Raw genomic sequence first — 61318 nt, forward strand, 5'->3', positions numbered from 1 at the left:
GCCGCATGAACTCGCATAACCGCTCCTTTGGTTGCGATTCTTGTCATCTAATCGAGCGAACAACAATTTTCCTTGATCATCTTTTGTTCCAGAATCGTTTAACTTTTCCTGAATCGGCATGGTATTCTTAACATAACCCGGAACTCCCACTGTTAATTTAATCGTGTATAACCGGTTTCTCGTTCGAAACGCCTTCATCATTAGTTTACCCCCGTCATCATACAAGAGCAAATAATTCTCCTTCATACGAACATCACACTCGTTCTTCGTTGCTTGACCGAGACTTATTATATTATCTTTCAAACTTGGTATAAAATAAACATCGGATAAAACCCGATCATCTCCGGTTTTCGATTTTAATAAAATCTTCCCTTTACCGCATATATCAACACACGATCCGTCCCCGAATTTTACCTTACCCGTTATATTTTTGTTGAGTTCGGAAAAATACGACTGGTTACTTGTCATGTAGTTCGACGCTATGTTGTTGAGATACCAAGTGCTTTCCTCCACTTTCTCGTCTTCAAGCCTTTTCGGGTTAACTCGTTCTTCGTTTAAGTAAACCGTCTCATAAAGATTTAAATAACCAGCCGGCTCACTATCGGCTTGTTCTTTCGTTTCAGCCAGATTTTCTTCTTGGTTTGCTCGTCTTCGTTCCGGACACGAGGACGCGAAGTGTCCCATCTTGTCACACCGAAAACATTTAATCTGGAAGCGGTCTTTCGTTTCTCTTACCCGTCCTTCGGTTTGGTACGATCCTTGTCCTTTGGTTTCCCGGCCTCTTCCACGTTCCTATGAACTCGGCCCACCTCTACCTCGACTACTGGACTGATCATACGATTTACCTTTGTAACTACCTTCTGATCAATTGAAAAGCAACTGACTTTGAGACTCAAAAGCGCGCTCTCTCCCTCGTAAACGTTCCTCAAACGGCTTAAGTCTTCCAACAGCATCTTCAAACATTATACTATCGAGATCAACAGTTTGCTCGATTGAGGCTACCAGGTTGAAGTATTTGTCTGGAACCGCGTCGAGTAACTTCTTCACTAAAGCATCTTGCTCGAATACGTAACCAAGACTTGTTGCCTTTGAAACCATACCGGTTATTTTTCCTGCAAACTGATCAACAGTATCGTTTTCCGCCATCTTGAGTTTCTCAAATTCACTTTTCAACGTTAGTAGTCGAGCCTTTTGGACTCGCTCGACCCCAACATATTGTGCCTTCAAAGCCGCCCATATTTCTCGTGCATTCTTGTATTGAGCAATCTGAAGAAGAATATCACCTTCCACAACTTGAAACAAAAACGACCTTGCCGTTTTATTCTTCTTCGCATCAATAGCCGCACCTTCTTCTGGTTGAACGACTTCCCATAACCCTTGATCGTCCAAAATTGCTTCCACCACAATCGCCCATGTGATGTAATTAGTTCCATTCAGCTTTGGAACCTGTAACGAAATCCCCCCGGTCACTTTGGGTTGGATTATTGGCCTTTCTTCTTCACCTGCCATTGATGCCCTTTTTATCTTCCGTCTGTAAACACTTAATGGTGTCGAACTCCCTTGCTCCAGTCCGTTGGAACAAGTCAACAAACACAAACAAATCATCCCCGAACCACTTTCAAAACCGAACCCGTTTGCTCGAAAAAAAACCCGAACACGTTTACCTCTTGAAAAAAAAACAAATCTTATGCAAAAAATAATTGCAACAAATATTATATTCTTTCTTCCTTCGTGACCTGTGCAAAACAACTTTTTCTTGAACACCTTTTTCAAAACAAGAACAAAAGGACAAAACCTGCTTGTTTGTCTTCTTGGTTGAAAGGGAGCCATAAACAGAAACCTTAAATCTTAGTTTCTCAATAAACCAAAACTCACGCCTTTTCTTCTAACCAAGAACCCACCTTATTCCTGATCCAAAAATGACGCCTGTATTCTATTCGATCCCCTAAAACCTGCTGATCGACACCTCAGCTCGTTGCATAATCAAACCCTAGTTCTTGAACACAACAAACACCGCGCCTGCCTTGCTTGAACATAACCCGCGAACCCAGTTGGAACCGAACACTGTTTGAACCGAGCAACTCCTTCTGTTCGATCTGCAATCTTCGTAACGTGCCCCTGTTGAAGTCCAACGATCCCCTGTTCTAGCTATAGCCCTCGTATCGTCGTCTGTACAAAGACCCAGTTGATTCCTGGTCTGCTCCTCCTGCGATCTTCAGGTTATTCGATCCTTGCTCTGGTACCAATTAATGGCCCAGATCGAATTGAACACGAACTAAACTCGGAGAATACTTTGGCACAATTATTAATCAAGAAAATAACTCAAAACTTGATCACTTCTTCAATAACCCTTACATAAATTCTTTGGGTTTATACAGAGGCTCGATTACAATTAGAGTAAAACACAAACTCCTGTTTATCTATTAAATAAAATTCCATCTCTTTCTAATAAATAAAATAGATAATTATCTCTAATTATAATAATTAATTAATTAATGAGATCGATCCATTAGCTCGAACAGGCCCCACCTTCCCGACCCATAACTCGGTTCGGGAATTAACTCCAACAAGAACTACTTTTTTTTTTTTTGGTGAGGAAATGGTCCAATGGTCAATTTTAGTGTTTCAAATCACACACCAATAACCTTGTATATACGTTTTGAGACATTCTAGCTTGGTTAGATAATTAGTTAGTAACATTTTGGATTGAATACCAAGCGATTTCAAATCGGCTGGTAGTTGGGTTAAGCAAATTAGACAATGCAGAATATGTTGATCTGATTTTGGTTCGGGAAGATTTGGGTGAAATTTTGAAAGGTGAAGAGGTTATGTTAGGTCTCACATCTGTTAATGAAAAGCACAGGCAGATTACATCATGGAGTTTGCAAGTCGAGGATTTTCAATACTCCTTTATTGCTTCGAGGGATTATTAATTCGCACGAAAACTCAATTATGAAAGAACATTCAAGAGGGCAAAATTATTCCATGAAAGAAGGTGGTTTTCTTATTTTTATAGTGTCTCTGTCTGCTATTTGCTTTGGAGTATTGGCATATTATACTAATAGGTTACCATAGAGTATGATTCAAAACTGACCGTTGGATAAGAATCCAAATTTGATTTTCAGCCCTTCGATAAGCCTGTAGGGAAGATTAAATCTGACCGTCCAATAAGAACCAAAATTGATTCTCAGCCCTCCGATAAGATTAAAAAGCAGTTACCTTCTACTCACTCACGTGTATGCTCAACCTTACTGCAGTTGCCAGCGGTTTTCCCCCACCCCTTCTGATTTTGTTCCGGCATACATGGGTGGCAACACATATTCATATCTCAGAATACTAAACAACGTACAATCACATTCATTCATCTTTCAAATTCAGTTTTCGCGTCAGTCCTTCAATTTCATAGCTAACCCGAATTGCGGCCGGAAGGTGATTGCTTTAACCGCCGTCAATCGAAAACAACCATTTGATTTTGGGCTATGTGTTTGTTTGATGATTCTGATATTTAACCTACACTCGATGGATCGGTCTTTAAAGGTTTTTCCAATCCTCCTGTGTGATATATTTTGAGTGATGATGCAAAAGAGGAGGAACATGAAATTAAATTTGTAATTCTAATTATGTTCTCAGTTCTCACACATTCAGGTATCATAACTTTGGGTGTTCATAATTATTATGTCTGTTCAAATCTGCTTTCACCCTAATTTTGTTAAGGAAGAAATTACAAACCTCTGTCATTCAGTTGAAACAATCATGGTTCTAATTTGCTACACTGCTCAAGGTGTATTTTTCTTTGTCCTGATTTGACCCAATTCGGTTGATTCATGAAACAAAACGTTTTCAAGTAAACAAATGACCTGATAATTTTTGTGATATGATAGATGTTTTAAAAGTTTAAAGATTGATTATTTTTTTTTCTATGATTAAAGTTGACCATCAAGGGCAATAACGTAAATTTACAATAAAACCTCAGGTTTGTGCTTTTTCAAATGTTGAGACTAAAAAGATATTTGAGTTTCTGGAATCTGTTGGTGAAAGCAATGGATGCTCATCTTCAAGCAGGGTTATAAACTATTACTTCAATGGAGCCTTGTATCCATCAGGTTTTGTTATGTATATATTTTTATCAATTTGCTTGTGTTAGATTTAAAAGCTTACATTATTTGCTTTATTTTGCAGGTAATGCATAAAAATTTAGAGAAAGCTATTATTCTGAGAAACTAGAACTAAGTGAAAGGATCCAAGAGCATAAGGCATGTAGATTTTAATAAGAAAAGTGCCTGTAGTGTTTTGGTTGGTAACCGAAATTTAACACCCCAACCTTCTCAAAACTCTCATAAATTAGTGCAAGCTGTTATGCAGTCTGGTGCAGAGGGGAAGGTACTCCTTTTGTATTTTGCAGTTCAAAAGGGGCCGAGTACACCCAAAGTAATTTATGTCTAAAAATCGACGGATCGGGTCAACCCAACATACTTTGTCTGAAATCATCAAACTTATTGTAGTAACACTCTTGAGCCAAGTTCTTTTTTTCTTGTAGACCTGTTAAAGATGACTCATAGCAAGAAATCGCCCGTTTTTAAATAAACGGATCGGGTCAACCCAAAATACTTTGTTTGAAATCATCAAACTTATTTTAGTTACACTTTTGAGCCAAGTTCCTATTTTTTCTTATGGGCCCGCTAAAAATGACTCATAACAAGAAATCGACCCGTTTTTAAATAAACGGGTCGGGTACTTGGGTCAACCAAAAATATATTTAGTCTAAAATCATCAAACTTTTGGGAGTTCCACTTTTGAGTCAGGTATTTTTTTTCTTTCTAAGTTGTAGAGATGACTCATAACACGAAATCGACCTGTTCTTATTGTTTGAAATCAAGTTCTTTTGTCTGAAATCGACCCATAACGTGTAGGGTCAACCCAAAATACTTTTGTCTAAAATCATCAAATTTATTGTAGATACACTTTTAAGCCAAGTTCTTTTTTTTTCTTATGAACCCGTTAAAGATGACTCATAACATGAAATCGAACCACTTTAAATAAACGGGTCGGGTCAACCAAAAATACTTTTAGTCTGAAATCATCCAACTTATTGGAGTTCCACTTTTGAGTCAAGTATTTTTCTTCTTTCTGACCCGTTATAGATGACTCATAACACGAAATCGTCTTCCAAATCCTCTTTAATGGCTAATACTTCAATAGTTTAGGTTCAAACATCAAACATGGATATCTCTGTAAACGCTTTTCAAGTTTAAGGGGCGATTGGAAAATAAGATTTTTCGTGCTTGATAACCGAGGGATATTGTATTACTATCACAAGCAATTTAGTAGACCCACTGTAAGTCTACTTAAGTTGCATATTAAATATAAGATGTTACATTTTTATTGTTATGTTTATATTTGAGTTGTTCAGGGATCTGGTGCATAGAAAAGTAACACCAAAGTAACACCACCAAATCGGGCCCAGTATTGTTGAGTAGGTGGCTATCTTCCCATTATCATGGTGGTGTTGATGATGTGGCACGCCACATGGTCAACCTGCTTACATCTACAATTGAGGCTGATGTAGAGTGGTCAGAACTCGTATTCTATCTAGGGATATTTTGCCAAGACATACACTTTGCTGGTGAGGTTGTTCTTTTTGATTATCATAGGTTCATTTTAAGTATGTTTTACCAATATATACACTTTGTAGGGGAGTTATGGGCATATTTAGTTTTTCTAAGATCGTGACAATTGTAGCAAAAATTGTAATTTGTATTAATTTGACCCTATTTGTTTGTTATCTCAAACAGGCTGAACGGGTTGAAAAACCTCCTAAATTGGTATTTTCAAATATTTTTATTTTTGATGATTTGATGTCATAATGGTTTGTTTTGACATTTCAACCCGATAGGCTTTTAAACAAATACGAGCGGAGCATGTTTGTGTTTATTTGTTCAACTTTAAATGAACAAACAATCGAATACGAACATTTAAACAAACGAGGCTTTTGTGTTCATTTGTTAATGAACATGTATGTGTTCGTTAATGTTAGTTCGTTAACAGTATAAACGAACAGTTCATGAACATTAACGAACGGACGTAACCTGAACATAACGAGTTAAAAGTTGTGTGAAGAAAATGTGTTGGGTCTAAAACTTAAAAATGATTTTGTTAACATACGTAAACTAACGAACTTAAACAAACAAAAATGAACAAAGATTAGCAAATTTGAAAGAACGAACATTCACAAACATAAATGAATGAACTGCACATGTGTTCATGTTTGTTCGTTTATTAAATAAACAAACTTACTACCGAATAGTTCAAGAAATCACATTGAACTTCCTGTTCATTTGCAGACTCGACCCGTTTTGAATTTGTCGATCCATTAACAACCCACCCATTTTTCTACATATGATATTCATAATAGGGTACCAATGGTGTTATTAATTATATTTTTATTTTTTCAATGAAAACTAGCTATGCTGGAGCAACAAGGTGTGGTTCTCAAACAGCAGGCAAAAACTTCTCATGTGGAGGAGGAAGTTCCACCTTTGCTTCCTGAAAATGGAGAACTTGAGGTTTGATTGTTAACTTTTGCTTCATAACTCTTGGGTAAAACGATCTAATATTATTTAACATTTTTAGGTATGGCATATTGGTGGAGAATCTAAAACACCATTAACCAAGGAAGATATTGGCAAGTATTACAGTGGAGATTGCTATATTATTCAATACTCTTATGATTTTAATGATACAAAAGATCATTATCTCTGTTGTTGGATTGGCAAGGATAGCATCCAGGTAATATAAATTAAATTTATCTATGCAATTGATTTACATCTTTGTTAATTAGCATTTTACGCCTCAGGAGGACCAAACATCGGCTTGCCAGCCGGCTACATCAATGTTCAAATCTCTCAAGTGCAAAGCAGTGCAGGTACCATAATTTTATAATAAAGTATATTGGAGTGTTGAATACAAATTATTATTTCTTTATAAACAGTATCTTTCTTTCTGTAGGGTCAGGCACATCAAGGAAGAGAGCCACCATAATTTGTTGCCATCTTTTAACCTATGATTGTTCTCAAAGTACAATATTTTATAAAATTGCACTGGTGATTATATACATCTTATAGTTTTAGTTATTTTACTAGGGTGGATTGAGCTAGGGTTACAAAAGCTACATTACAGAAAGGGAATTGAAGGATGTGACTTATAGTCCAAACACTTTTGCTCTAATTGAAATAACGGGAACTTCAGTGCATAATGATACAACTCTTCAAGTAGACGTGGTATGGTTTTGGATGTATATGTTATGGAATTATTTAGAGTGATATCATTTATGGATTTTGTTCAGCTGGGACTTGACAACGTGCATATGATCTCATGCAGGCCACGTCTTTAAACTCATATGGGTGATTTATCCTACAATGTGCTACATCAGTTCTTACATAGTAAGGATTATGGAAACCACATTACAACTGTGCAACAGTTAGTGGGAAAAGTTGTCGCCTTTTTGAAAGTATGTTTAACAATGATTTTAACTTATTTAAATTCCAATCTAAGAGACGAAGAGTTGTTAACACATATCTTAGGTCAACAGGTTATATTCACATTCTCCGACATAAAAATGTATCCATGTTTGTTGTTTTTTTTTAAATTAACTCCATGTTACCTTTTTAAGTTTGGCACCGAACACCTCCCGAGAACACTTTGTCCCCTTACTGAATTAATGTTATCATCACATTCCCGCATTAATGTACCGTCCATAGGACGGGTAAAGTACTAGTTTGAGTATGGACTTTGTGTTGTCATATGCTGTTAATGGGAAGAAGGTTAAAGATGTGGGTTGTAAACATGTAACAACTGGTGCATTTGAAGTGAAGAAGATTAGAAGAATTCAGAAACTGCTATGAAGTGAAAAGTGTAGGTTTATATATAGATGTAATCTTGACATAAATATCATCATTAATATATTATTAATTATGCCCTAAGTATTATTAATGAGTGATGAATTCAGAAACTCCTATGAAATAAAGAGTGTTAATTTATATATTCTTGACTTGTCATAACTATTTATTATGTCCTAGGTATTGAATGTGTTTCCATTATATCTTAGGTATTATTAATGCTAACGTATAATTGAATGCTTACTTGATAAAATTATAATTTGTTTATAATGTAAAGCGTGGACGCATAAGAACCATTTGCTTTCATTTGAGGAAATGCTGCTACCATGGTCCATGGTCACTTGTCCCTTGGTGGCATGGTGCTTCAGATTGCACACAAATAACCTTGTATAAATGTTTTAAGAGATTCTTGGTTACATAATTAGTTACTGTTTTTAAGACATTGCCAGAATGCCTAATTCCATATTATTATATAGAATAAATGAGAACTTCGGCGACGTGATAGTATTATTGGTCTATTTGGCGTCGTGAGATTGGTCAAGTAGTTTTTTACTGTTTTATATTTGATAAAGAAATTGTTATTCGTGGCAACTCACCGCTGCAATGCTCGGGTTTTATTAACACCCCGGTTTTACCGACCTTTTGTGTTTTAGTTCTAGTAGCGTAACGAACGTAAAAGAAATCAACAAAATTTGTGTCAACTCACCGCCGCAGCGCCCAGGACTGAAAATGCTAGGGTTTTGCAGACTCACCACCGTAACACTCGGTACATACAACACTTGGGTTTCACCAACACTTGGATATTACATACCCTTTGTTTTAGTTTCGGTACCGTAACAAATGTAACTGAAACTGACCAAATTCGCATCGACGAATGCCCAGGACCGACAAAGCTCCTGTTTTACCAGTGCCTTGATTTTACCCACCTATCGCCATCGTAACGAACATAACGAAAACTGACCGAAAGTCGATTTTCTTAATGTTTTAGTTCTGCTACCGTAACGAACGTGTTGGAAACTGACCGAATTTGATTAGACTCACCTCCTCAACTCGCGGTATTGATAACGATTGGGTTTTACCAACACTTGAGTTTTACTGACCGACATCACTCCATTAGTCAACCTCAATTTTTATAATTTTTTGTTTTACTTCCGATATAATAATGCATGTAAATGAAACGAACCGAATTTGCGTCGACTTACCATATCAACGCTTAGAACTGACAACATTTGAGTTTTGCCACTGGCTGTGTTTTAGCGGCCTACCCGTTGCGCGGGGTAAATTTCTAGTTCCATATATATGATAAATAATCAAATTATATATGTTAAATCATATCTTATGCTTTGAAACCGTCCACAGCAGAGTGAAAATAAACCGGCCAATACAATTTACTTTTGGGTTACTTTGGTTGATAAAAGGTTGTAGAAGAAATTACACGAATCGTACCTGTACTATGTATCATTTATGAATTGAGTCCCTTCTTGGTTTTTATGATTCTTAGATTTTTTTCTTTTGTTTTTTCCTTTATTTCTTAATTTCTTTTATAGTTTAATTAAAAATTATTTTTGAATTAGTTATTTCATTATACTATTCTTTTCTAGCTTTTTTTTAACGTTTCCTATAGTTTTATTTTTTTTATATAACTTAAACATATTTGTGTGGTTTACACTACTACATAAATAGGTATTTGCCACCAATTTTTGCTACGAATATTATTCATTGCAACTTTTGCTACGAATTAACTACGGATTAGCTACGAAAATTTTTTGCTATGCTTTAGCTACGGACATTTCGTCGCAAATGAAATTCATAGCAAAAACCGTAGCAAAATCCATAGCAAAATCGCGAAAGTAAGTATGTTGAAAAAACTTGAACAAATTCACAGCAAAATTCGTAGCAAAATCGAGTAAATATGTATTACAAAAAAAAATTTGAACAAATTCGTAGCAAAATCCGTAGCGAAATCGAAATAATAAATATTTTAAAAAAACTTGGACAAAAATTCATAGCAAAATGCGTAGCAAAATCGAGAAAAATATTAGAAAAAAAAACATATACAAATTCGTAGCAAGATCCATAGCAAACTTAAGAAAATAAATATTACAAAACTAATTAAAGTAACGTATACAAAATTGGTCGCATAATTCATAAAAAAATCTTTAAAACAATTAAATGAAATAAAGTAAAATCCATTTATATGAAATTCAAGAAACGTAATATTTTAAAAATAGTTAACATAATCTAAAAAATTTAATATTAAAATTCGTTCACAATAGTGAAAAGAAAATTATGTTAAAAGTGAAAAAAAAAACATTGAAGTCATGTGTTAATGTGGTATTGCTCCTCTTAAGGTGGTCATGAGACCCCGTTAAAGACTGATTTTGTGTAATATAGTCATTAAGAAAACAAGAATATGAAGTGAAATGAAATAGATTATCGTAAAGGAATGAAAAAAAATGTTTGGTTAATTAATGGAATAAAATCACCTATTATATTGTTCATTTTATTCCCCGTAAAAATCTCAAATTTATTCCATACTCCTTCTTTTCTTTTTCTTTCTTTTTTTCTTTTACACCATATCACTTCCATCACCCTCCCACCACTACCACTACCACCACCACTATCGCCGTCATCCCTCTCACCAATACTACCACTGCCGTCCACCACCGCTCGCCATCATCCTCTCACCAATACTACCACTGCCGTCCACCACCGCTCGCCACCACCCTCTCACCACCAACACCCACCACCACCACTACCGCCCTCTTCCACAATCGGCCACCACCAACCACCTACCCATCACCACCACCCACCACCACCATCACCAACTACGACCACCACCACTAACCACCATTACTACCTGAACTATGATGAGTGTTACATGTTCAGACATAATATGGTCCGATATGTATTATATATTATAACCCATTACGGTCTTTTATAATTTGTCCATTAAGTTAAGACCTTAACCACACACACCAGAGAATCATGTCAGACATGTGAATGAACATATCCTTTAAGACTAGGGCTGTCTGGGATGAGGAGGCAGGGAGGTCATGAGTTTTCAAGTATCTATTAGTGATTCTTGGAAACGACCCTGCTTAAAGACACATGAGCCCAAACACGTCATGAGTTTTCACGGATTGACATGAGCACAACCCGCTTAACCAATGTGTGTGCGTATGTGTGTATGTATATATATATTGCATATTAATATTACAACATAATCTAACCATTTAATTTTTATTTTTATTTTTTATACCATTGATAATTTATATATTTGCCAATCTTAAAAGACAATTGTTTGTTTTCATGAAATTTATTTATTTTTATCAATGGGATTGGATGAAGCGGTTGATTACAATTTTAAATTCCCTCTTAATATTTTTAAATTTCTCTCTTTCCCAAATTTCCCAGCTGACTAGTTCATATTGGCACTGCTTTCTAAAACCCATCATATTTACCCAAAATCCTATAAATCTTTCAATTATGCTTAGCTTCGAACCACCACCATTATGTAATTGTTCGACCTCTACAATCGAATCAAGTTCCAATCGATATACTGTGTAAAGGTTTCACACAATTTTATGTTAATATTTTTTCTCTTTGTTTCTAGTCCGAATTGTAATTTTCTTTTCATCATATTTGCTCGGCTCGGCTCGGCTCGGCAAACACCGTATATTTCTTTTATTTTGTTTTGTTCCAGGGCTACTATTTTCTGTTATGTTGTTTTAAAGGTAAAGCTTTGGTTATGCACACCAACTGCTCGTTGAAATGCTTCAACCAAACTGACTTCTATTTCATTTGTTCTTTTTCGAGATAAGTGGATATTCATAACTTAATTTTTAGTAATACTTGTAATTTGTAGAGATTGTTAGTTTGATCTTTGATGTTCTAGGCTTATAATTGCATTTAGGGATGAGACCAGTATCGTACTAGTATTGAAAATTCCGATCCCGAAAATCGCAAATTTTTGGTACCGGTACCGTATCGATATTTAAAGTAAAATTCGGAAAATACAGGTACCAATCGATACCAATACCGAATATGCTCATCCCTAATTGCATTCCATGTCACTTTATGTCCCCAATTATGATCTTTTTTGGTTTAAAATTTGAGATTGTTAGTTTGATCCCTAAGTAGTTTGTTTATGAAGACAGATAATGGAATTTCATATGCAAGCTTGTCGATTGCAAATGATTTAGTATTATGGGGAAATATTGAGCTTGTTTTTTTTTCTTTTTAGGCCCAGGAGCAGAGCAGGACATGTTTCACTGGCAAGTAACCTAACTTATGTTTGATATCCACCTAAATTATTATTAATCTAACAAAGGTTATTATCAACTACAACTTCTTTTAAAGGAGATTTGGTTTTCTCTGTTTTAGGTTTGTATAGCAGCAAAAGTGATCGACATTTACTTGATAATTACAGGTGCAACGACCAAAGGAAAAAGTAGAGGAGTTAGAGCAAATTAAACTAGAGAATCATGTAATGAAGAAGTATATTGAAGAAAATGCGAGATTATAATGGTTATTGTATTGCTTTTGATTAATTTAGATATTGTATGTTATTAGATATTATATATTATTTGGTTTGGATACTTATCATCAACATGATATTTTGTATTTATTATAGTTTAAATATAATGTTTAATGGAAAAAATAAACAAAATAATTTTTTTTGAAATATTATGCATATTATTCATACCAAAATTTGTAGCTACATTTGTAGCAAAATTCAACAAAATCGGTAGCAAAAACCATAGTAAATTTTCGTAGCCATGTTTTGCTAAAATTTGTAGCTAAACAATTCGTAGCTAGAAAACCGTAGCAAAATTCGGTAGATCATAGTTCAAAATCATAGCAAAGTTTTGTAGCTAAATTCGTAGCTAGAAAACCATAGCAAAACTCGGTACTTAAAAATCATAGCAAAGTTTTGTAGCTAAAAGTTTGTAGCTAAAAAACCATAGCAAAATTTGGTAGCAAAAAAAATCGTAGCAAAATAGGTAGCTAATGTAGCTAAAATAGCCACGTCCCTTATGGTGGCAAAAATTGTAGCAAGATATAATTCCGTAGCTAAATCCCGTAGCAAATAAATTAGCTACGAGACTTGTAGGTATGACCCAAATCCGTAGCCAATCCGTAGCAAGATGGGTGTTTGCTACGAAATAGCTACTGATTTGACCGTAACAAATACTTGTTTTTGTTGTAGTGTTATTTACTTTTTGGTTAACTTTTAAGTTTCTTGGTTTTTTATTTAACTTAAGTTTGATTTAAAAAAAAATTCTCAGTCATTACATTTTCCTATAGATTAATTTTATTTAAATCTTTCTTTAGTTTACCATGGGGATTACTAGCTAGCTTATTAACAAAATTTGGTATAAATGTTTAGGATTTAGATTACTAATAATCGATGTTGATGGTTCAAGTATTCGAACCTACTAAACTGTAATTGTATAAAACCAAACTAGATTAGATATTAATGGTTTTCGGTGCATTGAACTGCTTATACGGTTTTTGGTTTGATTTCAACTAAACTAAATTAGTTATTCAGTTTATGTTTAAGAAATTTAATTCGGATAAAATTAATGAAACCAAATCATAAATATCGAGCTAAGATTTTTCACTATTTGTACAACTCTTTAAAGATTTAGCTCATTACAAGATCTAAGGAGCTGAATCAAGCAACACCAGAAGTCGAAATCAATAGTGATATAGCATTCTTAAAATTCGGGTTTTTGTGTTGAAATTGAAACCAAACCAAATTCAAATTTGTTGTTAGGTTATAAAAAGAAATAAATCAAAAAATAGAAAACCGAACTAAAAAAATAAATACCCAAACAAGTTTTATTTATCAATTTTGTTTATAGTAAACTTCAAAATGTGAAGAAAATAATTGCATCGTTCACTTAAAAGTGAATATTAGCATGAATGCTAGTATTTAATTCGTTGGGCTTCATACCATTGTATATAGAATATTTGACAAGCTGATGTACAATAAAATATTAGGGTTTTCTACAGCCACCCCTTTTTTACTTAAAAAACCGACTAATACGTTGCGTATAGAGCTATACGCATAAACTTGTTTTATTAATACGTCGCGTATAGAGCTATACGCATAAACTTGTTTTATTATTTTTTTTTGTAGTTTTTGTTTTTTTTGTTTTTGTTATTTATTGCTATTTATAATAATTATTATTAATATTATTTTATTTATGAATAATATATTATTATTCGGAATTCGGCAAAGGACGTTCAGTGGCATGGCTTATATGGGAAAATTGACATTGCGAAATGACCTTTCAAATTATTGGCTGCTGTTGTTATGAACAACTTGAATCAGTTACAGTGATTACCTTGGGAAAAACTGACAGTCCCAAACGAAACCTTTCTTGGATGCTTTCGGTATCGGCATCTCAAATTTGGCTCTTCGATTTCTTCAAATTCCAACCGTCTTGACTGTTGGCCACCACCACAAACCGTTGTTGTGTTCACTCCAACACATATAAGTCGTCACTAAGTTTAAGCTTAGGCTTATTATTATTTTTATGTTTAGATGAGAGTATTGTAATCTGATCATTTTGTGTATATTAAAGAATTATCGGCTTATATATATATATATATATATATATATATATATATAGAGAGAGAGAGAGAGAGAGAGAGAGAGAGTAGATATGCGGTATAAGAATTCATTGCTCTAACATAACCAGCACCAGATCGAGATATTAGTTTGATGAGTTTGAATCTCTCGGATCCGCGGTATCCGCTAACGGCAGCGATAACGTGAGCCCATAATTTGGACAGAGAAGTTGTAAGGCCCCGAACCCGGTGGCCCTAATTTAGCGTCGGATTTACTCATAAACACAGTTCTTCAAATCAGAGTTTATTAAAACTTTTCGCGGAATATAAAACATCAATCATTTGTTACAAAACATTAAATCTTTTCTTTGATACCATAACACAAAACTTTATATTTAAAACATCTTTACTCCTTTCTTCAGATGCCAGCCGTTCAATCCATGCCGTGTGTCATCCTCATGCTAACTCTATAATCAGCTCACCTGCGTGCATACTAAAAGTCAGCTACGCTGAGTGAGTTCTAGTTAATCGAACGCCATACAATACATACACATACACACATATCCGTAGATACATATCCATACTTCACTAGTTACCCTTCTGTTCTACATACATACTTGCTACCATACATACATACATATCTACAATCACTAACCTCAGTCTACCGAGAGTACGTTCATAGTTCACCGTCTATACCTGTACTCAAGGTCGTGAACACGTACAAGGTTCGCAGTCCTTACCTATGTTCACCATTTATGGTACGTACAAGGATCGCGGTCCTTCCCTATACCATAGTACATCCGCAACACGTACAAGGTTCGCAGTCCTTCCCTATGTTGCAACCTAATTCATAGCACGTACGAGGTTCGCAGTCCTCACTTATGCTACAAAATCAGCACGTATAAGGTTCACAGTCCTTTCCTATGCTGAAATACACCCACAACACGTACAAGGTTCGCAGTCCTTCCCTATGTTGCAACCTAATTCATAGCACGTACGAGGTTCGCAGTCCTCCCCTATGCTACAAAATCAGCACGTATAAGGTTCACAGTCCTTTCCTATGCTGAAATACATCCACAACACGTACAAGGTTCGCAGTCCTTCCCTATGTTGCAACCTAATTCATAGCACGTACGAGGTTCGCAGTCCTCCCCTATGCTACAAATACAGCACGTATAAGGTTCACAGTCCTTTCCTATGCTGACGCCTATCTACATTACGTATAAGGTTCGCAGTCCTTATCTACGTTTACATATATCATCTACTTCACGTATAAGGCTCGCAGTCCTTAACTACGCCATCACCAGCCGAGTCTATGTCCGACAAAAGCTAGAGGGATTTGCCATCCTAACTTACTATGTCGAACGTAGAACTCACATGCCATTCGTGTACCTATATACACATACTTACATTATAACATAAGAACACTCTAGGCATTCTTTACCTCATTCATTTAACAACCATACCCCTTGTCGTTACGTGCAATATCCGAAGATCGTTCACGCCCCGACAAGTATTCATTTGAAATATTCATACATCTTCGATATATAATATTCGTACCTTTATTTTTAACCTGACAGTACGCGCAATATCCGAAGATCGTTCGCGTACCGACAAACAATCATTCATATCTATCACACATATCACATATGACATACACTTATCACTTAGGATAAATGTATTAACAACACATCGAGTATGCACACAGCCCCGAAAACATAACAAGGAATGAGGCTAGAAACTCACCTGAACTCTGCTTCTTTCTTCTGATAGCTGTAAATCCCTTCTTTAACTGAGCTCGGCTGACTGTACAAGTTACACGTATCAATACTCGCCTGATCTAATCTGGTGGCCTAGTATTAGCTTACTTTAACTTATCGCTTAATTTATTTTCTAATCGAACTTGGCTTTAGGCGAAGTTAACCCTCGGGCGAACTTAGCTCTAGGCGAAGTTAACCTTAGGCGAACTTAGCTTTAGGCGAAGTTACCAGCTAGGCGAACCTAGCTTTACAGCGAAGTTAACCTTAGGCGAACTTGGCTTCAGGCGAAGTTGTCATCAGGCGAACTTGGCCTCAGGCGAAGTTACCAGTTAGGCGAACTTAACTTTACAGCGAAGTTGCCATCAGGCGAACTTAGCTTGCAGGCGAAGTTCATCAGGCGAACTTAGCTTGCAGGCGATGTTCATCGCTTTGAAGGCGAAGTTGCCCAGTTGCAGGCGAAGTTGCCCAGATCAGCCGCTGTTCGGTTTCTGTCCAGCATTTTGAGCGATTTTAACACCCTTGCTATGGTTCAATATCACCCACTACGCTTCCCGACCATTTTCGGTCGTTTATACACTAAAAATCTTGGATCTTTAAACTTCAAAGATCAAGAATCATACCTTTTTGAGCTTGTTTGGATCTCGTTTAACTTGTTAACACAACTAATCGCTCTCTCTCTCTCTCTCGGATCTGCCCGTTCCTCTCCTCGGCCCGGCGGCGGTGTAGATGGTGTGTGTGTTTTTGGAGTGTGTGTGTAGAAAGTAAGGAAATGAAGATATTTTTGGGTTTAGGGGATATTTATATCCCTGAAATCCCATGGACCTAAGGCCCATTCTCATTTAACCCGTCTCCATTAATTCAACACTAGCCCGACTCATACCAACTCCTACTCTATTATTTATTTCCTGACAACCCGAGTAAACTTTCCCTCTATTAGTAAGTAATATAATTAATATCACTTTGAAATTTCGGGATGTTACAGAAGTGGAAATTCGGAGTCCTCCTCGTCCGACTCCGGCGTACCCCGGCTCCTCCTCGTCCGACTCCGGAAATAAATGGTTGTTGTTGTTGGTTGAATGAAGAGGGTGAGGGTGAGGGTGAGGTAAAAAAAAAGAGAGAGAGAAAGGATGGAGAGGGAGGGGAGGAAGCCGGGCTCCAATAATATAAAAAACCCAATACGCGGCGCGTTAGGGTACGATATGACAACTGAGCCCAGATTTTGCAGGCTAGGACGTTAAATCGTACCCTAATACGCCACATATAGCCCTATACGCGACGTATTAAGGTGGTGTGGCGGGTGTCTCTAGCAGGACCCTAAAATATTTTCATGTGTACTAGTGATGTTCCCTTTTTTTTTTTGTTTCTCGTAACTATTAAAAAAAATAAACTATTAGCTTCGACTTCAGATTATTGGCTTTATAAATTGCTTCATTCTTGTTTTATTCAGATCAACCACCACATAATAAATATGATTCCTTCAATGGTGCAACTTCCTCTTGATTTGACTTTTAACCAAGAATGTTATTAAAAGTAAAAGTAAAAGTAAAAGTAAAAGTAATTTTAAATATCAGTATCTTTTAACATGTTTTTGGTAATTTGGTAAACCAGATGGGGGTTTTCTACTTTTTCCAAAAGTAAATGTCTATCAACTGGACAGTAATTAATCATTTAATCGTACTACACGAACTCGCCAACCCTACCAATTTGAAAACAAGAACACAAACTCACTACTGAATGATTACTTGGTTTTCAGTATTAGTCGTAACCCTCGTTAAACCGAACCGAAATAACACCGAACCTAGCCAAAACCGACAGGTCGGTTTTTAGTTATTTTGAAATTCACAAAAAATGGTTCGGTTGTGGTTATTAATAATTCCATACCCACAAGAACCGAACCGGCCCGTATATTAACAAAATATTGAATCAAAAGAGATTTCGGTTCTTTGGAAAAAAACGACTTGAGATTCTGTGGGGCTTGTTATCATTTTTCTCAATCGCTGGTAGCGGTACTTAACAGGTGAATTACACTCGACAAATTGCTCGATTAATCTTGATCTTGGCTGCTTTTTGATTCAATTCTTGAAACCAAAAGTTACCTCAGATACTTACACAAGATCACTAACATGTTTTTCAGTTTTCCATCATGTGTTGTACGAGCATGTATTTTTAATGCCTCAAAAACTTAAATGCTTATGTTAATGTGTGTTTTTATGATGAAAAGTGTGATACTTACACAAGATCACTAACATGTTTTTCAGTTTTCCATCATGTGTTGTACGAGCATGTATTTTTAATGCCTCAAAAACTTAAATGCTTATGTTAATGTGTGTTTTTATGATGAAAAGTGTGGATGCATAAGAAATCTTGAATTTGCTATGTGTATGGATGCATAGACAAATTACTTGTATAAGTTTTTTAGATTTTCTTGGAAGTTATCGTAATAAACGCAGTAATGAAATGACCATTTTAATATAAAATTTGTAAAGAAATTAAAACCACATGATCGAGTGGAAAGTTAAATGATCATATCATATCAAGAATTGAAAAAAAAGTAGTTTTAGAGTAAAAATCCCAATGCTAGTAGAACATAGCTTAGCTAAATTTTCTTTTTTCCTAACTATGTCATTTTTCATTTTTCTAGTCAAAAACCCTCTATTTTAAGTTGTATGATGACATGTCATCACCTAACTACTTTTATATTCATTATTATATACTAATTATACTCATGTTTGGACAATTATTGCTATTGAGTTATTATTATTGTTCTATATATATTAAATTATATATAAAGAAAATGATCTGTTCAAAAAAAAATAAAGAAATAAAGAACTTGGTTATTAGGGAGATAATATTTATATCAATAACCGTTTATTTAATTAGATGGGTTTCGGTACTAGTTCTAAATAGATGACGGACCAATAGACTTTAGTTGGTTAAACTTTTAAGGGTGTGACGTGACTCGGCTTCGTGTTCAAGTTCAAGATGAAATTTATGCTTGAGTTTGGATCGTTAAAAACTCAAGTTAGGTCCTGGATTTACGTGATTTTACTACGTATATGCTGACCTCGAGTCGGACGAGTAGTTATTATTTATTTGTTTATGTTATCCTATTTTTAATGTTTTTTTATTGAATTATGTAGTTTTTTAAACTTGAATAAAAGTTTAGTTATTTTTGTGTGTTTAGTAGATTATTTTTGTGTTTTTTAAACTAAAATTAAATAAATAAAAGGTTTTGGGGTAGTTGAGATTTGAGAGATGTATTGTCTCTTTTTAAACGGTCTTGGTTATTGGGAGGACCACCACTCCCCTTCCCTTACAATGTTACTTTTGTAACATGGTTTGGGAAATAGTCACTACGACGAAAGTGGTGCATGTGAGCTTTCACATGTCGCTTTTGTCTTTTCTTTGTACAAGTTAAAAACTGTCAATGCTTTTTCGTCGTGTTTTTTAACAACTTACAAAGTTAAGAGTACTATCTGATAAAACATGAAAACCAATAATGTACTTATTTTCATTTTCTTTTAACCAAAACTATAAAACTTACATAATACATTCATAATATTATTTCAACTAGTTAGTAAAAATATATTTGCTTTCAATTGCCCTGATTTTTAACGCTTTAAAAACATATAACTTTTTAATAAATAGTTTACAAGGTAAAATGAATAAAAAAATATTATATGTTATAATTTAAGCAAAATTTAGTGGATTCAAAGCACAAAAATGTTTGTATTATTTATAAATTCTATTAAAAGTTTGATATTTTACGTACATGACAAAAATAATATTCGTAGCATGCATCTTTATTAAAAGTAAGTTGAATTATTATCCTTTTAATATGTTTTTAGTAACTTGGTAAACGAGATGCGGTTTTCTAAAACTAGATATCAATCAATGGACAATAATTATATTTTGATTTTTGGACATGGAGGGAATGAGGACCGATTAATTGGAGATGACACACGTTTTAAGCTGAACCTTTTCATTTTTTACTTTACGACGCCGAATTCATGACACGCAAAAATAAGTGTCATAAATTTTTAAAATTTTTAAAAATATGACATTTTTTCAATAACACACGCATTTGCATGTCATAAATTATCGTGTGTCATAGGTCGCATGTAATTAAGGGCTATTTTCTACTACTGATTGTAGTACACTTCTCTATAGTCCATTCAACAACTCTAACCAAGTTACCATCCTTATTTATTAGCAACTCAACCAACTTGAAAACAAGAACAAAAAATCACCATGATGATGGCTTGGTTTTCGGTTTTAATCGTAACCCTCACGATTTTCTCTCTATCTGCTAACCCGACTTTCTCCCAAGTTCTTGACCCCAACTTCCCACCCGAAGCCGATGAAGACTCCATTCAACTCAACCCACTCACTAACCCTTACAACCTTAGTTATTCAACAGCGTTTGCTTTGCAGTTCAACTTCACGATGAACAATGGCATCGCGCTAGTAATCATTCCTGCTGATTTTCCTTCTAAGTTCGGCACAAACACGTCGTTTGAGGCTTTGGAAGCTCATCAGTTCAATTCCTTGGTATTAAGTTTTATGCCAATGTCTGTGAAATGTCGTATTCTGGGGTTACCAATGTTTCCAAAATTAGTAATGTTTTGAAGGAAGGAGTGGCATTATTATCTTGGATTGAATACCAACCAATTTCAAAGCAGCTAGAAGTTTTGTTAACCACATTGGATTATCTTAAGGTTGTTGAGCCGCTGATTTCTGTTCGGGTGGACTTGGGTTAGATTATGAAAGGTGAAGAGGTTATTTTTGGTCTACGATGTTCTAATGAAAGACACGAGACGAGTACATCATGGAGTTTTAGTTTCCATGATTTTCGATAATATTGGTTTTTTGGTTTTGGGATATTGCGACGTTATGTACTTCCGGCACTTCCATTTCTGCCAGAGCATTCAAGTGTGGAACGTTATGAGGAAAAAAATGGGTCTATTTTCGGGTTTACGTTTGCTATTGTGTGTGTTGTAGGTTTCTTATCGGCAGCTTTGTTCGTGTACTTTTCGTGGCTAGATTTTGTGTTTCTAAATTAAAATTGAATAAATAAAAGATTTTGGGGTAGTTGAGACTTGAGAGATGTATAAGTAGTCTTGGTTCATGTTGCAACTAGAAAGTGGTTTTCACAAAGCATGGGTGATAATTAAGATAATTGAGAGGACCACCGCTCCTCTAATCCTCTTCCCTTACTATGTCAATTTTATAACATGGTTTGGGAAATAGTCACTGAAACAATATTAGTGCATGTAAGTTTTTACATGTCGTTTTGTCTTTTCTTTGAACAAGTTAAGAACTGTCAATGCTTTTTCTTTTCGTTTTTAGTAGCTTACTAAGGCATGAGTACTATCTAGTAAAACATGAAAACCAATAATTTATTTCTTTTCATTTTCTTTTTAACTAACACTATAAAACTTACGTAACATATTCACTATATTATCTCAACTAGTTAGAAAAAAAATATTCGCTTATATTGCCGTGATTTTTTTATCGATTTCGCTTTTATGTAACAGCTTAATAACATATAACTTTATAATAAATAATTTACAAGGTAAAATGAATAATAAAACATTATAATTATAGCAAAATTTAGTCGATTCAAATTAGCACAAAAATGTTTCTATTATTTATAAGATCAATTAATAAAAGTTTGATATTTTACGTACGACAAAAATCAATATTCGTATCGTGCATCTTTATTAAACGTAAGTTGAATTATTATCTTTTAACATGTTTTTAGTAACTTCGTAAACGAGATGTGGTTTTCTAAAACTAGATATCAATCAACGGATGATAAATGATATATACACTTCTCTAACCAAGTTACCATCCTTATTTATTATCAATTGATCATCAGCCAATTTGAAAACAAGAACACAAAAGATAATGGCTTGGTTTTCGGTTTTAATCGTAACCCTTATGACTCTCTTTCTATCTGCTAACCCGACTTTCTCCCAAGTTCTTGATCCCAACTTTCCACATGAAGCCGATTAAGACTCCATTGAACTCAAACCACTCACTAACCCTTACAACTTTAGTTCTTCAACGGCGATAACCTCCTCGAGGTTCAACTTCACTATCGGAAATGGCATTGCGCTAGTATTCATTACCGCTGATTTTCCTTCTAAATTCGCTAGAAACATGTCGTTTGAGGCTTTGCAAGGTCATCAATTCCTTGGTATTAAGTTTCATGCCAATGTTTGTGAAATATCATCTTCTTCTGGTGTTACTGACGTTTCCATTAGTCATGTTTTGAAGGAAGGAGCGATATTATCATCTTGGATTGATTACAATCCAATTTCAAAGCGGCTAAAAGTTCGGTTAACCAAATTAGATGATCAGAAGCCAGTTGCACCACTGATTTCGGTTCCGGTGGATTTGGGTGAGATTATGAAAGGTGAAGAGGTTATTTTGGGTCTAGCATGTTCTAAGGAAAGACACAAGAAGAGTACATCATGGAGTTTAAGATTCTATGATTTTCGATCTTCGTTTGGTTATAATGGGAATTTGCAAAGCTATGAAGTTCCGGTTCCATTTCCGCCAGGACATTCAAGTGTGGAATGCTATAAGGAAAAACGTGGGTTTTTTTTCCTGGTTTAAGGTTGTTGTTGTTGTGTGTGAACTATGTTTCTTAGGGGCAGTTGTGTTTGCCATTGTTAGATTATGAAGTGAAGTGAAGATCAAGGATTCAGAAACAGATATGATGTTAAAAGTGTTAGTTATCATATATAACTAGTAGTTTACCCGTATGGTGGACAGAAATATCAAGACAGGAATGCGACTACATTAATTCAGTAACATATACGACGGTTTGGTTGCGCTCCAATATATTTTTGGAGGTCCGGTTTCACGGGATTAGCAAATAGAAGTGTATTATTCAAACAATCCCACACACAAGGATAATCTCAAAAGACATTTCACTTTCCTCACAAATAGTGGCAATGCAAAGGCAACTTTATTCAGTTACAACATTTAAAGTAGATAAATAAGTAATGCTTCAAGCGTCATTAAAAAACTCTAGTTTTCCTTTAACATCTCAATAGGGTTCCCCGGGTTGCTAAAATCAACACGCGGTATAAATCCAATAACGCCAATGCGTAATAAACAAAAATTGTCATCAGTTAATGGATGATGGATCATCAGCCTATCAATACACATCATCATGCATCGTCTTTACCTTCTAAAATACTCACTTTTTAACACATTAAAAAATATTTAAATGCAAAACATAGAAAAATCATAAATGTATGTAATTACCATACCATGTTATTGACGGTAGGCAAAAGTTAGAGGGACAACTGTAAAATAATCTAAGATGTTGGTTGACCTAAGATAATGCCTCAAAATGCCCAATATGCCCATCAATAGTAAAAATACCAGAAGTTATTTAAATATTAAACAAATTAAAGATTATACAATATTAATTGGGTACTTTTATCCACGGTTCTTTCGAAAACTATTACATGATTTTTTTTCTATTTATTAAATGCAAAACGTAGAAAAATCATAAATGTATATAATTAGTCTGCGATGTAGTCTTTAGTTAGTAAATTACTCACCCAAACATTAGTTTGAAATGTAGGCAAACATGTCCATGTCATCCTTTAGTGTTACAAAACCAATTATGTTACATACTTACAAGTTTCAAGTCTTTCTAAACATTCATAAACTTAAATCTTATATAATAGTTACCTGGACATTCAGATAATCATCGTTAACTAAGTAAAAACCGTCAGAAAAATCTGGAAGCCGTTTGAAATTTGCAGCGAATGCATATGATAAAAAAAATAAAATAAAAAATATACATAACTTTGTTTGAGTAATTTGAATCGAGTTGAGATATTTATTCAAATTTGATTCAGATTCGAATACAAAAATTTCAAATCAAATCAGGACTCAACTCAAAAAACTCATTTGAATTCGAATTTTGTATTTGAATCGGGTTCAAATTGTATTTCAGGTTTAACAGGCCGTCAGAAATTTAGGAAGTGATTATGCTTCTAAGTAAATAAAAACTAATATGAGTTGGAGCGCATTTTCCCATGAAGTACATGGAGGAGTTTTTCAGTTTGTTAGGCGCAATTGTGTTATGCAAACCCAGTTTCCTAGTTGCACTGATCATTGACTAGAATGGTACATGGAAAAGGAGAAGAAAACGTTACCGATCAACCTAAACCGACCCCCCCCCCCCCCCCTCTCTCTTAAAAAATGACATTCCCAACAAAGTCAAATTAGAGGTGGTAAACAGGTAGATTGTATGACACACTAAATATAACAGGTCGGGTCATGTTGACCCGAAACACTTTTTGCTACAAAGTTAACTTATTAACAATTAGTGTGTTGAACATTGTATAATTTTTCTTATTATTAAATCTAGGAGAATTTAAGTATTGAACGTACTTTGGGAGAATTTTGACTCATTTCCTATTTATCAACTTTATGTACCCTTAGATCTGGTAAAGATTAAATTATAATGTAAAAACATTAATAACTATAATGTAATACCTATTTGTAACAATATAAACATATTAAGTTTGTGATAACATAAACATATATTTTAATTGTGGGATGGGTAAAATTGATTCATTTTCTTCTACATTTTTTTAACCCAATCCGTGTTTACCCTGCTCATTTTGAACCAAAACAAATTAATGCATCTTTTAAACCGTCTCATTTTGCTTAGAAACACGTTTATACCCAAACTCACCTGACCTGCCAGTTTGCTCAAGCTGCCCAGTTAAACCACTCCCAAATTCATAATAACAAAACACTCTCAATGGTTTCAGGTGAGGTGATCGAGGCTTTGATGAACCAGGTGACAAACACATACGTAGTCATAACAGTTGAATTCCACTCCAATCTACCCAATATGATCTTCTCCATTACCAACACGTGTTTATGTTTACATACACAATCCAAAATCTAAACGAAGTCGTTGACTTCCGTGCCCATATCTCCTCATACTTTGAGGCAATAAGCATTGCACTCATCCCTGCACATTCTTCGGGCCACTGTTTCAGCAGCGATTAGTTGGTCAACAATGTGATTGTTAAGTATAGTGTTTCGTGAATGAGCTCAAATTTGTAGTGAGCATCGATCAGCCAGCCGATTAAAATTGCCTCATTTTGTTATTAATTATGGCTGTGAGTTCATGCAGTCATGGAGAATGTGATAAATGTAAGTTGCAGTAAAAATTAAGTTTTTACCATAATTCCCATATTTCAATAGTTCATACCAACTATTAATATGCAACCAAATTGCAAATATGTAGTATTTAGTTTTTCTTGTAATATGCACAAAATGCCCATTTTATCCAATTTGAGCCACATATTTTGTAGGCTCCAGTTAACCCAATTAACCATCAGTTCAAAAGGATTGGTGTACGGCTCATATTAGCCATTTTGACCATCAGTTACTGTTGGCCTATCTTACTATTAACCAACAAAAGAATACCAACAGTAATCTGTATTAGCCCCATTTTGACCATACTACGAATAAAGTCGTACTCTAAAAGTACCAATAATAACAGTAACGAACGAAAAAGAAATATAGCCCGCTGTTGTGACGACTACATTTAATTTATAATAAACTTTTTCCTTAATTCAGAGAATGATAGATTTTATTTTCTTGAATCCCCATGAATAGGAAAAAGGACACCAAAATGAACCGTCTTTTCTTTGTAAATCACAAAAAATCAAAATCGAGTTAGAAAGCTAGAACTTGGAACAAAACCGATATGTAGAATAATTAACAAAAAACATTTTTAAAACAAACCCATGATGACCAGAACCCATCCCTACCCAAACCGAAATAACCCTTTCTGAATCGATTCGTTTTGACCCAAACCTGTCCCTACCCAAACCAAAATAACCCTTCCTGAATAGACCCTTTTTGACCCAAACCCATCCCTACCCAAACCGAATAACCCTTTCTGAGTCAACCCGTTTTGACCCAAACCCGTCCCTACCCAAACCAAAATAACCCTTTTTGAATTGACCCATCTTGACCCGAAGTTCCGAACCTGGTTGACCTGACCCGTTTGTCAGGCCTATTAAAATAAACATACCTTCAACCCAACCAGGAGTATTTGCAATTACTTTTGATATTTGCTAATTTAATTATAACCATATAACAGAAAATACAATTTGTTTACATTTCTTGAACTTCCAAAATATTTTATGATTTATAAGTAATTAATTTAAATATAATTGTTTAATTTTATAAAATTAAACAATTTGCAAACATGTAATTTCGTGAGTGGAGCTGGATTGCAGGCCCACTGGCATTGGTTCAGTAGTTAACTCATGATTAAAATTAATTAAAAAATATATTGAAGCTTACATGTACTTGTGTCATTCTCTTTGTTTCAGTTCCTCAACTGATGGTCCAGTTCGGCTCTTAACATACCTGCAAAAACAATTACCGTTAAAACTTGTAATGTTTTCATTTCTAGTAAATGTGATAGAAACAACATGTTTTTAACTTACTGAAAGAGACTTCAAACCGTTGCTTTGTTTAATTTTGATAGAATAATTTGACTCCATAAGTCTTCCACAAAATCCTATAGAAAGTTCATCCTCAAGTGACCTGATTCTTAACGATGCATCAACACTAATATTATTTGTACTCGTGTCCGCATCCTACAACATGAAAAAGTTAGTTAAAAGTTAGTTTATAGTCAGTATATTTGCTTATTTTTAATTTACCATTAAAAGAGATTTTGGCAAGCTTCATGTGCACATGCAAACTGTTATTGCCTATGCAAGACCAGATCTTATTTAGCATTGCAGAATCTTTCAATGTATAATATTTCTTTTACATGATTAAACCCTATGTTAAGAAAATAATTGCATTTCATTTCACATCCAATATTATGAAAGCAAAGCTATATAACAGATGTTGCATTTAACAAAACTGAAGCACTAAAAAATTATGCATTAATGGTATAAGAATTCAATTTCACAAAACCATGCTTAAATGAAATTGAAAATATCAAAAAAGAAAACAATGTTCATGCTGGCAAGTGAAAATTAACGAAAACCTCAATAACTTATTCATCAAATCAACATGAAAAAGTGAATTAAATTTGAAAGGAATACCTAGCTAGCGTGAATGATGCGGACACTGGTTGTCCGTCATGCCGGGCTAAGACCAATTGTATCCAACAATACCACTCAACCACAAGCGTCCTGACAAATACAGATAAAAGGCTAATTAAATAGATCAGAATCATATGCGGCAGAAAAGCTTGTGCTTGATGGAATGGAAAGATTTCATAAAATAAAGGAGATTGGGAGTTAACAGGAGCGTATGGTAACCTATTAGTATAATTAATCTTGACTTATCATTAATTATTTATTATATCCTAAGTATTAATCAGTCACTCACTTAAAGTGAGGAAATTAGAAATCACTATGAACTAAGGAGTCTTAGTTTATAATCTTGACTTATTGTTGTTAGAATCATGCCTTGTATGGAACATGATCTTGTTAATGCTTGATTGATAAAATTATATTTTGTTTATAATGTAAAGAGTATCTTATAACTTTAACCCTTTCTTTTTAGCTTTTTATTCCTTTCTTTTTAGACTTCTCAAAATTTTGAGTCATTACATTTTACGTTTTCATGTAGATTCTATTTAAAATTGTTTCGTCGTGGACCATGGGTAATTATCCACTAGTTATAAATAAAAATTGGCATGGATTTTAGGATTTAGATTACTAGTAATCGATGTTGATGGTGCTTAATCAATATTTGAGCCTACTAACTTGTAATCGTATAAAACCAAACAAGATTAGATATTTGGGTATTGGTATGTTGAATTGGTTTTTGGTTCGATTTTCAACTAAACCGAATTGGTATTCAATTTATGATTTTAAGCAATTCAATTCAGACAAAATCATTGGAACCAAGTCGTATATATTGAGCTCTGGCTTTGTTTTTTTTCCTATTTGTACAACTCATTAAACATTTAGCTCCTTACGAGCTCTAAGAAACCGAATCAAGCAACCAAAAGTCAGAATCAAGAGTATTAATAAAAATCTGGTTTTTGTCTTGTCAAAAACGAAAAAGAGGAAAAATAATGCTTCGTCTACTTCACTTAAAAATGAATATTAGCAAAAGGAATGCCAATGCAGGTGAATCAGGATTGGTCTTAGGGGCCATGAGCCTTATCACTTTTTAAAAGATGTTCTATGGAGGAATTTGAAAATCTTTTTGTCAAGACTCGTGACCGTGAGTCATAAGCTTTTGGGGAGTTACTAGTTTGTACTTGGTAGAGACATCCTCCCAAATAAACCAAAACACATGTTTGCCCAATCCACATTAGAGTTAAAGCTAGAGGTGCACAGAAAACACGAACCAAGAAAAAAACCCTGGAACCGTGTTTTTATATACATGAACCCGTACCTGACCTAATCCGTAGGGTACGGATAGGGTATGCATTTCAGTATCAAAACTCGTATCCGAAACCGGACCCGATTGGTACCCGGTAATACCCGAAAACCGAAACCGGTTCCATACCCGGAACCGGGTTTTTCCAATACCTGAAACAAGATTTTTCAAATATCCAATTGACACCTGAAATTATGCAAAAATACTTGAAGATATTCTAAAAGTACCCCCAAAAAAGTGTAGCCCCCTAAAAATATCCAATCTATACCAGAACAATACCCGGAAAAATCCGAAAACAAGGTTTTTTCAATACCCAGTTTTAGAATACCCGACCCGAACCAGTGCACAGAGTATGGTCTTTAGAGACAAAACCTGGACCCGAACTCTAACCGGGTGGTTGGTTATAGCCAATACCCGATTTTTCAATACCCGAACCCGGTTCTATACCTGGGAATTAGAAAAACCCAGTTTGTACACCTCTAATTAAAACCATCATACCCTGTAAATAGAATGTTTCTCCTTAACAAAGAGCATGTTCTTCTTTCTCACTACTATTTTTGTAGACACACATAAATGGTGGAATCTAATACCGACTTGAGCGTTGGAGGGTAGTTCAGACACTCTGGGATTTCACTAGAAAATGTAACAATTAACCATTGAAATCCCGAAACTTTTGAACCACCCTTCGATTCTCAAGTTAGTATTGGATTCCACCATTGACATGAACGTACCAAAATGTTAGTGTGCAGAGAGAGTTTGGAAAAGAAGCACAACCCAATAATCTTTGTAAGTTAACTAGTCGTGAATCTATTTTAGGATTATGTTTATGTGGTTTCCGGTTTCGAAGGTTCATTTGCACACCCCCATAATGTTTAAAATGCATGATTAATTGAGAAAACTTACACCTTCAAGCAACAATGGCACCCTTTACACTCACATTATAGCCATTTGTTGGTATTGAACTAGTGGTGGATATATAAGAAATTAAGAACCATTTGTTTCACCTCTTTTTGCCTTTTCGGTGAGGAAATGCTACCACTACTATGACAATTGTCCTTTGGTGTTTCAGATTGCATTCAAATAACCTTGTATAAATGTTTTGTTACATTTTTGGTTAGATAATTAGTTAGTGTTTAATTAAAATTCCCCGGGTACATTATTGTTTAGAGTAAATGCATAAAAAAATTGCCTAAATCCTGATATGTAAATTGCATGCAAAAAACTAAGAATCAAATGAGATTTTCTTGCTTGGTAAAATGTTAATGCTTGTGATTTTCTTGGAATTAAGTTGTCATATCGATGTGGTAATGGAAAAGAACCATTTTGATATATATAAATGTAAACGACATGGTTGGGTGGACGGTTAAATGGTCATATCAAGAAGAAAAAAACAAACAACTTTAGGGCTCATGTGTTAAAATTTCATTGATAAACCACTTGGCCGAGCCGCTTTTGTTTATGTTGCCTAAACCTTGCCATTTTCACTTTCTAGTCAAAACCACACCATCTCAGTTTAGGGATGACGTGCTATCACCTGATCAGTTTAATGGCCGCACTATTTTTGATTTTTAACGTCAAAATCAGACAAATGTTGATTTTGTAATGCGAAAACCAAGCTATTTGCGTTATTTAAGTGCACATGAGGCGTGAGGTCTTTCGTATAACCGGTTGTTACAATTTTATATTTTCTAAATGTTGTGATGAAATGATTACTATTTATAAGAAGTTAGGTTAAAATGAACATTTTTAATTCATTGTTAATATAAAATTGTGAAATTTATGTAGGTTGTCATTTGTTTTTGAAAATTGTATTTTTACTATTTTTAAGATTATATTCATGCCAAGGAGATGAAGATATGTACCAATAGCTACCAAGAACAGATAACGTTTTATAGTAATTCATGCATTGAGTTTTAACGATTATGATTAAATCGGAATTAAACAAATATAATTAATTTGATAAAATTGGAAAATTAATTAGTAACAAAGAAAAGATCAGCTGCCACGATATTTCAGGCTCCAGTCTCGCTCTCACTTTGAAGTTTGTTATCTTCAAATATTATTTCGATCTCCATAACACACACGTATGCACGCAAACATTGAGTTAGATATCATATCAAGAATATTATGTGTTGATCCATATATAGAAATGAGTTACAAGAATTAGGTTTTTTTTTTGTTGGTAGTGTTGATGGACATCCAAAAAGATGACACTGATCCACGTAGTCCTTTGAAGATTTACAATGAGGAACAATTAGCCATTGAAATACCTGAAACAGCTCATAAGATCAGCAGTGGTACGTACTCTTCTATTTAAGTTTCGGGTTTTATTCATGTTATTCTAAGCATGAATAAAAGAGTTCAACGGGGTCGTGCTTAGTAACTTATCGACACCAAAGAACTATAATTTTGTTTTCAGTAGGATCAGGATCGGGTTTGCCATTCAAAAGGGGTTGGTGACGCAGCTTGTAATTAGATCGGGTTTACCCACCTCCATGGGCGAAGCTTCCTTAGGGCCCGGGTCCCCCCCCCCCCCTGTTTTTTTGCATAGTAGTGTAAATTGACCAGTTTTTCGCTCGAAAATTTGTATACGTGGTGTAAATTTACCCGTTTATTACCGGAAATTTGAGGCTGGACCCCTCGTTTATGATATTTTTAATACATTTTTAGTTCGACCCCCCCCCCCCCAAAAAAAACTCGTCCAAGCTTCGCCCCTGCTCACCTCTCTATTGTAATTAGATCATTTTGTTTAATATATCTGAAATCTCAACCGGAGACTTCAAAAAACATATAAGCATGCATGTGTTGGATTTTTAATGAGTTTAATGTTGATGATGTTAGTGTCATTACTATTGTTTTAGTATTGGTTTTGCTTTAGAGCAAATGAGGAATTGAAATAAACATTGACTAGAGTTAGAAGGTCATGTAGCGTGTACGTTCAATCGCATGTGTTATGATTTTGTGCATCGTGAAACCTCAAGGGTTCTATGAGGCCAAGTTATCCTTCACAGGGTTTGGGGCAATGCCCCTAATAGGGGTCATGGTGAAAACACTTCGGATTTGCATGAAAAAATGGTCTTTCGTGGCAACTTAGTTTAGTACTTTAGTTGTAGCAAGCAAGGTCAGTAGTAAGCCATTAGTCGTAAGACGACTAAGATTCATAAGTTTACTAATATTTATAACAAAATAAATGAATCTCAATACAAATAAAAGAAATACATTTTTAAATACTCAATAATTAAAAATTTTGCCAATCATTAATTAAAAAAGGAGTTAATGGCCATTTTCGTCCATATGGTTTACTACTTTCGCCACTTCAGTCCAAAATTTTTAATTTTGTCAATTTAGTCCTCATAGTTTTAAATATTAGCCAATTACGTCTCATCCGTCTAACGGCATCCAGCTATGCCGTTAGTTTAAGGGTATTTTTGTCTTTCTCCTTTTAATTTTGAGTTAATGGTCATTTTAGTCCCTGTGGTTTGATATCTTTGCCAATTCAGTCCAAAGTTTAAAGATTTGTCAATTTAATGTTCAGTTTAATTCAGTTTTTTTTATTTTTTATGTTTTTTGTTTATAACCCTGAAGAGCATAATTCAAGCCCAAAACCATCGAGCAACCTCAAATAATGGTATGCATTTACTCTGTTGACAACAGTAATCATACCCCCCCCCTTATATTTAGTTTCTAGACATTTCCTAAAATCTTCTCCATGGTGGAATTCAATGGTAAAGTGGTCAAGATAATTCCCTGAAACCGAATTATACAGAAAAAACTAAAAATTGTTTTGTTGATTAATGTATAATAGTTGATTACGACCCAAATTTTCGTTATGATATGTTAATCTCCAAACCCTAAATATTATGCATTCATCAAAGAAACGATTTTTAGTTTTTTCCGTACAATTCGGTTTCACAGAATTGCTTTGACTTTACCATTGAATTCCACCATGGGGGAGAGTTTAGGAACCGTCTAGAAACTAAATACGAGAGGAGGGGGTATGATTACTGTTGTCGACAGAGTAAATGCAGACTTGTTTTGGGCTTGGATAATGCTCTCTAGGGTTATAGAAAAAAAACTGACTTAAATTGACAAAATTTCAAACTTTGACTGAATTGGCAAAAGTATCAAACCACATGGACGAAAATGACCAATAACTCAAAATAAAAAGGAGAAAGACAAAAATACCCTTGAACTAACGGCATAGCTGGATGCCGTTAGACGGATAGGACGTAATTGGCTAATATTTAAAACTATGAGGACTAAATTGACAAAAATACAAATTTTGGACTGAAGTGGCGAAAGTAGCAAACCACAGGGACGAAAATGGCTATTAACTCTTAAAAAAGTGCTACTATTTTTTTAATATTATAGAAATATGAATTATGTTTTAATTTTTAAGTCAAAATTGGCCCAAGTTGACCGACTATATGTGATTTTGGCTAAAGTTGACCACCTTTGACCGATTGTTAGTAGCTAGGCGGAGTTAAAAGAAACTCCTCTCGGTGCCATATATACCTTGTATCGAGTACTCGGGGAGTACTCGGCCTTGTAGAGCTATTTTTACAGCATTGGACTTTAAAGTTTAAACTATAAATCAAGTTCATGGAAGTTTCTCTACTTTGGATTAATCCACTTATTTTGATAATGTAGATTCATGGTTTCAAGTGGGCTTTGTTCTTACAACGGGTATCAACAGTGCATACGTGTTGGGATACTCGGGTGCGGTTATGGTCCCGCTTGGTTGGGTAGGAGGAGTAGTGGGTTTAATTTTAGCCACATTTATATCACTATACGCAAACACCCTTATCACAAAGCTCCATGAATTCGGTGGTAAAAGGCATATCAGATATAGAGACCTTGCAGGCTTTGTGTATGGTAATCACCTAACAGCACACAACACATGTTTTACATTATACATTCTTCACAACAAGACTCATAGAACTGATACATTGCAGGCTCGAGCGCTTATTCTCTTACATGGGTGTTGCAATATGTTAATCTTTTCATGATTAACGTCGGTTATATCATTCTGTCTGGTCAGGCGCTAAAGGTACGAATGATTAATGATCCTATGATTAGTGATACTATCCATGAATGATTATGTTATGTATTTACTTGTTCTATATCGGCTAACTTTGTTATATGATCATGTAGGCGATATATAAAACTTTCACGGATGACAATGCGATGAAGCTACCGTACTTCATTGTAATTGCAGGGTTCACTTGTGGCCTTTTTGCAATTTGTATCCCTCATTTGTCGGCTTTAAGAATTTGGCTAGGCTTTTCAACATTCTTGAGCTTAGTATATATTGTTACAGCAGTTTCCCTGTCTCTACGCGATGGTAAAATTGTGTGTTCTCTGATCTTTGATGATTTTCTTTAGGGGTGCTAAACAGGTCTGTGTTTGCAGGTCCAACACGAGCCCGAATACAACATGAACCCAAAAATTGTGTTAGACATATGAATCCGAATACGACACAAATATTCATTGGGTGACATGAACACATTTTGTTTAACCCAAATTTTTATATTTTACAGATTTAACACTTTAAAGTTACAAGTTTACAACAATAAAATTATAAAAATGCAAATTTATATAAAATAGTTATGTTTTACTTATAATAATCATATCCATTTCTAACTTTTAAGTTATGGCATAACATACTCAAATCAGTAATTTTAAACACAAAACACATTTTTATAAGAAATAAATAATAAATCGGGTCAAATATGTCAACCCAATAACGTGTCAGGTTGACACAAACACGACCCATTTAGCTAGACGTGTTCACGGGTTTGACCTGAAACTAACTTGACCCATTTATATTAAATCCCAACCCGTGAAATTCGTGTCATGTCCACGTGTAGTGTCAGAAATTCACACCCCTAGTTTCCTTTGTTTAGAAAGGTATTCTATGAAATAATTACAGGAATTAGCGTGCCACCGAGGGACTATAGCATTTCAGGAACACACACAAGCAAGATCTTTACAACCATTGGTGCTTCTGCAAGTCTTGTGTTTGCATTTAACACAGGAATGTTACCAGAAATACAGGTATGATTCATAAACCAACCATAAATCTTTTATGCATCCGTTATAAAGATGAATGATGTTTTCAATGTTACAGGCAACAGTGAGACCACCAGTTGTTAGTAACATGATGAAGGCTCTCTATTTCCAGTTTTCACTCGGGGTTTTGCCACTATACGCGGTTGTCTTCATAGGCTACTGGGCTTACGGGAACAGCGCATCTTCGTATTTGCTCGACAGTGTTAATGGTCCGGTTTGGTTGAAAACGTCTGCCAACGTATCCGCCTTTTTACAGTCGGTTATAGCTCTACATGTAATATTCTCTGCATATTAATCTTAATTACAAGTTTCAACATATTATAAACACGGTTAATTATTATTATTATTATTATTATTATTATTATTATTATTTTGTGTAGATATTTGCAAGCCCGATGTACGAGTATTTGGACACCGCGTATGGAATAAAAGGAAGTGCAATAAAGTTTAGAAACTTGTCATTCAGAATCATGGTTAGAGGGGGATACATTGTGATCACTACTTTTGTATCAGCAGCGTTACCTTTTCTTGGAGACTTCATGAGTTTAACAGGGGCAATTAGTACATTTCCACTCACATTTATACTTGCAAATCATATGTACTTGGTGGCCAACAAACATAAGCTAAATTCCTTACATAAGTCATGGCATTGGCTCAATGTTTGTTTCTTTGGACTCATGGCGGTTGCAGCGACAGTTGCAGCCTTGAGGCTTATTGTTGTTCACTCCAAAACTTATCACATTTTTGCTGATATGTAACTTTTAATTTCTGTTTGTAAAAAAAATCATTTTATTATATAAACAGAAATGTTTTTTGGCGGATTGTGCTCTAGACTAGAATACAAAATTGTTTGATTTTTATACAAATCAAATTTAATACATGAGAATGTTAGATTGTTATCCACTACACTAAAATATTATACACATAGAGATACATATAGCAAATGCTTCAACATAAGAAAAGTAGACTCTAAAGTTAGAATATTCGTGGACGAAAACAAGAACTCACCTTGTTTAAAGAATTGCGAGATCAGAAGAGTTAAATCGAAGAGATGGCATGGATCAGTTGATGCGTCAAAGGAATGAATTGGGCGTACTTTTAGAGTTAATTGCGGTTTAGTTCACAAGTTTTGAAGTTTGAGTAATCTGCATAAACAAAATATTTCATGTGTTTTTGTATACTTTTTTCTTATATATTGTATAAAATTTCTCAACAGGCACATAGATATGCTCTCATACTTGTTCCACTAACATCATTTTCATCCAATTTTATTTTGTTAATATTAGTTTACATAAAATGATTAAATCTTATGGTATATGAGGTTTAGTCTTAAAAAACCAAAGAAATAGTTTGTACTTTGTAAATGTATTTTAACACATCACTAAATTTTCTTACTCATTACCTCGCGTATTCGTTTATTTTACAAGTAAGTACGTCCACTTTTATCAAGATATTTGATTTGAAACTAGATATTGTTTTTGCACGAACGTGCTAAACGCAGGCAAGGCTGTTGCTAATAGAGTTTTGTAGTAGTCGCGTGTAATAGAACTTCATTTTACACCAAAACTATAAAGCAATAAAAAACATGCTACAACTGAACCCAAAATGCTTGTATGTTATACTTTTAAGCTTCCATTCCATCTATTCTTCATTTTCCTTCTACACTTTGCAAGTGAGGCTTTCATGTTCTTTTTCTCATTACTTTTTGTCTGTTTCTACAATCTAACCTACCTATTCTCACATATGCAACCAGGGTATGGATTAGCATAAAAGTTCTCCTCGCGTTTCGGCTTAATCCCACCCAGTCTGCGCCTCGGTCGGCTTGTTCTATTTGTGTGCACTTTCTTGACCTGCAATGAGAACTCATCCCAACTCAAACGCCCTCCGTCTAGTTCATCAAGCATCTTCACAAACTTTCTTCTGCACCAAATAACAAGTACATTTCAAGAGTTGTTTTTGTTCCATTAGTAGTTGCTAACAAGAAAGACCGGATTAATGATTAATTGGGCAAACGGTTTATTGCATAAGAAGGTAACATACTTTATACTGGTTCTTTTTGAAAATCACAAAAATATCCATTTTGACGGAGAAAATTAACAAAATAGCCTTAAATTTTTCATTCATCATCATTTATCGTAGGCACTTTTATAGAATTTTTTTTTACATTGAAACAAAAGGCAAGCGGACAACAAGCTGTGCTGCTACCCCTTTTTAAAATAGCCTTGACTTTTTAAAATGTCAATCAACTAGAGCGTGACAAATGTCTTTTGGCACAATGGTTGGATCCATTGGCGGCATATTCAAAATGGCTCAACAGTTAAATTTGATCATTTCGGCGCAACAGATCCAGACATATCGCAACATATTAGATCTGTTGCGCCAAACCCCACATATTAAAAATGTTTTTTTCAAAGTTAAAATGCAACGCAAGAGATTTCACTCGAGCGCAATAGATATGATCAAGGATATAATATCTCAATGATTTTGGTGTCATGTGTGCTCCTATGCTTTGGAAGTTATTGGAAACTAAGATAAAAAAATGTGAATGGCGATGATTTTGTAATTTCTAAAGGTTAAGTTTATTTTGTTAATATCCTTACAAACTTACTTGTGAGGATAAATTGTTTTCTGGAACCCATTAAACATCCGGTGACCACGAATAGCCTTAGCCATGTTCCCATCATAAGTGTACACGAAAACATCACTCGCAAGTGCTAATGCATAATCTAGCGCAGCAAGTTGATTATGCAAGTTTTTAAAAGGCTTCAATTCATCTTCAGTTGCTAAAGTCGAATGCGTATACACATTCATATACTTTTCCTTAAATTCATCTAGCCCGTGTTGTCCATAGATATCACCCGCAACTATATAAATCTTTGTACTCAAAGGGAACCCCATAGCTTGGAGAAATATAGCAGATTCACGAGGGGTCATAGGGCAGTATCCTTGTTGTCTTTTTAGTGTGCTTTTGATCTTTTTAACCTTCCAATGCTTTACACTATATCTTAATGATGTAATCTCATCAGCCTCCTTTTGTGAGAGGCCATGTGTGCAGCCAGTAAAGGCTAGAATATCCTTTTCGAATCTACAATGTTTTTTATTTCAAATCTATGATGATGATGATGATGATGAATGTTTTTATTTCAACAAAACACATATGAAACTTATTAGATTTCTTAATTTTTATAGAAATGAGTATTTTTTTTAATTAATGTGATTTAATGGATATTATTTTTGAAATGTTTTCACAAATGGATTGACATTTTGACCCTTAGTTTTTACCTTAATTTAGTTTTTCACTTCTAATATGTATTACCTAATATATATTTTTTTTTGAAATGTAAACACACATTTTTGTTTGATTTTTTCTACGTTTCGATATAAATTGTTGTTGAAAACGAAATTCTATTCAGAATAACGTATTTTGGATATAATTTGGTCTTTAATAAATTTTATATCGGGACGTTGATAAAATAAAATAAATCTGTGTATTAGATTTTTCTTTTATTTAAATATTCTTAAGTTCTAGGCTAATTTAAAAGCTAAAAAAAAGGGGGGTGGGGGGGGGGGGGTAAAAGTTATGGAGACGTCACCCTTGTCAATGATCTTTAGTTCAATTGGTTAGAGTGAGTCACTCAAAGACTTTAATTTAAAATGGGAGGTCTTGTGTTTAAGTCCTACTTGAGACCAAAAAAATAAAAATAAAAATGGAGACGTCACCCACTCACCCTTGCCATGGGCGATTGGGCGACAACACTATTTGCAAAAAAAAAATTTAAAATAATACCCAATATAACCATGTTCTTTCAAAATTACTCATTTCTAAAAAACCATAAATTTCTAAAGATTACTTTGATGTAAGTTTAGATACCTCAAATGGAGAGCAAGATAATGGTCATTGTTTTGTTTCAGTCTACTGATTAGCTTTCTTGCAAGCTCATTGATCTTGTTTGTGCATTTTAGAGCCTCATACATTGTTCGACACCTAAGCTTTTGGATGGAATCCGGGATGCCATTGTTAGCGAGCCGTGAATCAGTGTGAAGAAAGTTCACCACTTTGTGTTGCTTAAGTAGTGAAAGAATCTCACCTTGGTAATAACTGGGCTGCATGAAAAGAATCGATTTGTTGAACATGAAAACTAACAATTGCTTGTTCTTAATTGTTTTTTTAGATTTGTTTGAATTTAGGAAGTACTTCTAGGCAAATTCTGAAATTGCTATTCTACAAATGGGCAATTCGCTACACCTACAAGCGAACTCAAGGGAAATATGATAATCTTTCCTTGAGTTTGCTGGTATGGCAAACGGCAAACAGACTTGAATAAGGACGAAAATGGAGTTTGCTCCTTTGACCAGCAAACACAAGCCAACAGCAACTCTCGTGACTCTACTTGGAGTCAGGATGGAGTTCCCTCGTTTAGCTAGAAAACTCAAGCCAAGTTTGCTTGTCACTTCATCGGACTCTTAATATATACCAGGGTTTGCATGAGTATGCTAACCATGGTACGTAGGAACCGCACATTTGTAAAACAAATTTCAGAAAATTCCTGGAAATACTACTTTTCACATCTTTAAACCATCTACAAATCCAAAACATTCGTTCTTAATCATGTATATATACGTGCCCTTGACCATGAAATCGGATTCTTTTGTTGGGCTTCTACTTGTGCAAGATGTGATGGAAGCGATTCGACTATATCAATGTCATCTTGGAGTATTGTCTTGAAGTGCTTGATGTCAAATATATCCTTAAAATCACTAGAAACAAATCAGTATCAGGAAAAAGAAAAAAAAAAGAAAAAAACAATGAAAGTGTTTGTGATGATGTATAGTGTATGTGATGAGTATCTTAATGGCACCTTGGATCGGTCCAAAATGATGTGTGATCTAAAGTTGGAAGAACCAATGTAGCATCCATGAGTTTAGCAATCGCCACCATGTCACTTATCTGTTATGATATGATCGTAATTAATAAGATTTTATATCATATATCGTAATAAAGTTTTTTAAAAAACCAGTGACTCATTCAAGTGTAGATAGCTCGAAACGAGCTGGTTTGTAAATGAGCCAAGTCAGAGCCAACGTAGCTACTTGTTTGCTTGTCTAAATTAAAGCATATGTTTTAATATATAATTATAAATTGCATTATTTGTACATTAAAAATATATTCTTTTGTGATATCACACACACACACATATATATATATATATATCAGTGTGTAAAAATAAAAAAAAGTTTAAATCTTTTAAAAGCTAACGAGTTGATCTTAGCATTTTACGAGCCAGGCTCTAGCTCAACATTTCAACTTGTTGATGTAAATAACTGGAGCCAAGATGGCTTGTTTAACTTCGAGTCCAACCCCAACCTAGCTTGTTCAGGGCCTTATATAGCAATATTATTTAATTTTTCAAGTTTTTCATATCATATATGTTAATTTGTAGCAATGCCTACCCCCATCTTCATTTGGTTCAAACCACCATTTGCTTGAACTAGGATATAACCGTTGGTTGGAACATTTCGATTTCCTGATGAGATAGAAAAACTTGCAAAATTGACAATGAGTGAATCGATTACAATCGTCTTATGAAAATGTATGTCATGAGTTTATTTGCATACTTGTTTCGCTTGTTAACCGATCAATGCAACCATGGTGTTTATCACTTATGGGATTTCTCCATATGTCATACTCCTGTCAAGATATTAAAATAACTTCAATATCCCATAAACCGATATGAATAAAAAAAAAGTCTTGATCGTAAACCTGTCCATATTCGGGGTTCGTTTCTGAAAGAATTTGACGTCTGATAACGATATGGTCTTCGTCCATGGACATTTCATTATTCAACCTAATCATTTGTAGATACTTCATGAACAAAACAATAACCATCATTAACATGAGCACGGTGATAATGCAATTGATCCTATTCTTTCGTGGCTTTATGTATATCAATAATGAAATCGTTCTTCTATATATCACATAACAACTGTCTATAGGCACCTGCCATCGGTGTTGAAGGCGATAATATTTGTTAAAAGAACCACCACCTATTTCTTGCAAAGATCCTGTTGAATGCGCGATACTTTTTTTTCTTGATGATATGGGCAAGGTGTTGTTATCCCTCTTGCCTATGTTTACCCTAGATGATGGCATTATATTGGGACCAATTTTGAAGGGAAATTTGATGATTATTTTGCATGTATGCATGGGTTTTCGGATTTTCAAAGTTTGATTTCATGAGGAAGAAGATGTGAATGAAATAGATAACTACTTTTATTCTATTTCTAAAGATGGCCTATCTCAGTTTTCCTTGAATTTCTGTTACACTAGAAAGTTATATAAACATAATGTCACGATTTCTACTTTACTCATATTATATATTTTTAACAAATTTCTCTATACTTCCAAAAATTAGACTCTAGGAGTCATCAACTATTTTCAAAACAAGTTACCTTTTAGTATGATTCGTTAAAGAGTTTATCGATGAATGAATGTTACATTGATCGTCGTACAATATAATGGGTTCCTCATCTGTTGTCATAACGAACAACCTTGAATGCCACGCCATTTTCTTCCCATCATAAGACCATGTACTTATGTGATTATGTTATGGTTATATATAGATATTCGTATTTTGTTAAATTAAGAATGCTTGCACGGTAACTTCTAACTAATGAAGACATAATGCAGCCTTGGACCTTGGTATTGCAATAGACCCTTATGTTTACCCTAAATATAAAGATTTTGGTGGAAAAGATTCAAACCAAACAATTTTTAGGTGTTTATACTCTCAATATTATCAAAGTATCAATCTCTAGTAAAGTGATTATTATTATTTTTTCTCTTTTCCATCAAGTTATACCTGACTTAGAAATATGTAGTACAACTATGTAATATAGGTTGCCAATGTTGCATATATTCGTTAACATCCACCTACAATATATTCAAACGTAATGTTGACAATGTACTAACCATTTGAAAATACCTTTTTTAATTCTTGAACTACGTTCATGTATACACTGAAGTACTGAACTATAGTTAGCTAGGTTAGCTAGCTATGACTACAAAATGGGTGTTTAATGGTGTTACACACATGTAAAGTTGATACACAATATAATGCCTCGTAATCAATATTTATGAAAACTAAATAAAAATAGATGCATGATAAGTCGAGCATCAAAAAGCCTCTTTAACAATAATAATAAATAAATATAACCTAATGTATAGGTTCACAGAATACCCGGTTATGGACCTGACATGGATTTTAGGTTTCTCCCAGGTTGCGTACCTGACCCGGACCCGTCGAAACCGGTTCCACCTCTACCCCGGTCAAAAACCCGGACACGATCCTTCCCGAAACCCAAACAAACCTGAAAAACCTATTCAAATACACGACTATACTCAGAACCAATTCCTACCCGATCCGGTTTTGACTTTTGTTGACCATACTCGGAATCAGTTCCTACCCACTATAATGTCTCATAATCAATATTTATGTAAAGTCTCCTAGGACGTGTATCCGACCTGGAACCGGTTCCACCTCTACCCAGTCAAAATATGGATCCAACCCTACCTGAAACCTAAAAAACCCGATCACATACCCGACTATACCTAAAACCAGTTTCTATCCGACCCGGTTTTGACTTTTATTGACCACACTTGGAAGTCGGAACCGATTCCTACCCACTATAATGCATCATAATCAATATTTATACCTTGTAATCAATATTTATGTAAAGTCTCCTTTGAAGCGTACCTGACCTAGAACCAGATTCACCTCTTCTTAGTCAAAACTCGGTCCCGAACCTACCCGAAACCCGTAAAACCTTGAAAAACCTGATCATATATTCGACTATACCCGGAACCAATTCCCACCGGTTTTGACTTTTGTTAACCTTGGAAGTTGGAACCGGTTTCTCATATTCCAAAACATTAATTTGGGCAAATAAGACCAAAAAAGTGAAAAACCAACAACCTTCAAGCCCATATTATCATATCCGAGGCCCAAATAATTAACCCAAATTAACTCACACCTATAAATACTCATTAGTCTCATCTTGTAGCCGATCTAGGGTTTATTGCTTCACCTTCATCAGCTCACAGGCCGTCTGTAAGCATCTGCTGAATCAAAATGGTGAAAGGCCGCCAAGGAGAACGTGTCAGGTATAATAAATAAACCCCAAAATCCCAAATTGAATTCACATTCAAAATCTATAAAAAAAACTCATTTTTTCAACATTTTATTTCACAATTTCAGACTCTACACCAGAGGAACCATTCTCGGATACAAGAGGTACGTACAATAATAATAAAGCTTATAGAATTAGATTTTATGAATTTATTTTATTTATTTACTTGTATATGGTGTTCTAGGACTCTATAGGTTCAAAGTTTATATAGAATAGTTCAAACTAGAGGTGCTCAAACCGGTTTAAAACTCAAAACCGGTTTGGACTGAAACCGGTTCGGTTTGGTCAACAAAAGTCATAACCAGTTTATGATTGGTTTTGGTTCAGGTTGAAACCGGTTTCTTACTATGTTACGATCAATTTTGGTTCGGGTTTTGATCGGTTTCGGTTCGGGTTTTGGCCGGTGTCGGTTCGGTTAACCGGTTTGAAACCGGTATTGGTGGAGAAAATTGCAAACCGGTTTCTACATAATCGGTTTCAAACCGGTTCGGTTTCTGTTTGATTTTCGGGTCGGTTCTATTAATCAGTTTAGTTGCCTGCCTCTAGTTCAAACTATGACTGTCAAACGGGTCAAGTCGGGTCGGTTTGGTTTATGGGTTAAACCATGGTTTATGGGTCAGGGTTTAACGGGTTGATTTGGAAAAGGGTTAATTTGATTTGGGTTGGGACCGGTTTGGATTGAACCAGGTCGATTTGGAACGCGTTTTGGTTGAAAAGGTTTCGGGTCAAAATGGGTCGTTAAAAATGGGATTTTTTATTTTATTATACATTTCAGCTTTGCTTCGGGTTTTTGGCATGGTTATGTGCAGTGTAGGATTAGTCTGTTTAAATGTCGGCTACTTATGCCGGTTACTAACGCACTTAACACAGAGCTCTGCACAACTAACCAATGTTACTTACATGCGCGGTGTTGTTTACATGTTTTGAATGTTTTACGCGCATTATGATTTAAAACTTATAATTGATGTTAATGTGTTAAAAACAAGTCCGATAGCCTTCATTTAAAAAAAATTGTGTAGATTTTGATTTGTGTCAATTTGGGTTCATTTGGTTAAAATTAATCCGTAACCACCAATCGCTTATTAATCTTGATGCTTACAACACTACTAGTTACGCACGTGGCGTCGGTTGTGTGTTTAAATGTTGGAGACGTGCATTATGATGAAAACTTATAATTGAGGTTAACGTGTTAAAAACAAGTCTGATAGCCTTCATTTAAAAAAAATGTGTCGATTTTGATTTTTGTCAAATCGGGTTGATTTGGTTAAAATTAATCCGTAACCATCGCTCGCTATCAGTTTACAATACTGCTTGTTTACCAGTTATCATTATTGAAACTGGAAATTTGTTTGTTTTTCTACTGATTTTGTTTAGGTCGAAGTCAAACCAGTATCCGAATACCTCTTTGATTCAAATCGAAGGAGTGAACACGAAGGAGGAAGTAAGTTGGTACCAAGGGAAACGTATGGCGTACGTTTACAAAGCTAAGGTGAAGAAGAATGGATCACATTATCGATGCATTTGGGGAAAGGTTACCAGGCCTCACGGTAACACCGGTATCGTTCGTGCTAAGTTCAAGTCGAATCTTCCTCCTAAATCTATGGTAATATAAATTTAGAAATTTAAATCTTTAGTTGTTATTTGTATAATTGTATGTTTTCTATTGAGTGAATGTTGAATATTGTTGTTAACTTGTGCAGGGATCTAGGGTTAGAGTGTTCATGTACCCAAGCAATATTTAAGGTATTGTTTGTATCTTTCTGTTATTGTAATATTAATAAGAGTTTTACTAGTGTTTTGATGAGCTATAAATACTACTAGTTTATCTAGTGTTGTTTTAACTTTTATGTTACTATATGTTTTTTGTAAGTGGACACCGAATGGTCATCTTAAGTTATTAACAACGAAACTGGTAACAGTTTCTGACCCGTGACCTGAACCTGCCTGATCCGAATAATGCCTTTTAAGTCATAACATGGTAGGCAGTTTTATCTGTTAAGTGAACAACAGTTGAAAATAGTTTGATTTTGATCATTTTCATTGTTCAGCATATGATAATTTTAAACATTCTAGTATGTTATATTGACATACGCCGCCAAAAAATTTCATCTTTTCTTTATTTATTTATTTTTAAGTTTGTTGCAGTCATGTAAACTCAAGTAGGCTCTGAGGTGGTTTTATCACCTTATGGAATTAGTAGATGATTGCTATTGATAATTTATTTAAAAAGTTGTGATTTTTGTGCGTCATCTCGAGTCTCAACATTATCTGACAGACATTTGACATGATCTTGTAGATGCTTTTTTTTTTAATTTCTTGCTGACTGTCCATGTAACCTTTGTATGTGCAGTTGCGGTGAAGAGAAACATTGTGATCATTGCTGCTGGTACTTTAATTGTTCTTGTATTAGCTTTTTTGAACGTTTGCTATGGAAGATTTTTATTTCATTTCTTACATGGGACATTACTACATCTTTAGAGTATCTTGTACTTTTTCTGAAAGAGCTTAAGGTCACCTTTTCTTTTGAGCATGTTTCTATACCTAGACCAGTCGCCTTATGGTTCATTGATTAGACCGGTTTTAAAAACCAAATGAGGTCATTGTTGAGAACTCTGAGCTAGTTGGCTGTTCTTGCCATTTTGTGTAGTTTCTTACATAATGATAATCATTATCCACATTCATGGGAATATTATTGCATGTTCACATGTCTTTTGATTATCAAGTATGGTGTTTGAGGCTTGAACTGTGGCTTTTGATTGTGCTGATGCTTTGGTCATTTTTCAGCCATCCTTGCTTGTCGGTTAATCGTATACGCACCATCTATTTTCTTAAGCAGAATGGCTGAAAATAGACAGCGGTATATAAGTAGCCGGCAAGATGGGTTGGTTGGAAAATGGTTCTAATGCTAGCCCAATCAAAGTACCACAGATCGGTTTGTGATACCACATTTGATAAACAAAAGAGGTGTAAATATGCTGTATAATTTAATGAATGCGAATAATGATTTTTTGATATAGATGGATGAACGGGATCTATACAAAATATGACACAAACCTTATACAAAATGGCAATAGTTCTCCTAGACATCCAATTGTCTAGTACTCCCACTCGGTTGGAAAAAAACACTACACAACTGGACGGTTTTTGTACGTTTTTATGATGTGAACATTGTGTTTTTCTTTTAATTCCCCAATACAACCGCCTAGTACTTCGACCTAGATGAAAAAAATGCACTATTTAACATGACATGTTTTGCAAGTATTGTGAACAGTGATTTTTTTCTTTTTATAGTGTTCTAATCAATTACAAAAACTGTCTGGTTATTTAACCGGACAGTTTTTGTAATTGATTAGAACATTGATTTTTATTTTTAGTTGGGCGTATCATAGAAGTTTGATGAGATTGCATAACTGGACAGTTTTTGTAATTGATTAGAACATTGATTTTTATTTTTAGTTGGGCGTATCATAGAAGTTTGATGAGATTGCGCTCTATTGCTTAGAACGTTCAAATGCATATATGAATGGCTGATCAAACTTCTAGGTTTATTGTATCGATATGTGAATCATGTTTCTGTCATATATGAATCGAATAGTTCTCCTAAAGTGTGTTTTCTACATGGTTCACATAGTTAAATTACTAAGTTTAGAATGTTTATGAAGTTTTATCACCTTTAAATAGTAGAAAACAAGTAATATGTGGGTTCATGTTAGGGCTGTCACTTTTACCTGAAACCCGACCCGAGAAAACCTGTACCTGAACCCGAACTAACCCGACCCGAAAAACTCGAACCCAAGAAAAGACCAACCCGAACCCAAACCAAAGTAATTCGGGTTGGGTTTCGGGTTTGATTTATAAGTTTCAGGTCAACCCAAATAAACTTTTAGTTTTGAAATTAAATATATTTTTTGTTATAATATGCTAAATTCTAACCACTAAAGTTATCAGAAACTGGACCTAATAGAATGTAGTCATTCCAACTCTTATGGATCGATTGTTTATTGTAAATTAGGTTTTCCGTTTACTACTAATAGCAACCATAATCGAACAACCAAATCACGCTCTACTTAAGACGATTATGGTTCTATTTAGTTTTACTCTTCTTTTGAAGTGTTTTATTAAGTTATTTGGTTTCTTATTTGATTATTTGCGTTACGAGCAAAGAAGAATATGTTTTATATTTAGCAATGTAGTTTTTAAAATTTTTTTGTTTTCTTTTCTAGAATACTCGAAACCCGATTAATCCAACCCGAAAAAACTCGAACCCGAATTACCCAAACCCAAAAAACCCATGAGAGATTTGGGTTGGGTTTCGGGTCAATATTTGAAAATTTGAAACCCGAAGAACCCGACCCAAAAACCCGATACCCGAAGAACAAAGTTTGGACCGGATATTGGTCATGTCACAAATGGTACTCCGCGTACTACATGATTTTACACATAACAATGTCTCATGCGAAGCAGCTAGTGCGAAAAAATATCGGATATTGGTCAAAAACCAATATCTGAAATATCAGCTATCGCGGTGAGATATCAATGGGATATCGGTAATTTTAATATCATGTAAACGGCTACATTACTTTTCTAAAACTTGCAACTTTAGTACTTTTTTAACATCGTCTATTTTGTCCGTTAAGTCAGAGGTAAATTGGTAATTTCGTTTATTTTATTTATTTTCTCTTTTGAGCTAAGTGTCATTTTCATACATGTGGTTTGTTTAATTACGCAACTTTAGTACATTTTTTGAATTTATTGCAACTGAATACTTGGATTTGTTTTGGATACATAGGCAAACCAAGAGAGACATTACATATTTACAATTAAATGATAATCTCTAACCCTAAATGAACATATCACCCCCATTCTTCCGGCGCACGCGCGCTCATCAATCCTTCTAACCCTAACTATTCTTCATTTTTCAAGTTAAATGAATTACGATATGGTATTTTGCCCATGTGGTTCGTGTGACATTCGTCAATTTCGGGTCTTGTTTGTATTCGTTTTTGTATTTGTTTATTATGTAAACCGACCCGATTTGTAAACCGAAGTTTATGTTATAATCAAAATGATGGATTTATGTTACAATATTGTTTCACACTTGTTGGGTCTTGAAAACATCCTATTTTTATTTTTATTTATTTATTTATTTTTTTGTTGTTTTGTGTTTTTGTCTTGATCCATTTTGCATGAAAACTCTTGTGTCTCACACCCATATTTGACCACCAACATTACCCTATATATACATCACCTTTCCTCTTCATTTTCCCTTGCTACAACTCCAAAAAAAAAAAAAAACTCTCTCAAACATCAAAGATTCAAGGTTATCTTCTTAAGTGTTCTTGAAGGATTTTAGTCTTTCATCTTAATTAGTTTATGTAGCCTTATTAATACTTGTTTATGGTTGTGCAACATATATATAATATACATCCCTTGTTTACCTTTGGTAGTTACTTCTCCGATTCCGGGTGAGGTTTCGGACCCCATAAGGCAAGGCTTCATGGAGGACTTCGTGTCCTTGATATATATACATCTATATAACTTGTTCATACATATTAATCTTGCTTATTTTAGTTTGTTGGTCATCTTTACAAGTTCCATGGTTATGGGTTTTTAAAAGTCTATGCTTCGGTTTAACCGTAAATAGCTCTAAACCGTAAACCGAACTTTGTTACTAGTTTTGTTTGTTTAAACATACTTAGTGTTAGATCTAAGTTTCTAAAATCATTTTTACAAATTCTATGGTTATGGGTTTGTAGAATCTTACCTCGGTCTTAACCCGAAACACGATCCGAACAGAAAACCGAACTTTTGTTTAAAGACTTTATTGTTAATTTTTGGTATTTTTTTATTTGTACATTATTATACAAGTTCTTTAGTGTTTGGACATGTGGAAACTATCTATGAACTTGTTGTGAGATGGAAACCGAACCAAACCGATTCTTGCTCGCTTAAGACACACAAGTGTGTTTTTTTTTAGCCATCAAGACTTGTATATTTCTTTAAAAATAGTTACAAATTGATTTTTAAATATTTTCTTAAGTACTTGGAAATGTTGGATCCAACTTGATCTCATAACAAAGTTTGGACCGACAAAACCGAACACTCGCTTAACGTGCGTTGTTAGTTCTAAAACAATGGAACTACATACTTGGTTAAGCCTTATTAAATTTTATTGAGTTATCTCATAACATTCAATATTTTGGAAAGTTGACTTTGGGTTTGACCAATTATCAAGACCCGAACCGACAACCCGAACACTCGATAAAAAAAACCCGTTTTAGTATCTTTATTCCAAAGGAATTTGCATTCTTGCATTTTACCCACCTTATTACTTAACATAGGTTGAGTAAATATTAAGGTTAGATACTTTAACCCGGTTTCGAGCAAACTTACATTTTTAAAGGGTTATTATTATAAATTCTTAAATAGTCACATTTTAAACCTTGAACTTTAATTATTTACATTTCTCAACATTTATTTTGTTTAAAGACCTTCAAGACAACCTTTCTAAATTCAAGACTTCTTTTCTTTTTAGGCATTGTGCGTTAAACTCGTCGTTCCGACAAATCTCCAAATTATCATCTTTCAAGTTTACCACTTGAAGGTGAGTACTTCATACCCCATTTTCCATCTTTTATTTTGGAGGTGACATTTCATACTTATTCAACAAAATGCTTTATATTTGAATCTTAAACCACAAACGTAGTTGTATACTTTACCTAAATAATTGCTCGATTTGGTGTTCTATGCTTATATGCCTATGTGTTTATCGCTTTTGGTTGGTGGAACTATAAAATCCTAGACTATTTGGCATCCCCTTATAGCAAGGTGTCGTTAACGTAATGCAATTAACGATAACTATAAAATCCTAGACTATTTGGCATCCCCTTATAGTTAGGTGTCGCTAATGTGTTTAGCGATATCTATTTATCCAAATTACCACTTTTATTTATCGTTTCATATGCAAGTTTTGTGGCTATCTTTATTATATACTAATATGATTAAACCTATGAATTGCTCACCGACCTTTGTGTTGACAGACTTTATTTTATGAAATGTTGCAGGTTTGCATCTTGGTTGATTTATGCTTGTGAAGAAAACAACATCAAAGACCTTAGGATATTAGTAAAAATGAACAATATTAATTTGCCATATTTTGTGATATCTTGTTATGGTTATTTTATGGATAATGTTATGTGACATTTTCGATGTTGTGAAATGAAATGAGTTTATTAAATACTGTCACTTTAATTAGTGTCATGTGCTTATGGACAATCGTTACACCTCGGCATGTTCCGCCGCCTTTGGTCGGGGTGTGACAGTTCGTCAATCGTTGTTCATCTACATGTTCAATTGATGTTATACTAAAAGGTGCGAAGCTACGGGATTGTGAGTTGCCTTGATCCTCCGATGTGTCAAAGAGCTACTGTTATCATATCCGAACTTTTGAAAAAAAAATCAACGCACATGAAGAAAATACAAGAAAAATGGCCAAGATGAACTCATATCTTGAGTTATTGGAAGTAAATTGACAATGAAAAACAAAAGGCTAAAAAATATGCTATACATTAAATAGTTGTTTTTCATCCTCTATCATGTATTTTAGTTACCTTTTAATTGTAATATTTAATTTGTAATGGGTTGAATCCTTATTCTTATTCGTTTTTCTTTTTTTCTCTCTTTTTTTTAGGTTTAAGTCTGACGAGAATAATATTTTACAACTACCAATTCATTTATTTTCAAACCGACCCATATATTATCTATTATTTAATTGACTAATCCTTTATATTGGAATGATTGAAGAGTCAAATGGTTTGGCGAAGCTACGGGATTGTGAGTTGCCTTGATCCTCCGATGTGTTAAAAGAGCTACTGTTGTCATGTCAGAACTTTTGAAAAAAAATTAATGCATATGAAGAAAATGCAAGAAAAATGGCCAAGATGAACTCAGATCTTGAGTTACTGGAAGTAAATTGACAATGAAAAACAAAAAGCTAAAAAATATGTTATACCTTTCATAGTTGTTTTTCATCTTTTATCATGTATTTTAATTACCTTTTAATTGTAATATTTAATATGTAATGTCTCTTTTGATTTACTTACGTATCAAAAAAGTAATCAAAGTATCCAGTTGTAATAATTTCAAAAAAGGTACTAAATTTGCGTAATTAACAAACCACATGTATGAAAATGGCACTTAACTCAAAAGAGAAAATAAATACAATAAATGAAATTACTAATTTACCCCTAACTTAACGGAAAAAATAGACGGGGTTAGAAAAAGTACTAAAATGACAAGTTTTAGAAAAGTGAGGTGACCATTTGAAATGAATTCAAAAATGGTACTAAAGTTACGTAATTAAACAAAACACAAGTATTAAAAGGGCACTTAACTCTTAAGTATATAATTTATTTTTAAACAAAGCATATTCTTAAATATAAAAGTTAAAACTTGTCTGTTTTAAACTTATTAGGTTATCCTATTTAGTTTATATATATATATATATATATATATATATATATATATATATATATATATATATATATATATATATATATATATATATATGAACAGGTTATTCTATATAAGGAGACAAAAATAAGAATGATGAGTAAGATTTATAGCAAAAAAAAAACCCCTCAAAATAATACTGTATCTTTTTTCCTTAACATTGTATTTTTTTTCTTAATATTGTGTTATATTATTCAGTATTGTGTTATATTTTGTTCGACATTGTGTTATATTTTGCGATATATCGCGTCTTTTTTAGTTATCATTGTGTTTTTTGTTTGTTTTCATCAATGCGTGTTTTTTCTCGGCATTGTGTCTTTTCGTTTTCTTATGGAACGGGAATGGCGGTGGAAACATTTTAGTTTTTAGATTTTTTTCGTTTTTTAATTATATTTTGAGCTATGATTTTCTTTTTTAATTTTTTGAGGGTATTTTTTTGCCACATTTTTTTTTCACATTTTTTTTTGTCTCCCTTTGCATTTTTAACTTTTCCCTTATCATTTAACCCAACTAAACCCAATAATGTCTTAAAATTTAAACAAAGGAAAACACAATATAATCCTATATATATATATATAAAAGGTTTGGATCACATACAAATTAAATTAACATGATAAATGTGAGACTCAAATAGAGTAATTACATATCAAGTAGAGTAATTATGTAATTAAATCGTAGAGTAATTAGATGCTAACCAAATGTTTTAGATATCAAATCAACTCAATTGCATGAAACGTCTGGAATTCACCGACCACTCTGCATTCTCACTATGTAGAGTCTCAAAATTAAGCAAAGTTGTGCAATGGAAGCGCATGCACTTACTGGTAGCATTGATCGAGAGTTCCCACGGCTAGGACGACCCCATAACATTATTGATATTTCTAAAATTCCTTACATCAAAGCTAGATTAGGTAATATAATTAACCCTAAGCATGCACATTGATATCACTTAGAAGTGAGTTAATTAAATAAAAAGAAACTAGAATCCAGCCAAATGTTTTAAATATCGAATCAACTCAATTATGTCGAAACAATTAGAAATCTTCAACTACTCCTTCAATCTCATCGGGGAGACGTCACAACAATTAAGCAAAGTGATGTAACATATGTGCATACGTTTCTCGCGTACCACCTATTAGGAGTTGCGCCCTCTAAGGCGACCCCATGACATCGCATTTGCTTTTTCTAAATATAAATTATTTTTCCTAAATAATAGCAGCAAATGAAATAAAAAAGAAAGCAAGAAAAGAAAAAAAATTTTCTATTCTAGGTATTTCAAAAACCCTCATTTGATAATATAAAATGGGGAAATGTTAAAATACAAAGGAAGACATTAATAAGAAGTGTAAAAAGGATTTGTGACCATACAAAAAACCCATCAACAAAAAATTCAAAAAAAAAAAACAATAGAAAAATCATAACTTAAAATATAAATAAGAAACGAAAAAAATTTTAAAAAATCAAATGTTTCCTCCGTCATTCTCGTTCCAAAAAAAAACCTACGAAAAGACACAATGCCGAGATCAAAGATCCAGTGACGAAAATGAACAAAAGATATACTTATAATTAAAAAAAAACACAATAAATCGCAAAATACAACACAATGACGAACAAAATATAACACAATATCAAAAAAAAAAAAAATAAACACAAAACACAATGATAAACAAAAAGGCACAATGATCTTTTTTTCTTAACATTTTTTAACGAGGAAGATGGTGTAAACATTTTTGTGTTTTAACATTTTTTGTTTTTTTATTATAATTTGAGTTATAATTTTTTTATTTTGTTTGAAGGGTTTTTTCTTTCATATTAATCTTTCTCATCCTTCTTATTTTTTTTTCACCGGAATAACTTAAACCTTTATATAATAATATTACTTATGTGTTGAGTCCCGGTTCTTGAGTGGAAGAAGATATTATAAAAATAAAAATAACATAAATATAAATATATAAACTCACTTACTACATCCCCACCGCTACCGCTGCAGCTATAGTAATCATTTCAACAAGAGCTACGATGAATTAACGACCAAAACCCTAGCTACTCCGATCATCGTCACCGATGGAACCAAGCCACCTACAGGTTGTTTATCGCCACTTTTTTGTCTGATTGTCTCTATTTCCTGATCAATCTGGAAATTTGTATATGTACTACCAATTCATTGGTTCTTTTTTTCTTTTTTAATCTTAAGAACCCTTGATGTCTTATTTGTTAACGAATGTGGTTTCATCGGATCCAAATTTAGGGTCTTTAAGTTTCGTAAACACAATCCACCGATCGCTGGATGTACATTGCAGATTAAGTGATTGCGTGGCGTGCATGAATCGTTTGTAGCGATCTATCTAGCTATTTCAAACAAAGATATATATCTCCTTTCGTTTAGATCCATTGATTACACATGTGTTACAGATTTATCAATGCTAACTTTAGTTTACTCAGCAAGCATCGGAAAGATGTTTCGAACTCAAATTCATTTAGATCTGCTTAATATTTTGTATCGTTGATTATCTGTATATCCTCTAGATACCTTCTTGTTAATTGATTTTAATGCAACTGAGTGGTGTTAAAAGAAATGAGGCTATATATTGCGGCGAAGCGTTGCAGTTTACCTGACGTTTCATTGTAAATCGTTTGGATTTTTTTTTATATAAAAAAATAATTAAAAATTTAGGCCTGGAAATTTTTTTGAAAGGAGAATTTTGACAATTTATGATAGTTTGTGGGTAAGAGGTGGGATTTTTTGGTTTTTGGGTGTTTCATAAATCCCATTCAAGGATCGTGATGCCATTTGTGGAACTTCCTTCTCCGTCAAAGATTACTAACACCGGCTAGAAAGCACTAGAATGAATCATTTTAACTGGTGTTAGCGATCTTTAATAGAGAAAGAAGTTCTGCAAATGACGTAAATGGGATTTATGGAACACCCAAAAACAAAAAGAAAATCTCATTCTCCATTCTAAAAAATATATCTATGATTTTTCTCATTATGGTATTATTAGGAAATATACTCCTGTTAGTATTAAAGCCCAATTTAGTCATATAACTTATCAGTTCATAGGAATATCAGTATCCTTGGAACAAAGTTGCAGTTCAATTGTATTTTCCACATTCAAACCAATTTGCTTATCCGTATTCTTTATATTTTACATGATTTGTGAACTGTGTTCCATACCATTTATGTATGGAATGGAGTCAAGAAGTGTACTTGATTAGGACCAAGTATTAGCTTCATAGATTTACTTAAGTAATTTCACCATTAAATTCCTTTGATGTCTTGTATGTGATTGTAACTTTCCATCCGGGGGTTGATTCTATTCTATAGTCCATATGTTAACCAAACAACAAATTATACTGTCAAGCACTCCACAATGACTTAATTATGACTATACTCAAATGTTACTAATGACAGTTTCAGTTTGATCTTTAAGTAATCTTATGTTGATACTGTCAAGAATATTTAGTAGCATTTTATCAAATGTTTTAGCACTTTGAAATATCACAATCCTGCTTGCTTGCATAAATAAACAACATGTTATAAACACTAGTCTGTCAAACAAAACTTAAGCACAAGTTTGTATGCATTATTCCATATATGTTATTGATTATTCATTGGCATCCAGTTTATAGAACTAGACACAAAAACCCTTGCATGTTTCCTTCCGTATAACAACAAAGTTATGTTTCTTCTTCATGTTTAAACTTACGAGAAAATGTATGCATATTTTGACAGAAATCAATGGAGAAGGCTATGACAAAGATCATGCAAGAATCCGTAGCTGAAGAGAGGCGGCCGAGGACAATGAAGGTTGATCGGTTCACAATGTTACCAGATGACATTATTGAAGATATCCTTAAAAGACTCCCTGCTCGAGATCTCCGATACAGGGGCAAATATGTTTGTAAGAGATGGTTTAACACAATTAACAATCAAATCTTGCTAGAACATACGTCTTTCATCATCCAGAGGTCAAGTGGACCTCACCAAGCACGTCAAGTTGTCGTGCGGGAAGTAAACGAAAAGCTTGAATTCAAACAACAAGATCTTGAAATACCTTGCAGAGGACGGATAAAAGCTTGGTGTAATGAGTTCCTTTTGATAGCTGACGCAAATAGAAGAGAATATTTGTATGCGTACGATCTATTCACAGAGAAAGGTATGTATCTTCCTAACTGTTCCACATCTTGTGGAGGACACTATACAAGCAAATGTGGCATAAGCCTTTGCTACGATGGTGCCCGGAGACGATACAAGGTGATTCACATGTTTATGGGGCCGCCAATTCAATGTCACATCCTTGTCCTGGCACCAGAAGTTGTATGTATTCTTTCCAATTTCGCATACTGGAAAAAGATAGAAGTTCCTAGTAATATGGGTGAAGGGCAGTACTATTGGGGTGATCCTGTTTCAGTTAAAGGCAGATACCTCCATTGGGATGTTCATAGTTCTGATCACCTGGTTTCCATGGACACCGTGAAAGAGAGATTTTATCAAACACGCCTACCAGGTTTAAATGACGATCGCACAAGAAACCAACATTCGTTTGTTGAGATGAATGGTTTCCTTGCTCTCGTTGATAAAGTTTCTGGGAACAAAGCTAACATGTGGATTCTTAAAGATCTTCATAACAACAAGTGGGAAAAGTCGCATTCATTAAATCTTTCGTGCCATTGGTACTTTAGCATACACCCTCAGATTGATATTCCATTTCCCATATGTAGTGTGGTAAATAAGAGGCATATCATCTTCAAGAAACCAAATCAACCAAAGACAATGACTAGCCTGTTACGTTATGATCTGAAAACTAATCTCGTGGAAACTCATCTCGCAGAAAGGGAAAATGTAACTATGAGCACTGGATATGATGACCGTTATGTGGTTCAGTTCATAGCACCAACTTTTCCTATCGTGCTCCCGGATCGAGTAAGAGAGTAATCATGTTTGTACTCCCTTTTATTTAATAATCTAGCACCTGGATCTTGTAAGAATGTAAACTGTGTTTGTACTCATGCTGTTTAATTTTAACAATAGATTGCGTGAAACATTTTAGGACATTTCGTTAACTCCTCTCAAGTTATATACCATTCATCCAGTCTTCATCCCAGCCACCAATACAACTTTTCACTAGTGACAATTTTTTTTTAAAATTTTCTAAGCACGATTTCGTGTCGTTTTAATTTAGAAGTGGCTGTGATAAAATAATTAACAATTTTGGTACGGCAAGTTTTCGATCACTGGTGTCATAATACTTTCATAGTTAGAAATGATGCAAGTCAATAGTTTATCTTCACTTTCACATGAAACAAACTCATGAGAATTCAATTGAGTTTAACAAACCACAAGCTAGGTTCTTACTGATACCAAATTGATTTGGTACCCACTTACAAATTAAATGAGCTGGATTCTATGATAATAACTAATAACTGGTTGATTTAACAAAAAATGTGTCCATGAAATAAGAAAAGAATGTGTATTTTGAATGAAAACGCACTTGTTAAAATAAGTATATGTAAAATCTACTACACATTGCAATGCGAGTAGGAAAAATGGCAGCTTTCCTATGAATCTGCAGACGAAACTGCAGAACCTAAGGAAACCGAGGGTGCTGCCTGTAACACAATTCTATTTTTTTCCCTAAATAAAATGAAATAAAGATCTTTTCTAAACAAAAACAACTAATAATTCAAAGTGAAAGTAAATAAATTTGTTGTCTATGACTATTCTAGATATTTCAAAGCCCACTACTAGAAAGTATCTCATTTTTCTACGAAAATTTCCAACTAAATTCCTAGAACATGTAATTCTAATTAGGGGTGTTCAGGAAATTCGAAATACGAAAAAAAAACCAATATCCAAACCAAAACTAAAAAAAACAAATAATCCAGTCCGAATTCTTGTTCGGATATTCGGATCAGATCGATCCGAACCGCATAACTATTCAAATTTGGATAGGGATTTCAAAAAAAAAAAATCAGAGAGTTTGGATTATTCTATTCGGATATCAGAATAATCCGAATAAATAACACGTGATTTAATTACTTTGAAGTCTAGCTTTATTCGTATCTTTTTTAATTTTTAGAATTATGATGGATCATGGATTTAATTTGACTTTTGTTTGAAGTTTGACTTTTCTTTGTGTATATTTTATTTTAATTTTCCGGTTTGTACTTTATTTAATTAGACGCTTGCTTGAATGTTTGTTATACGATCTATTTCGGGTTATTCCAATTATTTTGGATTATCCGAATTCCATTCAAATCCATCTGAAATCAATTCGGATCAGATAGGAACACCCCTAATTCGGATTGGATCGGATTTTGGATTGGCCCTAAAAATTTCAAATCCGAACAATATAAACCGAATACTCCGTTATCCGATCCGATGAACACCTCTAATTCTATTAAATGTTAGAAGAACTTCCAAAAAAGAAATACTAGCTCTAATTTTGCTACAATATTGCAACAAATTAATAAAAATATGATATTTTGTTGGAAAATTGTTGATAACTCTCCTACAAATTTTCAACAAAAAATACATTTGTCAATTATATTTATTATTTTCATTAGAAAACAATATAATATATAAAAATAGAATAGGTTTTGTCAAAAAATTGTAAGAACGTTACAAAATACTTTGCTAGTAATTTTGTAGGAAAAGTCACTGGAGAAAGGTTAGAAATGATTTTTCAAACACTTATTTTACCCAGGTATCCCTTTTAGGAAAATCGTTGAAAATAATTTTCAACAAAAGTCACGGTAAGTAAATAACTCATTTACTAGTAGTGACCTCTTTTGATAAGCATCATTTATAATATGCCTTTTAATTGAATAAAATAATATTAATTAGTGTGGAAGAAGATATTTAAAAAAAAGAAAATCACAAGATAGCCAAATTGACTAAGAAATTAAGTTATCAAAATAGCATTGAATGTGCTATATTGTCTCTTAATCTTTCGGCGTAATAGGACGAAAAATACGCCGGTGGCGCCACAGATTAAGGCTTGTGTAGGAGATTCTCGTCGCCGACCTCTATGGCGTCGGAAGAATAAGGATTGATGCCAGTGACGAAGCCTGGACCTTATTTATTTTCTACCCCGGGGGCGTAAGAAGAATAGGGATCGAAAGAAAACGAATAAATTTACACTGATCTTTGCAGAATATAAATATTCAATGCTATTTAGTACAAGTAAAAGATATGAAAAGATATTTTGATAAAAAAAAACCCTAAAAATATAAACTCAATTAATTACTACCCACCGCTACCGCTACAATAGTAAGTCTTTTTCATCGGGAGTTATCTTCTTCTACTGAATTAAGCTCTAATCCTTTCATCCGATCTATTAACCACCATAACCCTACTCCGATCATCTTCACCGAATGGCATCTAGCAGCTCACAGGTTTTTTTCTCGCCACCTTTTTGTCTCTGGAAGTTTAAGTACTCTTCTTTTATTTAATCCTGAGATGTCTTTAATTTTTAAGTGCTTGGAAACGTTTGTAAATGTGGATTCATCGGATCCTAATTCCGGGTCTCTAACTTCGTTAATATCCATCGATCGGTGGATGTTATATTTTGCAGATTAAGTGGTTGCATGAATTGAATATATATGTATCGTTTGTAGCGATCTATATATATATCTGTTGCAAACAAAGATATATCTCTTTTGCTTAGATCTATTTTTGTTACAGATTTATCTAGGATCCATACATCTGGCTTATTACCACATTCTATTTCTGCTAACTTCGAGTATTATTGGAAAGATGTTTCTAACCCAAGTTGATTTAGATCTGCTTAATATCTTGTGATCATTGATTATCTACGGAAACTGGTCCAGAGGATTCAAGTGCCCTATATGAGACGGAAAAAAGGCCCTTACGACCTCACGAATTGTATAAACTAATTTTTTTAAACATAGAAAAATCATAGTGTTAGTTTTGAGGTCTTAGTGTTTTATATAAACGGATAATAGTTTTTGGTTTTATATTGTAATATATATATATATATATATATAGTTCCCCCCCCCCCTCCACCGGAAAAAACGTGCCCGGGAGTCTGGCTCGCACTTTGCCTAGGGCCGGCCGTGATTATCTTGAAACGTACCCCAAATTTATGTTTCGCTCACGAGAAAATGTATGCATATTTTGAAACAGAAGTCGATGACGACGGCTATGAACAATGAAGAGGAAGTTGATCGCTTTGAAGTTTTACCAGACGATATTATTAAAGTGATACTCGAACGAATCTCAGCCACAATCCTCCGCGATATAGGTAAACTTGTCTGCAAACGATGGCATAACATAATCAAAGAACAGATTTTGCTAGAAGATGCTTTTGAAGAATGATTCAAACTTGTCTGGCGTGGAACTTGATAGCATGCGCGTGTTATTTTACTGTTTTATGAATTTGTGATAGAATAAATTATTGGAATAATTCTCACTGCCTTTTCCATTCACATTCTATTCATATATGTATATTACATACTAAGGGAGATAATTATGCCAATGATTGATGCATAGATATAGAAATGATAATATACAATATTGACTAATATTCGTTTACTAATATACCCCCTCAGTCTAAGGTGGAGTATCCCAGATACTTAGACTGGAACGAAAATCTTCAAATAAGGCGCGAGGCAATCCCTTTGTGAATATATCTGCAAACTGATAGCGGGATGGAACATGTAAGACCCGAATCTGACCCCGCTGAACGTGTTCCCGTACAAAATGGATGTCAATCTCGATATGTTTGGTGCGTTGGTGTTGAACTGGGTTACCCGAAAGATAAATGGCACTAACGTTGTCACAATATACCATTGATGTGTGAGACGGGGTGGCGGCAAAGTTTTAAACGAGAAAACGGTAGACTGTCTTTTCGAAGACCATGAGACTAGATTGTCCCTGAGATAGACGCAATAGTCGGATGTGGAACGACGGGTGTCAAGACAACCTGCCCAATCAGCATAAGTGTAGGAGATTAAGGTAGAAATGGATCCACGGTGCATGTATAAACCTTTGGTCAAAGTGCCCTTGACATATCTAAGGATTCGGCGGAGGGCATTCATGTGATCAGTACGGGGAGTATGCATGTGCATGCAAATCTGCTGCACTGCATAAGAGATGTCTGGACGGGTGAATGTTAGGTATTGAAGAGCACCCGCAAGTTGCCGATACATGGTTGGGTTCTCAAGGAGGTCCCCGGCATTGGCACTAAGTTTTCCCGCGTGGTGTCGACTGGTGTTTGTACCGGGTTGCATTGTTCCATATTTGCACGTTGTAGTATGTCTAAAGCATATGTTGTTTGTGACAGAAATATGCCATTTGGATCCCGAGTTACTGATAGGCCCAAAAAATAGCTCAAGGGTCCAAGATCTTTCATAGCAAATTTACCCGAGAGTCGTGTCAAGATACATTGTTTTAAAACGGGGTGACGATGTGGTGAGGACAATGTCGTCCACGTACAATAGTAGATAGGCCGTGTCATGTCCTTGTGTGTAAATGAAAAGTGAGTGATCACAGAAGCTCTGACGAAATCCCAAGGTGGTCATGTAATCGGAAAAACGTTGGTACCATGCCCGTGGTGCTTGTTTTAATCCGTATAATGATTTCTTCAAACGACATACATGATGTGGTAAATGAGGATGACGGAATCCCATAGGTTGATGCATGAAAACTGTTTCTAATAAATTCCCGTGAAGAAACGCGTTCTTGACATCCAATTGACTAATATCCCAACCATGAAATAAGGCAATGTTTAGAACAATACGTATGGTAGCCGGTTTCACGACCGGACTGAAAGTCTCATCACAATCAACTCCTACCTGTTTTGACCTACCGTCACATGCCAACCGAGCTTTATACCGTTCAAGTGAACCGTCTGATTTTGTTTTATGTTT

The 61318-nt window shown here is 34.2% G+C and overlaps 4 protein-coding genes across 4 annotated transcripts; 3 read left to right on the top strand and 1 right to left on the bottom strand.

The window, feature by feature from the left end:
- Positions 1-26613: 26613 nt before the first annotated feature.
- LOC143599658 (O-fucosyltransferase 19-like) lies at positions 26614-40613 on the bottom strand. The gene is made up of 11 exons (XM_077077567.1): positions 40488-40613; positions 40343-40415; positions 40178-40251; positions 39586-39674; positions 39352-39484; positions 38598-38830; positions 37335-37811; positions 36468-36646; positions 26968-27018; positions 26889-26901; positions 26614-26668 (listed from the first exon to the last, which is right to left on the bottom strand). Exons 1-11 carry the CDS (start codon positions 40611-40613, stop codon positions 26614-26616), a joined length of 1503 nt encoding a protein of 500 aa, XP_076933682.1.
- On the top strand, positions 30846-35484 carry LOC143599656 (proline transporter 2-like). Its single transcript, XM_077077564.1, has 7 exons — positions 30846-30951; positions 33305-33529; positions 33610-33704; positions 33809-33998; positions 34587-34711; positions 34785-35000; positions 35107-35484. Exons 1-7 carry the CDS (start codon positions 30846-30848, stop codon positions 35482-35484), a joined length of 1335 nt encoding a protein of 444 aa, XP_076933679.1.
- Positions 40614-42805: 2192 nt separating the features above from the next.
- On the top strand, positions 42806-44662 carry LOC143599657 (large ribosomal subunit protein eL33w). The gene is made up of 4 exons (XM_077077566.1): positions 42806-42887; positions 42982-43017; positions 44288-44516; positions 44614-44662. The coding sequence occupies exons 1-4, from the start codon at positions 42856-42858 to the stop codon at positions 44653-44655; spliced, it is 339 nt and encodes a 112-aa protein (XP_076933681.1). The 5' UTR covers positions 42806-42855; the 3' UTR covers positions 44656-44662.
- Positions 44663-53488: 8826 nt separating this feature from the next.
- LOC143599659 (F-box protein At3g07870-like) lies at positions 53489-56360 on the top strand. The gene is made up of 2 exons (XM_077077568.1): positions 53489-53509; positions 55158-56360. Exons 1-2 carry the CDS (start codon positions 53489-53491, stop codon positions 56358-56360), a joined length of 1224 nt encoding a protein of 407 aa, XP_076933683.1.
- The last annotated feature ends 4958 nt before the right edge of the window (positions 56361-61318 follow it).

This window comes from Bidens hawaiensis, unplaced genomic scaffold (genome assembly GCF_021521415.1).
Source record: "Bidens hawaiensis isolate Kalapana, Puna unplaced genomic scaffold, B.hawaiensis_p1.1 tig00052479_1, whole genome shotgun sequence".
Lineage (NCBI taxonomy): Eukaryota > Viridiplantae > Streptophyta > Magnoliopsida > Asterales > Asteraceae > Bidens > Bidens hawaiensis.

Coding starts and splice junctions, on each gene's coding strand:
- LOC143599656 (XM_077077564.1), top strand. CDS start 30,846: ATGGACATCCAAAAAGATGACACTGATCCACGTAGTCCTTTGAAGATT. Junction 30,952..33,304: donor AGCTCATAAGATCAGCAGTG/GTACGTACTCTT, acceptor TTGATAATGTAG/ATTCATGGTTTCAAGTGGGC. Junction 35,001..35,106: donor AGTCGGTTATAGCTCTACAT/GTAATATTCTCT, acceptor TATTTTGTGTAG/ATATTTGCAAGCCCGATGTA.
- LOC143599658 (XM_077077567.1), bottom strand. CDS start 40,613: ATGGTTATTGTTTTGTTCATGAAGTATCTACAAATGATTAGGTTGAAT. Junction 40,252..40,342: donor TCGGTTAACAAGCGAAACAA/GTATGCAAATAA, acceptor CTATCTCATCAG/GAAATCGAAATGTTCCAACC. Junction 37,812..38,597: donor TATCTTGCTCTCCATTTGAG/GTATCTAAACTT, acceptor AAAACATTGTAG/ATTCGAAAAGGATATTCTAG.
- LOC143599657 (XM_077077566.1), top strand. CDS start 42,856: ATGGTGAAAGGCCGCCAAGGAGAACGTGTCAG. Junction 43,018..44,287: donor ACCATTCTCGGATACAAGAG/GTACGTACAATA, acceptor GATTTTGTTTAG/GTCGAAGTCAAACCAGTATC. Junction 44,517..44,613: donor ATCTTCCTCCTAAATCTATG/GTAATATAAATT, acceptor TAACTTGTGCAG/GGATCTAGGGTTAGAGTGTT.
- LOC143599659 (XM_077077568.1), top strand. CDS start 53,489: ATGGAACCAAGCCACCTACAG. Junction 53,510..55,157: donor TGGAACCAAGCCACCTACAG/GTTGTTTATCGC, acceptor ATATTTTGACAG/AAATCAATGGAGAAGGCTAT.